This window comes from Mustelus asterias, unplaced genomic scaffold, assembly GCF_964213995.1.
Source record: "Mustelus asterias unplaced genomic scaffold, sMusAst1.hap1.1 HAP1_SCAFFOLD_400, whole genome shotgun sequence".
Taxonomy (NCBI): Eukaryota; Metazoa; Chordata; class Chondrichthyes; order Carcharhiniformes; family Triakidae; genus Mustelus; species Mustelus asterias.
This window is the reverse complement of record NW_027590355.1, coordinates 309,064-381,152: the sequence shown is the minus strand read 5'-3', so window position 1 is coordinate 381,152 and position 72,089 is coordinate 309,064. Positions and strand designations below refer to the sequence as shown.

The 72,089-nt window shown below is 47.7% G+C and overlaps 1 protein-coding gene across 1 annotated transcript; it reads left to right on the top strand.

Annotated features, from left to right (window-relative positions):
* The first annotated feature begins 34,252 nt into the window (after positions 1 to 34,252).
* On the top strand, positions 34,253 to 66,976 carry LOC144486564 (uncharacterized). Its single transcript, XM_078204620.1, has 6 exons — positions 34,253 to 34,543; positions 52,732 to 52,909; positions 54,944 to 55,222; positions 58,667 to 58,837; positions 62,974 to 63,237; positions 63,680 to 66,976. Exons 2-6 carry the CDS (start codon positions 52,907 to 52,909, stop codon positions 64,019 to 64,021), a joined length of 1,059 nt encoding a protein of 352 aa, XP_078060746.1. The 5' UTR covers positions 34,253 to 34,543; positions 52,732 to 52,906; the 3' UTR covers positions 64,022 to 66,976.
* Positions 66,977 to 72,089: the final 5,113 nt, after the last annotated feature.

Below are 72,089 nucleotides of genomic sequence, written 5' to 3'. Positions count from 1 at the left end.
TCCTCTGCACTCTTTCCAGCGCTTCCACATCCTTCTTGTCGTGAGGTGACCAGCAACGTAAGCCTCGGAATAAACAAATTATTTTCCGGTTGCCGGGCTCCACCTGGTGGCCAGGACGTGGGACTGAGCCATTGGGAAACTGTGTCATCGAACCCGAGAAACGAGGAGAAGGAGGCCATTCAGCCCTTCGAGCCTGCTCCCCCATTCATTCTGATCATGGCTGAACTCAATAGCCTGATTCCGCCTTCTCCCCATATCCCTCGATCCCTTCAGCCCCAAGAGCTACATCTCATTTCTTCTTGAAATCAGACAATGTTTTGGTCTCAACTACATTAGTTGGGAGTGAATTCCACACATTCAGCACCCTCTGGGTGAAGAGATTTCTCCTCACCTCAGTCCCAAAAGGTTTACCCCTCATCCTCAAACTACAGCCCCTAGTTCTGGACTTCCCCCTACCATCAGGAACATTCTTTCTGTATCATAAAAAAATGTTCCCAGCACAATGTTTCCTTGAGGAGCAGCGCTGTCTACAGGAGTTTAGACATTTCACCCACTGGGTGTCAGACAGGCAACCCAACAGTGGAGGGGAGAGGAATGGAGAGAATTGTTGGTGATATAGACCTGGGTGTCATTCACGTACATTTGTAAGTTGATACGTTTTCTGGTGATGTCACTGAAAGGTGGGTGGTCAGGAGTCAATCCTTGAGGGTACAATAGACATAATGGCCAGGATACAGGAAGTGAAGGCATTTCTGGTGTTTGGCTACAGCCGGATGGATAGGAATGGAAGCAGCTGGATGATGGAGGGGAGGGGGCTGGAGGAGGACAGTGTGGTCAACGATGACAGCGATGCAGCCAGGGCGAGGAAGATGAGTTCCACACGGACCACCTATTTATTCATGGGTTGACATTATAGGCACGTTGTACTGTGAGTGAGCGCAGATTTAACTATCTCAACACATTCCAGGAACTAAATAACCTGGTGATCTTTGCCAGTGACAAACCTGTTCCCCAACCAACCAACCAGCCAATGCACTCCTGTCCCATCAGGATGTGGAATGTGAATCTCAATCAAAAAACACAATTGATGTCATGGATCAGGGGAGAGAGACAGAAACTAACATTTCAACATTCCAAAGCTGTACTAGTAACATTGTACAAAGAGGGAATTAGACCCCCACAGACCCTGAATACTGGATCACTGACCACACTGGAGTTCCTCCCAGATCCTGGTATTTATTCCATATTATCCGTTTCTATGCTCCAGGTGTTTCTCTGTGGGCTGTGGGTGTTTGGGAATCTTCCAATGATAATGATGCACTGATGACAGTAAAACAATTAATTAAATAATGAAGCATCATAATTGAAACCGGTTTATCAATATCTGAGCTGCCAGATATAGGAGAGAAACAGACGGGACTGTAGAGGCATTCCAACTGAAAATGGTGAGTTATCTGTTTCAATATTTAGCTGAGGAATATTTAAGATTCAATGTGGAGTTTTGGGTTTATCTCCAGGTGTGTGTGGGATATCAGCATTACTCCAGCTACCTGCTGTGACACAGTATCGGGGAACCCCAACACTGTCTGCACTATTCTGCAAAGTGTCTGCAATAGTTTCCAATTCCTTTTCATCTGCTCTCCCAGGAAACTGAAATGATATTTAATTCCACAATTCCATTGAGCCTCGCTGACACCTGGAAGAGGGAATGTTGGATAGGGATCAGCACTGGGAATCTTGTTTGATCTTTCTCAGTATGAACTTTTCTCATATCTCTGTAGAGTCGATGAATGAGCTGTGTAATTATCACCGTTTAAAAGAGATTGTGGAGGAACCAGGATGAGGGATTGCAACACTGGGAAAACTCTGCTGCCTTTAGTGCTGACCTGCCTCATTAATAAAGTAAGAAGTCTCACAACACCAGGTTAAAGTCCAACAGGTTTATTTGGTAGCAAAAGTCACCAAATAAAAGCTACTGAATAAACCTGTTGGACTTTAACCTGGTGCTGTGAGACTTCTTACTGTGTTTACCCCAGTCCAACGCCGGCATCTCCACATCATTAACAAAGAACAAAGAACAGTACAGCACAAGAACAGGCCCTTTGGCCCTCCAAGCCCGTGCTGGTCATGACGCCCTAACTAAACTAAAAAAAACCCTCTGCCCTTACTCGGTCCGTATCCCTCTATTCCCTCCCTATCCATGGACCCATCCAGATGCCTCTTAAATGTTGTTAATGTGCCTGCTTCCACCACCTCCTCTGGCAGCGGGTTCCAGGCACCCACCACTCTCTGTGTGAAAAACCTCCCCCACACATCTCCCTTAAACTTTCCCCCCTCTCACCTTGAACCTGTGCCCCCTTGTAATTGACACCTCGACCCTGGGAAAAAGCCTCTGACTGTCCACCCTGTCTGTGCCTCTCACCATTTTGTCGACCTCTAATCAGGTCTTTCCCCTCAGCCACCGTCTTTCCAGTAAAAAAGGACTGTAAAACCATCGCGACACAAACTAACTCCAGCATTTATTGTGATAAAATTCATTTATCCACTGGATAAATGACGAGTGGTGTACCGCAGGGCTCTGTATTGGGACCTCTGCTGTTTGTGATTTATATAAATGATCTGGAAGAAGGAGTAACTGGGGTGATCAGTAAGTTTGCGGACGACACAAAACTGGCAGGACTTGCAGATGGTGAGGAACATTGTCAGAGGCTACAGAAGGATATAGATAGGCTGGAAATTTGGGCAAAGAAATGGCAGATGGAGTTCAATCCTGATAAATGCGAAGTGATGCATTTTGGTGGGAATAATGTAGGGAGGAGCTACACGATAAATGGAAGAACCATAAAGGGTGTAGAGACGCAGAGGGACCTGGGTGTGCAAGTCCACAGATCTTTGAAGGTGACGTCACAGGTGGAGAAGGTGGTGAAGAAGGCATATGGTATGCTTGCCTTTATAGGACAGGGCATAGAGTATAAAAGTTGGGGTCTGATGTTGCAGATGTATAGAACGTTGGTTCGGCCGCATTTGGAATACTGCGTCCAGTTCTGGTCGCCACACTACTAGAAGGACGTGGAGGCTTTGGAGAGAGTACAGAGGAGGTTTACCAGGATTTTGCCTGGTATGGAGGGGCTTGGTTATGAGGAGAGATTGGGGAAACTGGGGTTGTTCTCCTTGGAAAGACGGAGGATGAGGGGAGACTTAATAGAGGTGTATAAAATTATGAAAGGCATAGATAGGGTGAACGGTGGGAAGCTTTTCCCCGGGTCGGTGGTGACGTTCACGAGGGGTCATAGGTTCAAGGTGAAGGGGGGGAGGTTTAACACAGATATCAGAAGGACATATTTCACACAGAGGGTCGTGGGGGCCTGGAATGTGTTGCCGGGCAAGGTGGTGGAGGCGGACACACTGGGAACGTTTAAGACTTATCTAGACAGCTATATGAACGGAGTGGGAATGGAGGGATACAAAAGAGTGGTCTAGTTTGGAGCAGGGAGCGGCGCGGGCTAATTGTTCCTGGTTTCTCGTTTCAAGGCTTCATTCTATGATCATCTTGCTGGTGCCAGGACAGAGCGAGACTGCGGATAGTTGGGAACCTGTCTCGGGGGCAGGGAATTCATATGGTGTTCGTGGAAGTGGAAATGACTAGGGTTGGGAAGCATTTTCCGATCAGGGCCATTGTGATCTCCTGGACTCGTTTCGATCGCCTCAGGGGGTCGGAGAGGAATTTCCCAGATTTTTTTTCCCCATATTGGCCCTGGGGTTTTTCACTCTGGGGTTTCGCCTCTCCCTGGAGATCACATGGTCTGGAATGGGGGGGTGGGGGTGAGTTAATAGGTTGTAATGAACAAAGCATCGTAGCTGTGAGGGACAGCTCGGTGGATAGGATATTGGTATGTAGATAGGCTGGAAAATTGGGCGGGGATCCTGGATTCAGGATTCAATCCTGGACCGGGGAGCGGCGTGGGCTTGGAGGGCCGAAGGGCCTGTTCCTGTGCTGTATTGTTCTTTGTTCTTTGTTTGTTGTTCTTGGATGGAGCATTTTATTAATGTTTCAGATATTTCCCTAACATATCTCATCAATTATTTTCTAACTACAGAAGCCATCATCCAGGGGCAGGAATATAAACTATTCACAAACAGCACCCACCCTCGCTAACTCCATTAATGGTTTCCAAGTCAGAAGGTTGTGGGTTTGAGCCCCCACTCTGGGAATTGACCTTATAATTCAGGCAGACATTGGCCACTGAGGAAGCTCTGGATTGTCGGGTGGACAAAGTAAAGTAAAGTTTATATATTAGTGTCACAAGTAAGGCTTACATTAACACTGCAATGAAGTTACTGTGAAATTCCCCAAGTCGCCACAGTCCGGCGCCTGTTCAGGACAATGCACCCTAACCAGCACAGCCTTTCAGACTGTGGGAGGAAACCAGAGAACCCGGAGGAAACCCACACAGACACGGGGAGAACGTGCAGACTCCAGACAGACAGTGACCCAAGCTGGGAATGCGAAGCTGGGTCCCTGGCGCTGTGAGGCAGCAGCGCTAACCACTGTGCCACCGTGCCGCCCCAGCAAGGCAGTTGTCTGGGCCAACATTCTTGCCCAGTCAGCCACTTGTTAGATTGCCGTCGCTACCTGGTCAGGTGCTGAATTCATCTTCAGTCGCGTTTCAACTCACTCGTCGCCACACTCTGGCGCAATGCACCCTAACCAGCACAGTCTTTCAGAATGTGAGAGAAAACCGGAACACCCGGAGGAAACCCACGCAGACACGGGGAGAATGTGCAGACTCCACACAGACAGTAACCCAAACCGGGAATCGAACCCAGGTCCCTGCTGCTGTAAGACAGCAGCGCTAGCCACCGTGCCGCTCCAGCAGTTGTCAAGGCAGTTGTCAGGGCCAACATTCTTCCCCAGTTAGCCTCTTGTTAGATTGCTGTTGCTACCTGGTCAGGCGCTGAATTCATCTTCAGTCACATTTCAGTAATTAACTCCGAATAATTGTTTGTGATTTTCTATAAACTGGGCACGCCCGTCTCAGGTTACTCAGTGTCAGTTTCCATCGCGAGTGAATTGCGATGTTTCGATTCCAATCCCGCACCTTTCTCTGCAGTGTTGGGCGGGTCATGACAAACTGAACTATTTGGTATTGTATTAAAGTTAGTGCCTGAACAGGGACCCTGGGGCTGGATTTATCCATCGGCTTGCGGGCAGCACTGCAAGGTGCGAATATTTAAAAACACACACCAGTACTCAGGGGATTAGGGGTAATATATTAACATGAATTGAGGAATGTTGAATGGATCAAAAACTAAACATAGAACATAGAACAGTACAGCACAGAACAGGCCCTTCGGCCCACAATGTTGTGCCGAGCTTTATCTGAAACCAAGATCAAGCTATCCCACTCCCTATCATCCTGGTGTGCTCCATGTGCCTATCCAATAACCGCTTAAATGTTCCTAAAGTGTCTGACTCCACTATCACTGCAGGCAGTCCATTCCACACCCCAACCACTCTCTGAGTAAAGAACCTACCTCGGACATCCTTCCTATATCTCCCACCATGAATCCTATAGTTATGCCCCCTTGTAATAGCTCCATCCACCCGAGGAAATAGTCTTTGAACATTCACTCTATCTATCCCCTTCATCATTTTATAAACCTCGATTCAGTCTCCCCTCAATCTCCTCCGCTCCAGAGAAAACAGCCCTAGCTCCCTCAACCTTTCCTCATAAGACCTACCCTCCAAACCAGGCAGCATCCTGGTAAATCTCCTCTGCACTCTTTCCAGCGCTTCCACATCCTTCTTGTAGTGAGGTGACCAGAAACGTAAGCCTCGGAATAAACAAATTATTTTCCGGTTGCCGGGCTCCACCTGGTGGCCAGGACGTGGGACTCAGCCATTGGGAAACTGTGTCATCGAACCCGAGAAACGAGAAGGAGAAGGAGGCCATTCAGCCCTTCGAGCCTGCTCCCCCATTCATTCTGATCATGGCTGAACTCAATAGCCTGATTCCGCCTTCTCCCCATATCCCTCGATCCCTTCAGCCCCAAGAGCTACATCTCATTTCTTCTTGAAATCAGACAATGTTTTGGTCTCAACTACATTAGTTGGGAGTGAATTCCACACATTCAGCACCCTCTGGGTGAAGAGATTTCTCCTCACCTCAGTCCCAAAAGGTTTACCCCTCATCCTCAAACTACAGCCCCTAGTTCTGGACTTCCCCCTACCATCAGGAACATTCTTTCTGTATCATAAAAAAATGTTCCCAGCACAATGTTTCCTTGAGGAGCAGCGCTGTCTACAGGAGTTTAGACATTTCACCCACTGGGTGTCAGACAGGCAACCCAACAGTGGAGGGGAGAGGAATGGAGAGAATTGTTGGTGATATAGACCTGGGTGTCATTCACGTACATTTGTAATTTGATACGTTTTCAGGTGATGTCACTGAAAGGTGGGTGGTCAGGAGTCAATCCTTGAGGGTACAATAGACATAATGGCCAGGATACAGGAAGTGAAGGCATTTCTGGCGTTTGGCTACAGCCGGATGGATAGGAATGGAAGCAGCTGGATGATGGAGGGGAGGGGGCTGGAGGAGGACAGTGTGGTCAACGATGACAGCGATGCAGCCAGGGCGAGGAAGATGAGTTCCACACGGACCACCTATTTATTCATGGGTTGACATTATAGGCACGTTGTAGTGTGAGTGAGCGCAGATTTAACTATCTCAACACATTCCAGGAACTAAATAACCTGGTGATCTTTGCCAGTGACAAACCTATTCCCCAACCAACCAACCAGCCAATGCACTCCTGTCCCAACAGGATGTGGAATGTGAATCTCAATCAAAAAACACAATTGATGTCATGGATCAGGGGAGAGAGACAGAAACTAACATTTCAACATTCCAAAGCTGTACTAGTAACATTGTACAAAGAGGGAATTAGACCCCCACAGACCCTGAATACTGGATCACTGACCACACTGGAGTTCCTCCCAGATCCTGGTATTTATTCCATATTATCCGTTTCTATGTTCCTGGTGTTTCTCTGTGGGCTGTGGGTGTTTGGGAATCTTCCAATGATAATGATGCACTGATGACAGTAAAACAATTAATTAAATAACGGAGCATCATTATTGAAACCGGTTTATCAATATCTGAGCTGCCAGATATAGGAGAGAAACAGACGGGACTGTCGAGGCATTCCAACTGAAAATGGTGAGTTATCTGTTTCAATATTTAGCTGTGGAATATTTAAGATTCAACGTGGAGTTTTGGGTTTATCTCCAGGTGTGTGTAGGATATCAGCATTACTCCAGCTACCTGCTGTGACACAGTATCGGGGAACCCCAACACTGTCTGCACTATTCTGCAAAGTGTCTGCAATAGTTTCCAATTCCTTTTCATCTGCTCTCCCAGGTAACTGCTCGCTGGCATTTCTGCTCCAGGTATCAATCTCACCCGGGCAGCGACTCGGATACCAGCCCGGGGTCCTGTGTGGGGTGGCGCCCTCAGGGAGGGCTCCACGTGAAATTGTGCCCAGTGGTTCCCCCTGTTTTCTGGGGAATGATGGGGGTCTTTCTGGGTGACGGGGCTGTGATGAGCCGAATGGTTTTCCTCATATTTTGTGCTTCACAGAGTTGCAATTGATGGGTACGTTGGTGAGTTATGTGTTTGCAAAGCAGTGAAACAGATTCTTAATGTTTTAATGATCTCCGTGAGTGAGAATTGAGACTCTTTGACGCTGTCAGGGTGATTGGGGACCAGGAAAACGTAGCGAGAAATTCCTGGCAATTTATAAGCCACCATTCCTGAATAAAAAGAAGGATTCTTGGTTTAACACCTGCGTGATTTTCCTGAACACGCTTCAATCTCTTTCCTAATGAATTTTTTCTGATCCCTTTTACCCAGTCCCAATGACATTTAGAGAACGATAGACACCCCACACCCTCACGATCATCAAATCGAGACTTACTGATCCTCTCCAACTCTAACTCAGTCTTTTCCACCACCTCAAAGTGGGAAACTCTTTCACTCTCTGTTTCTCACATTCCCAACAATCGACTAAACTGAAAACCATGAAATAATTTTCTTTACTTTCTTCCAACCTCTCAAACCCCCGTCTCCTGCTCTCTGAGCCCCAATTCATTACCTCACTGACCCATTGTGTATTTCCACAGCTTTCTATCTTTAATCACAGGCGGTTTCCTTATCCTTATTTGTATATTTATTCATGTCACAATGACGTTACTGTGCAATGAAGTTACTGTGAAAATCCCCCAGTTGCCACACTCCGGTGACTGTTCGGGTACACCGAGGGAGAATTTAGCACGGCCAACACACCTAACCAGCACGTCTTTCAGACTGTGGAGGAAACTGGAGCACCCGGAGGAAACCCACGCAGACACGGGGAGAGCAAATCCATTGAGACTTGAAACCAATGTCAATCTTTGGTTCTGGCCGCACTTGGAGCATTGAGTGTAATTTTGTCCATTTTCCCCAGTGAGTGATATTGAGTGTGTGGAATGGAAAGTGATCAGGAGAATCAGCAATATTCAGGCTCCACATTATTCAGATCCAGTTTGACTTGTTAGACAGACACAGGCTCAGAGACGGAGCGACTGAGGATTTTTAAATGCCGAAGGGATTGGATAGGTTATTTGAGATGGACACGAATGGGATTGGGAATGAGTCTAAAATCCTGAGGGAAAGGTTAAATCAGTGGTTCCCAAAGGGTGCGGCGCACCACACTGGTGCGGCGAGAGGGGATGGCAAGTGTGGCGGGAAGATTCAAGAACAATCAAAGAAACATTGAAACATGGTTTAAACAAGCATTGTTTTATACTTTCTGGATGTCCCATGATCATATTATAAAGTAGTTGTGTTCTATGTTATGAATCAAGCACTGCTCGGAGTTGTTTTTTTGGAATGTATTTCTTATCAATAAAACATTCGGTGTGGCACGAGCAAACTTTTATTCTGAAAGTGCGGCCCAGTGAAAAAAGTTTGGGAACCACTGGGTTAAATATTGGGAAGGATTTATCACCAGCCTCTGGGCCGTGTGGTATCCACAGATTCACTGTCATTCCCCTCCCCCCCCCCCCCCCCCCCCCCCACCACCCCCCCCCCCCCCCCCCGCCCCCCAACCCTGTGACCGGGCAGTTTGCCCCCCTTTTAATGTCCCCCTCATGGGTCTGTGTTTTTTCTTCCGCCTTGGGATGTTTCTCGGTGTCAAATTTTGGACCACGTGGGGATTGTGGAAGGTGTTTTATGAATGGAACTTCTTTCTCAACTTCAGAGTGGGAAAACCTACATGATCCGCGTTTGCTGCACGAATGATTTCTATGTGGGAAGGTCAGAGAATGCTGGTGAAGTGTTTGCTGAGGTTGTACAGCTTCTTCAGCCTCAGCCTGGCTCCCCCAATGAAATGGTATTTGTATATCAGGAACAGCTGTCTGACAGCGAGCATGAAGAGGCTGTAAATAAACTGACAGGTTACAATATCGAACGGCAGACACTGCAAACGTTTCACCAGATCATTGAGTTTGACAGTCACCTGTTGGTAAAACACACATTGGTAAGTGTTATCCGGAACTGACATCCCAGTTCCGTGGCGATGGTCAGGTTTCCCCTCCCACAGGGGGTTTCAATCAGCAGCAAACACTGTCACTGGGCTGGACTCTGCAAAGTGTGTTTTACAATGTGAAGTAATTTAATTCTGGGTTTATTTATCCCAGTCATACTTTCCCCTCACCCCACCCCACAATCCCCTCTCGGGGCAATTTGATATCTTCAGCAACACCTCCCACCCAATCAAAGCTGCTGGATCCAACCCACCCCCCTGCCCGTCCCCCAATCCCACCCCCATCAGGTAGAGGGGCTCCGACTGCCCCCCCACTGAAACCAGCAACTCATTGGAGCTTCCCGTTCATCTGTGATGGGACTCACACACTCTCTAAAGGGGAATAATGTGAGGTGACTGCCCAGGGTCATTGGATGGTTTCAACCCCAATTTATCCCCTAAACCCATGGTCACCACAATCTTATCTCCAGCCCTCGTGCTGCTACTCTACAGCACAAGGAAACGCCCCCTTGTCCATTGGGATCGACCTATACTCTCTTATCATTATTACCTTTTACTAATTCCCAGCTCCAATGGGGAAACAGGAACTATTTATGAAATGGGTTTCACCAATCACAACCCAATTCCTACTAGGAGAAGATAGAACACAGAACAGTACAGCACAGAGCAGGCCCTTCGGCCCACGATGTTGTGCCGAGCTTTATCTGAAACCAAGATCAAGCTATCCCACTCCCGATCATCGTGGTGTGCTCCATGTGCCGATCCAGAGAGAAAAATCCAGAAGGAGGCCGCGATCAACAGAGATCCCAGTCTGAGGGTACAGACAGAGCAAGCACAGTCTGAGGGTACAGACAGGGGAAGCACAGTCTGAGAGTACAGGAAGGGGGAGCAGTCTGAGAGTACAGACAGGGGAAGCAGTGTGAGGGTACAGACAGAGCAAGCACAGTCTGAGAGTACAGACAGGGGAAGCACAGTCTGAGAGTACAGACAGGGGAAGCACAGTCTGAGAGTACAGACAGGGGAAGCACAGTCTGAGAGTACAGACAGGGGAAGCACAGTCTGAGAGTACAGACAGGGGAAGCAGTCTCAGAGTACAGACAGAGCAAGCACAGTCTGAGAGTACAGACAGAGGAAGCACAGTCTGAGAGTACAGACAGGGGAAGCACAGTCTGAGAGTACAGACAGGTAAAGCAGTCTGAGAGTGCATTCAGGGGACTACAGACAGGGGGAGCACAGACTGAGAGTACAGACAGGGGAAGCACAGTCTGAGAGTACAGCCAGGGGAAGCACAGTCCGAGAAAACATACAGGGGGAGCACAGTTGGAGAATACAGACAGGGAAGCACAGTCTGAGAGTTCCGACAGGGGACGCACAGCCTGAGAGTACAGACAGCGGAAGCACAGTCTGAGAGTACAGAGAGGGGACGCACAGTCTGAGAGTACAGAATTGTGGAGTACAGTCTGAGAGTACAGGCAACGGAAGCATAGTCTGAGAGTGCAGACAGGGGAAGCACAATCCGAGAGTACAGTCAGGGGAAGGACAGTCTTAGAGTACAGACAGAGGAAGCACAGTCTGAGAGTATGGACAATGGAAGCATAGTCTGAGAATACAGACAGGGGAAGCACTGTCTGAGACTACAGACAGGGGAGTACAGACAGGGGGAGCACAGTCTGAGAGTACAGACAGGGGTAGCACTGTCTGAGAGTACAGACAGGGGAAGCACAGTCTGAGAGGAGAGACAGGGGAAGCACAGACTGAGACTACAGACAGGGGAGTACAGACAGAGCAAGCACAGTCTGAGAATACAGACAGGGGAAGCACAGTCTGAAAGGACAGACAGGTGAAGTCCAGTCTGGGAGAACAGACATGTGGAGTGCCGTCTGAGAGTACAGACAGGGGAAGCACAGTACGAGAGTACAGAGAAGGGGTGCACAGTGTGAGAGTACAGACAGGGGAAGCAGAGTTGGAGAGTACAGGCAGGGGAAGCAGAGTTGGAGAGTACAGGCAGGGGAAGGACAGTCAGAGAGTACGGACAGGGGAAGCACAATCTGAGAATGCAGACAGGGAAGCACAGTCTGAGAGGACAGACAGGGGGAGCACAGTCTGAGAGTACAGACAGGGGGAGCACAGTCTGAGAGTACAGACAGGGAAAGCACAGTCTGAGAGTACAGACAGGGAAGCACAGTCTGAGAGGACAGACAGGGGGAGCACAGTCTGAGAGGACAGACAGGGGAAGCACAGTCTGAGAGGACAGACAGGGAAAGCACAGTCTGAGAGTACAGACAGGGAAGCACAGTCTGAGAGGACAGACAGGGGGAGCACAGTCTGAGAGGACAGACAGGGGAAGCACAGTCTGAGAGTACAGACAGGGGAAGCACAGTCTGAGAGTACAGACAGGGAAGCACAGTCTGAGAGGACAGACAGGGGGAGCACAGTCTGAGAGGACAGACAGGGGGAGCACAGTCTGAGAGTACAGACTGGGGAAGCACAGTCAGAGAGTACAGACAGCGGAAGCACAGTCTGAGAGTACAGTCAGGGGAAGCACAGTCTGTGAGGACAGACAGGGGAAGCAAAGACTGAGGGTACGGACAATGGAAGCACAGTCTGAGACTACAGGCAGTGGAGTACAGACAGGGGTAGCACAGTCTGAGAGCACAGACAGGGGAAGCGCAGTTTGAGAGTACAGACAGGGGAAGCACAATCTGAGACTAAAGACAGGGGAAGCACAGTCTGAGAGTACAGACAGGCGAAGCACATCTGTGAGAACAGACATGGGGAGCACAGTCCGAGAGTACAGACAGGAGGAGCACAGTCTGAGAGTACAGGCAGGGGAAGCACAGTCTGAGAGTCCAGACAGAGGAAGCACAGTCTGATAGTAGAGTCAGGGGAAGCACAGTCTGTGAGGACAGACAGGGGAAGCAAAGACTGAGGGTACGGACAATGGAAGCACAGTCTGAGACTACAGACAGTGGAGTACAGACAGGGGTAGCACAGTCTGAGAGTACAGACAGGGGGAGCACAGTCTGAGAGTACAGACAGGGAAAGCACAGTCTGAGAGTACAGACAGGGAAGCACAGTCTGAGAGGACAGACAGGGGGAGCACAGTCTGAGAGGACAGACAGGGGAAGCACAGTCTGAGAGTACAGACAGGGAAAGCACAGTCTGAGAGTACAGACAGGGAAGCACAGTCTGAGAGGACAGACAGGGGGAGCACAGTCTGAGAGGACAGACAGGGGAAGCACAGTCTGAGAGTACAGACAGGGGAAGCACAGTCTGAGAGTACAGACAGGGAAGCACAGTCTGAGAGGACAGACAGGGGGAGCACAGTCTGAGAGGACAGACAGGGGGAGCACAGTCTGAGAGTACAGACTGGGGAAGCACAGTCAGAGAGTACAGACAGCGGAAGCACAGTCTGAGAGTACAGTCAGGGGAAGCACAGTCTGTGAGGACAGACAGGGGAAGCAAAGACTGAGGGTACGGACAATGGAAGCACAGTCTGAGACTACAGGCAGTGGAGTACAGACAGGGGTAGCACAGTCTGAGAGCACAGACAGGGGAAGCGCAGTTTGAGAGTACAGACAGGGGAAGCACAGTCTGAGACTAAAGACAGGGGAAGCACAGTCTGAGAGTACAGACAGGCGAAGCACATCTGTGAGAACAGACATGGGGAGCACAGTCCGAGAGTACAGACAGGAGGAGCACAGTCTGAGAGTACAGGCAGGGGAAGCACAGTCTGAGAGTCCAGACAGAGGAAGCACAGTCTGATAGTAGAGTCAGGGGAAGCACAGTCTGTGAGGACAGACAGGGGAAGCAAAGACTGAGGGTACGGACAATGGAAGCACAGTCTGAGATTACAGACAGTGGAGTACAGACAGGGGTAGCACAGTCTGAGAGTACAGGCAGCGGAAGCACAGTCTGAGAGCAGAGACAGCGGAAGCACAGTCTGAGAGTACAGACTGGGGAAGCACAGTCTGAGAGTACAGACTGGGGAAGCACAGTCTGAGAGTAGAGACAGCGGAAGCACAGTCTGAGAGTGCAGACAGGGGACGCACAGTCTGAGAGTACAGATAGGGGAAGCACAGTCCGAGAGTACAGACAGGGGGAGCAGTCTGAGAGTACAGACAGGGGAAGCACAGTCTGAGAGTACAGACAGGGGAAGCACAGTCTGAGAGTACAGACAGCGGAAGCACAGTATGAGAGTACTGACAGGGGAAGCACAGTCTGAGAGTACAGACAGGGGAAGCACAGTCTGAGAGTCCAGACAGAGGAAGCACAGTCTGAGAGTACAGTCAGGGGAAGCACAGTCTGTGAGGACAGACAGGGGAAGCAAAGACTGAGGGTACGGACAATGGAAGCACAGTCTGAGACTACAGACAGTGGAGTACAGACAGGGGTAGCACAGTCTGAGAGTACAGGCAGCGGAAGCACAGTCTGAGAGCAGAGACAGCGGAAGCACAGTCTGAGAGTACAGACAGGGGACGCACAGTCTGAGAGTACAGACAGTGGAAGCACAGTCTGAGAGTACAGACAGGGGAAGCACAGTCTGAGAGTAGAGACTGCGGAAGCACAGTCTGAGAGTACAGACAGGGGACGCACAGTCTGAGAGTACAGACAGGGGAAGCACAGTCTGAGAGTACAGACAGGGGAAGCACAGTCCGAGAGTACAGACAGGGGGAGCAGTCCGAGAGTACAGACAGGGGAAGCACAGTCCGAGAGTACAGACAGGGGAAGCACAGTCTGAGCGTTCAGACAGGGGAAGCACAGTCTGAGAATACTGGGACTGTGTGTAGTGGAAAGTGATCAGGAGAATCAGCAATATTCAGGCTCCACATTATTCAGATACAGTTTGACTTGTTAGACAGACACAGGCTCAGAGACGGAGCGACTGAGGAATGTAAAATGCTGAAGGGATTGGACAGGTTATTTGAGATGGACACGAATGGGATTGGGAATGAGTCTATAATCCTGAGGGAAAGGTTAAATATTGGGAAGGATTCATCACCAGCCTCCGGGCTGTGTAGTATCCACAGATTCACTGTCATCCTTTATGAAGGACAATGGGGCGGCACAGTGGTTAGCATTGCTGCCTCACAGCACCAGGGATTCAGTTTCAATTCCTGGCTTGAGTCACTGTCTGTGCGGAGTCTGCACATTCTCCCCGTGTCTGCGTGGGTTTCCTCCGGGTGCTCCAGTTTCCTCCCACAGTCTGAAAGATGTGCGGGTTAGGTGGATTGGGCTGTGCTAAATTGCCCCTTGGTGTCAGGGTGACTAGCCAGAGTAAATGGCTGGGGTTCTTTGGATCGGGCCTGTGTGGGATTGTGGTCGGTGCAGACTCAATGGGCTGAATGGCCTCCTTCTGCACTGTAAAGTTCTTTGCTTCTTTGGAAATAGACATTTCTCTGAGTGAGGAGGTTACACCCAGTTTACAGAGAAAGTGTTTCTGGTTATCTTCGATTCTCGGCTTTTCCCTGAATTTGCTGATTGACTCAGGATTTTAAGTCAGAAATTGCTGCCTTTTATTCTCCTTATTGTTTGGGTTTAATATCAGTTGTTTGGGTTTAATATCAGTTGTTTGGGTTTAATATCAGTTGTTTGGGTTTAATATCAGTTGTTTGGATTTAATCTCAGTTGTTTGGGTTTAATATCAGTTGTTTGGGTTTAATCTCAGTTGTTTGGGTTTAATATCAGTTGTTTGGGTTTAATATCAGTTGTTTGGGTTTAATCTCAGTTGTTTGGGTTTAATCTCAGTTGTTTGGATTTAATCTCAGTTGTTTGGGTTTAATATCAGTTGTTTGGGTTTAATATCAGTTGTTTGGGTTTAATCTCAGTTGTTTGGATTTAATCTCAGTTGTTTGGGTTTAATATCAGTTGTTTGGGTTTAATATCAGTTGTTTGGGTTTAATATCAGTTGTTTGGGTTTAATATCAGTTGTTTGGGTTTAATATCAGTTGTTTGGGTTTAATCTCAGTTGTTTGGATTTAATCTCAGTTGTTTGGGTTTAATATCAGTTGTTTGGGTTTAATCTCAGTTGTTTGGGTTTAATATCAGTTGTTTGGGTTTAATATCAGTTGTTTGGGTTTAATCTCAGTTGTTTGGGTTTAATCTCAGTTGTTTGGATTTAATCTCAGTTGTTTGGGTTTAATATCAGTTGTTTGGGTTTAATCTCAGTTGTTTGGGTTTAATATCAGTTGTTTGGGTTTAATCTCAGTTGTTTGGGTTTAATCTCAGTTGTTTGGATTTAGTATCAGTTGTTTGGATTTAGTATCAGTTGTTTGGGTTTAATATCAGTTGTTTGGGTTTAATATCAGTTGTTTGGATTTAGTATCAGTTGTTTGGGTTTAATATCAGTTGTTTGGATTTAGTATCAGTTGTTTGGGTTTAATATCAGTTGTTTGGGTTTAATATCAGTTGTTTGGATTTAATCTCAGTTGTTTGGGTTTAATCTCAGTTGTTTGGGTTTAATCTCAGTTGTTTGGGTTTAATCTCAGTTGTTTGGGTTTAATCTCAGTTGTTTGGGTTTAATCTCAGTTGCTTGGGTTTAATCTCAGTTGTTTGGATTTAGTATCAGTTGTTTGGGTTTAATCTCAGTTGTTTGGGTTTAATCTCAGTTGTTTGGATTTAATATCAGTTGTTTGGGTTTAATCTCAGTTGTTTGGATTTAGTATCAGTTGTTTGGGTTTAATCTCAGTTGTTTGGGTTTAATCTCAGTTGTTTGGATTTAGTATCAGTTGTTTGGGTTTAATCTCAGTTGTTTGGGTTTAATCTCAGTTGTTTGGATTTAGTATCAGTTGTTTGGATTTAATATCAGTTGTTTGGGTTTAATATCAGTTGTTTGGATTTAGTATCAGTTGTTTGGGTTTAATCTCAGTTGTTTGGATTTAATATCAGTTGTTTGGATTTAGTATCAGTTGTTTGGATTTAATATCAGTTGTTTGGGTTTAATATCAGTTGTTTGGGTTTAATATCAGTTGTTTGGGTTTAATATCAGTTGTTTGGATTTAGTATCAGTTGTTTGGATTTAATATCAGTTGTTTGGATTTAGTATCAGTTGTTTGGGTTTAATATCAGTTGTTTAGGTTTAATCTCAGTTGTTTTGGGTTTAATCTCAGTTGTTTGGGTTTAAGATCAGTTGTTCTGGGTTTAATCTCAGTTGTTCTGGGTTTAATATCAGTTGTTTGGGTTTAATCTCAGTTGTTTGGGTTTAATCTCAGTTGTTAATATCAGGGATTTGTTCCCAGGAGCAGGCTGAGGGTAAGAGAGTGGGTTTTCTGACTTTAATTAATTATTTATTTTTTTGTTTCCTTACACTCTTATTAACTTTTCACTGTCTTACTTGACATAAAGTGTCCAGTATGAGTGTGAAACCAGTGTGTTGTTCCCAGTGTAGGATGTGGGAGGTCCTGGAGGCATCTGGCCTCCCGGACATCCACATCTGTGAGGGGTGTGTCGAGCTGCGGTTCCTGAGGGACCGTGTTAGGGAGCTGGAACTGCAGCTCGAGGATCTTAGGCTGATGAGGGAGAATGAGGAGGTGATAGACAAGAGCTATCATCAGGTGGTCACACCAGGGCAACGGGAGGAGGCCAAGTGGGTGATGGCCAGGAAGGGTAAGGCTAGGGTGGTTGAGAGCACCCCAGTGGATTTGCCCCTGCACAACAAGTACTCCTGCTTGAGTACTGCTGGGGGGGACAGCCCGCCTGGGGGAAGCAGCAGTGGCCGTGTCTCCGCAGTGGAGTCCAGCCCTGTAACTCAGAGGGCTAAGGAAAAGAGGAGGAAGGCGGTATTAATCGGGGACTCGATGGTGAAGGGGACAGACAGGCGTTTCTGCGGAGGTAGGCGGGATTCTCGCATGGTGGTCTGCCTCCCTGGGGCCGGGATCCAGGATGTCGCTAGTCGCGTCCCGGAAATCCTGAGGTGGGAGGGAGAGGAGCCTGAGGTAGCGGTACATATTGGTACCGCTGATGTGGGTAGGAAGGGAGAAGGGGTCATGAAAAGGGAGTACAGGGAATTAGGGAGACAGCTGAGAAAGAGGAAAGCAAAGGTAGTAATCTCAGGATTACTGCCTGTGCCATGGGAAGGTGAGGGCAGGAATGGAGTGAGGTGGAAGATGAATGTGTGGCTGAGGGACTGGTGCAGGGGGCAGGGATTCAGGTTCCTGGACCATTGGGACCTCTTTAGGGGCAGGGGTGATCTGTATACAAAAAACGGGTGGAACTTGAATCACACGGGGACCAATATCCTGGCCGGTAGGTTGGCTAAAGTTACTGGGGAGAATTTAAACTAGATAGGTTGGGGGGAGGGGAGCTAGAAGAGTTGACTAGGATCAAGGAACTAATTGATGGGGTGGAGGATGCAGGGGTAAGGGGAATTACAAAATTAATGGTAGAGGAGAGGGTGCAAGTGAATGAAGGCGGTAATTTAGATAAGGGAGTAGAGGGAGAGGGTGTTCGCGACTCATCAAAGCGGGTCCAGATAAAAGCTGGAATAAGGACACTTTGCCTGAATGCACGAAGCATTCGGAACAAGGTATATGAGTTGATGGTGCAAATCAGCACGAGTGGGTACGATCTAGTGGCCATTACAGAAACGTGGCTGAAAGGTGACCAGGACTGGGAGATGAATATCCAGGGGTATCAGGCGTTTAGGAAGAATAGACAGGAAGGAAAAGGTGGTGGGGTCGCGCTATTAATAAGAGATAATATCAGGGTAGTACTGAGGGATGACATAGGCTCTGAGGAACAAAACGTGGAATCGTTATGGGTAGAGATGAGGAATAGTAGAGGGAGAAAGACACTAGTAGGTGTGGTATATAGGCCCCCAAATAATAATGTTGAGGTGGGAAGGGCTATAAACAAGCAGATAAGGGATGCGTGTAAAAACGGAACGGCAATAATCATGGGGGACTTCAACATGCACATTGACTGGCAGACTCAAGTCGGTAAGGGTGGAATGGAGGAAGAGTTCTTAGAATGCTGTCGGGATAGTTTCCTTGAACAGCATGTTACGGAACCGACGAGGGAACGAGCTATTTTGGATCTGGTATTGTGTAACGAGGTAGGTAGAATTAAGGATCTTATTGTGAAGGACCCTCTTGGGTCTAGTGACCACAATATGGTTGAATTTCTGATTCAGATGGAAGAGGAGAAAGTTTGGTCCCAAACCAGTGTCCTCTGTTTGAACAGAGGGAAATATGATAGGATGAGGGATGAATTGGCTAAGGTAGACTGGGAGAGCAGGCTGGCAGGTAGGATAACTGAGGAACAGTGGAGGATTTTTAAGGAGATCCTTTTCAGTTCTCAGCAAAAATATATTCCAGCAAAAAACAAGGATTGTAAGAAAAGGGAGAACCAGCCGTGGATAACGAAGGAAATAAAGGAGAGTATTAAAATAAAAACAGCTGCGTACAGAGTGGCCAAAAATAGTGGAGAAACAAGTGATTGGGAAAAATTTAAGAAACAACAAAGAGAGACTAAGAAAGCGATAAAGAAAGGAAGGATAGACTATGAAGCTAGGCTAGCAATTAATATAAAAAATGATAGTAAAAGTTTTTATAAATATATAAAAAGGAATAGAGTGGCTAGAGTGAATGTTGGACCCTTGGAGGACGAGAGGGGGGAGTTAATAGTGGGAAATGAGGATATGGCTGAGTCTTTAAATAAGTTTTTTGTGTCGGTCTTCACGGTGGAGGACACAAATAGTTTGCCAAATATTAACGATAGAGGGTTGGCAGCAGGAGAAATACTTAATACAATTAATGTAACCAGAGAGGCAGTGCTGGGTAGACTAATGGGACTGAAGGTGGACAAGTCCCCGGGTCCGGATGGAATGCATCCCAGGGTATTGAAAGAAATGTCAGAGGTAATAGTGGATGCGTTAGTGATTATTTATCAAAACTCGTTGCATTCTGGGGTAGTGCCGGTTGATTGGAAAACGGCTAATGTTACGCCGCTGTTTAAAAAAGGAAGGAGACAAAAGGCGGGTAACTATAGGCCGGTCAGCTTAACGTCTGTAGTAGGGAAAATGCTGGAATCCATTATTAAAGAGGAGATAGCAGGGCATCTGGATAGAAATGGTTCGATCAATCAGACGCAGCATGGATTCATGAGGGGAAAGTCGTGCTTGACGAACATGTTGGATTTTTATGAAGATGTGACTAGGGCGGTTGATGGAGGAGAACCGGTGGATGCGGTGTTTTTGGATTTCCAAAAGGCGTTTGATAAGGTGCCCCATAAAAGGCTACTGAAGAAGATTAGGGCACACGGAGTTGGGGGTAGTGTGTTAAAGTGGATTGGGGACTGGCTATCCGACAGGAAGCAAAGAGTCGGAATAAATGGGTGTTTTTCCGGTTGGAGGAAGGTAACTAGTGGCGTGCCGCAGGGATCGGTACTCGGGCCGCAACTATTTACCATTTATATAGATGATCTGGAGGAGGGGACGGAGTGTAGGGTAACGAAGTTTGCAGACGACACAAAGATAAGTGGAAAAGTGAATCGTGTGGAGGACGGAGAAAATCTGCAGAGAGATTTGGACAGGCTGAGTGAGTGGGCGAGGATATGGCAAATGGAGTATAACGTTGATAAATGCGAGGTTATACACTTTGGAGGAAATAATAACAAATGGGATTACTATCTCAATGGAAACAAATTAAAACATGCTACCGTGCAAAGGGACCTGGGGGTCCTTGTGCATGAGACGCAAAAGCCCAGTCTGCAGGTACAACAGGTGATCAAGAAGGCAAATGGGATGTTGGCCTATATTGCGAAGGGGATAGAATATAAAAGCAGGGATGTCTTGATGCACCTGTATAGGGCATTGGTGAGGCCGCAGCTGGAATACTGTGTGCAGTATTGGTCCCCTTATATGAGGAAGGATATATTGGCATTGGAGGGAGTGCAGAGAAGGTTCACCAGGTTGATACCGGAGATGAGGGGTTTGGATTATGAGGAGAGGCTGAGGAGATTGGGTTTGTACTCGTTGGAGTTTAGAAGGATGAGGGGGGATCTTATGGAGACTTATAAGATAATGCGGGGGCTGGATAGGGTGGAGGCGGAGAGATTCTTTCCACTTAGTAAGGAAGTTAAAACTAGAGGACACAGCCTCAAAATAAAGGGGGGTCGGTTTAAGACAGAGTTGAGGAGGAACTTCTTCTCCCAGAGGGTGGTGAATCTCTGGAATTCTCTGCCCACTGAGGTGGTGGAGGCTACCTCGCTGAATATGTTTAAAGCGCGGATGGATGGATTCCTGATCGGTAAGGGAATTAAGGGTTATGGGGATCAGGCGGGTAAGTGGTACTGATCCACGTCAGATCAGCCATGATCTTATTGAATGGCGGGGCAGGCTCGAGGGGCTAGATGGCCTACTCCTGCTCCTATTTCTTATGTTCTTATTGACCCCCACCCTGTGACCAGGCAGTTTCCCCCCCTCCTAATACCCCCCTCATGGGTCTGGGTTCCTTTATCCTCACGTTTCTGCCTTGGGATGTCTTTTGTTGTCGGATTTTGGACGATGTGGAGATTGTGGAAGGTGCTTTATGAATGTTACTTCTTTCTCAACTTCAGAGTGAACACACCGACGTGTTCCAGCTGGTCGGCACTGATCATTTCCGTGTGGGAAGGTCAGAGATTCCAAGAGCTCAGCTTGCTGAGTTTGAGGCTGTTAGCGGGATAAAGACCTCGCTTGCATGTCATGCACGGCTGTCCGACAGCGAGCATGAAGAAACTGTTCAGAAAGTGAAAAGTTCCAACCTTCAACGGCAGACATTGAAGAAGTATCGGATCTCTCAGCAACGTGATTTGGAAAATGTGTTTCCTGGCATTGAGTTGGTAAGTGTTATCCGGAACTGACATCCCAGTTCAGTGGCGATGGTCATGTTTCCCCTCCCACAGGGGGTTTCAATCAGCAGCAAACACTGTCACTGGGCTGGACTCTGCAAAGTGTGTTTTACAATGTGAAGTAATTTAATTCTGGGTTTATTTATCCCAGTCATACTTTCCCCTCACCCCACCCCACAATCCCCTCTCGGGGCAATTTGACATCTTCAGCAACACCTCCCACCCAATCAAAGCTGCTGGATTCAGCCCACCCCCCTACCCGCCCCCCAATCCCACCCCCATCAGGTAGAGGGGCTCCGACTGCCCCCCCACTGAAACCAGCAACTCATTGGAGCTTCCCGTTCATCTGTGATGGGACTCGCACACTCTCTAAAGGGGAATATTGTGAGGTGACTCCTCGGGGTCACTGAGTGCAATTTACCCCAATTTACCCCCTCAACTCCCCATCCCGACGATGCAAAGTCCAGCCCGTGGGACCCAGTGCATGCTGCTATTCTGCTGCTAAAGGCATCACGCTCTGTGCTGTGCAATGGGATCTCCCTGTGCTCTTTTAGCATTATTTTCTTGTATTAATCTATCCGATTCTTCATGTAAAAATCCCAAAGGGTTTGTTTAGTTAGAAGGTGATCTCTCACTAATCAGCGTGCAATATATTAACTCTGTTAATGAACTGTCTAACACTGGGTGATGGGCAGAGTTTCTCTGAGCTTAGGTTCAGGGGCTGCACCGACTGAAGGAGCTGAGATTGATTCCAGTCTGGGGGTGACTCACGTCCTCGATCCAGCAGCAACTCCCACTTTACAATTCAGTGTTGCTCCCAGCAGCTGAGTGGATAGACCAACCTGCTCAAACTGGGACAGTAAGAAGTCTCACAACACCAGGTTAAAGTCCAACAGGTTTATTTGGTAGCACGAGCTTTCGGAGCGCCGCTCCTTCATCAGGTGAGTGCTAAAACTTGGACAGAGCGACTCACTCAACCCACCCCAACTCCCGGGACAGCGAAGACTGCTCTCCGGTGACTCCGACAGGAAGGAAACCCACGCAGACACGGGGAGAACGTGCAGACTCCACACAGACAGTAACCCAAGCTGGGAATGCGAAGCTGGGTCCCTGGCGCTGTGAGGCAGCAGCGCTAACCACTGTGCCACCGTGCCGCCCCAGCAAGGCAGTTGTCTGGGTCAACATTCTTCCCCAGTTAGCCACTTGTTAGATTGCCGTCGCTACCTGGTCAGGTGCTGAATTCATCTTCAGTCGCGTTTCAACTCACTCCGAATAATTGTTTGTGATTTTCTATAAACTGGGCACGCCCGTCTCAGGTTACTCAGTGTCAGTTTCCATAGCGAGTGAATTGCGATGTTTCGATTCCAATCCCGCACCTTTCTCTGCAGTGTTGGGCGGGTCATGACAAACTGAACTATTTGGTATTGTATTAAAGTTAGTGCCTGAACAGGGACCCTGGGGCTGGATTTATCCATCGGCTTGCGGGCAGCACCGCAAGGTGCGAATATTTAAAAACACACACCAGTACTCAGGGGATTAGGGGTAATATATTAACATGAATTGAGGAATGTTGAATGGATCAAAAACTAAACGGAGGAATAAACAAATTATTTTCCGGTTGCCGGGCTCCACCTGGTGGCCAGGACGTGGGACTCAGCCATTGGGAAACTGTGTCAAAGAACCCGAGGAAGGAGAAGGAGGCCATTCAGCCCTTCGAGCCTGCTCCACCATTCATTATGATCATGGCTGAACTCAATAGCCTGATCCCGCCTTCTCCCCATATCCTTTGAACCCCTTTGTCCCCCAAGGGCAACATCTAACTCCTTCTTAAAATCATACAATGTTTTGACCTCAACTGCTTTCTTGGTACAAATACACAGGATCACCACCCTCTGGGTGAAGAAATTTCTCCTCATCTCTGTCCTAAAAGGTTTACCCCCGATCCTCAGACTGTGACCCCTGTTTCTGGATAACCCCACGTTTGGGAACATTCTTCCTGCATCTATTCATGGCCGAGTCGGGGAGACCTTTGTGTTTGATGTATTCAAACTGGAAGGTCACTTATGGGTATTTGTTTACTTTCTTGGTGACACAGAGGACTATAATGCTCCCACTCTTGGAGACAATAACATCCCAGCGTTTCCACTCTGAACTTCTATTTATGAAGCCCAAGATCTAACATGCTTTGCTCACTCCTCTCTCAAAATGCCCACCGCTGTTGTGAATTTGTGTTTGTCCCCAGCTTAAGAATTTGATCAGATGGCAGGCTGACATTATCAGCGGTTGGGCTGGGTTTACAGTCAGTCTAATCTCGGGGCCTGTAAGAGCAACAACACCTTCCCCAATGAAAGCTCTTGTTTGCTTTATACCTTTGTGGTCTGAAGAGTCTCCTTTGAAATCCCACAACCACCTTCAGAGAACTACCTGTTCACCTGCATCCCCAGGTATCTCTAAACCTGCAGGCTCTATAGAACTGCCATTAAGTCTATATTGTCTACCCCCATCCCTGCTGTCAAAATGCCTTCACCTCACACATCTCTGTAAAATTCCATCTGCCGCTTGTCTGTCTATTCTGCCAGTGTGTCGATATCTTGTTTTAGTCCATCAATCTCCCCTCACTGTCTGCCATTCCCCAGACATGGAGTCTGTGGCAAATTTCACCATCTAAGTCAGTTGTAAAATATCATAGAAACATAGAAACTAGAAGCAGGAGGAGGCCATTCGGCCCTTCGAGCCTGCTCTGCCATTCATTTTGATCACGGCTGATCATCAAATTCAATATCCTGAACCCCCCTTCTCCCCATATCCCTCGATCCCTTCAGCCCCAAGAGCGACATCTCATTTCTTCTTGAAATCACACAACGTTTTGGCCTCAACTACTTTCTGTGGGAGTGAATTCCACACATTCACCGCTCTCTGGGTGAAGAAATTTCTTCTCACCTCAGTCCCAAAAGGTTTACCCCTCATCTTCAAACTATAGCCCCTAGTTCTGGACTCCCCCCTACCAACAGGAACATTCTTTCTGTATCATAAAAAAATGTTTCCAGCACAATGTTTCCTTGAGGAGCAGCGCTGTCTACAGGAGTTTAGACATTTCACCCACTGGGTGTCAGACAGGCAACCCAACAGTGGAGGGGAGAGGAATGGAGAGAATTGTTGGTGATATAGACCTGAGTGTCATTCACGTATATTTGTAATTTGATACGTTTTCAGGTGATGTCACTGAAAGGTGGGTGGTCAGGAGTCAATCCTTGAGGGTACAATAGACATAATGGCCAGGATACAGGAAGTGAAGGCATTTCTGGTGTTTGGCTAGAGCCGGATGGATAGGAATGGAAGCAGCTGGATGATGGAGGGGAGGGGGCTGGAGGAGGACAGTGTGGTCAACGATGACAGCGATGCAGCCAGGGCGAGGAAGATGAGTTCCACACGGACCACCTATTTATTCATGGGTTGACATTATAGGCACGTTGTACTGTGAGTGAGCGCAGATTTAACTATCTCAACACATTCCAGGAACTAAATAACCTGGTGATCTTTGCCAGTGACAAACCTGTTCCCCAATCAACCAACCAGCCAATGCACTCCTGTCCCATCAGGATGTGGAATGTGAATCTCAATCAAAAAACACAATTGATGTCATGGATCAGGGGAGAGAGACAGAAACTAACATTTCAACATTCCAAAGCTGTACTAGTAACATTGTACAAAGAGGGAATTAGACCCCCACAGACCCTGAATACTGGATCACTGACCACACTGGAGTTCCTCCCAGATCCTGGTATTTATTCCATATTATCCGTTTCTATGTTCCAGGTGTTTCTCTGTGGGCTGTGGGTGTTTGGGAATCTTCCAATGATAATGATGCACTGGTGACAGTAAAACAATTAATTAAATAACGGAGCATCATTATTGAAACCGGTTTATCAATATCTGAGCTGCCAGATATAGGAGAGAAACAGACGGGACTGTAGAGGCATTCCAACTGAAAATGGTGAGTTATCTGTTTCAATATTTAGCTGTGGAATATTTAAGATTCAATGTGGAGTTTTGGGTTTATCTCCAGGTGTGTGTGGGATATCAGCATTACTCCAGCTACCTGCTTTGACACAGTATCAGGGAACCCCAACACTGTCTGCACTATTCTGCAAAGTGTCTGCAATAGTTTCCAATTCCTTTTCATCTGCTCTCCCAGGAAACTGAAATGATATTTAATTCCACAATTCCACCGAGCCTCGCTGACAACCTGGAAGAGGGAATGTTGGATAGGGATCAGCACTGGGAATCCTGTTTGATCTTTCTCAGTATGAACTTTTCTCATATCTCTGTAGAGTCGATGAATGAGCTGTGTAATTATCACCGTTTAAAAGATATTGTGGAGGAACCAGGATGAGGGATTGCAACACTGGGAAAACTCTGCTGCCTTTAGTGCTGATCTGCCTCATTAACAAAGTAAGAAGTCTCACAACACCAGGTTAAAGTCCCACAGGTTTATTTGGTAGCAAATGTCACCAAATTAAAGCTACTGAAGAAACCTGTTGGACTTTAACCTGGTGCTGTGAAACTTCTTACTGTGTTTACCCCAGTCCAACGCCGGCATCTCCACATCATTAACAAAGAACAAAGAACAGTACAGCACAGGAACAGGCCCTTCGGCCCTCCAAGCCCGTGCTGGTCATGACGCCCTAACTAAACTAAAAAAAACCCTCTGCCCTTACTCGGTCCATATCCCTCTATTCCCTCCCTATCCATGTACCCATCCAGATGCCTCTTAAATGTTGTTAATGTGCCTGCTTCCACCACCTCCTCTGACAGCGCGTTCCAGGCACCCACCACTCTCTGTGTGAAAAACGTCTCCCGCACATCTTCCTTAAACTTTCCCCCCTCTCACCTTGAACCTGTGCCCCGTTGTAATTGACACCTCGACCCTGGGAAAAAGCCTCTGACTGTCCACCCTGTCTGTGCCTCTCATCATTTTGTCGACCTCTAATCAGGTCTTTCCCCTCAGCCACCGTCTTTCCAGTAAAAAAGAACTGTAAAACCATCGCTACAGAAACGAACTCCAGCATTTATTGTGATAAAATTCATTTATCCACTGGATGGAGCATTTTATTAATGTTTCAGATATTTCCCTAACATATCTCATCAATTATTTTCTAACTACAGAAGCCATCATCCAGGGGCAGGAATATAAACTATTCACAAACAGCACCCACCCTCGCTAACTCCATTAATGGTTTCCAAGTCAGAAGGTTGTGGGTTTGAGCCCCCACTCTGGGAATTGACCTTATAATTCAGGCAGACATTGGCCACTGAGGGAGCTCTAGATTGTCGGGTGGACAAAGTAAAGTAAAGTTTATTTATTAGTGTCACAAGTAAGGCTTACATTAACACTGCAATGAAGTTACTGTGAAATTCCCCAAGTCGCCACAGTCCGGCGCCTGTTCAGGTCAATGCACCCTAACCAGCACAATCTTTCAGACTGTAGGAGGAAACCAGAGAACCCGGAGGAAACCCACGCAGACACGGGGAGAAGATGCAGACTCCACACAGATAGTAACCCAAGCTGGGAATGCGAAGCTGGGTCCCTGGCGCTGTGAGGCAGCAGCGCTAACCACTGTGCCACCGTGCCGCCCCAGCAAGGCAGTTGTCTGGGCCAACATTCTTCCCCAGTTAGCCACTTGTTAGATTGCCGTCGCTACCTGGTCAGGTGCTGAATTCATCTTCAGTCACGTTTTCAATTCACTCCGAATAATTGTTTGTGATTTTCTATAAACTGGGCACGCCCGTCTCAGGTTACTCAGTGTCAGTTTCCATCGCGAGTGAATTGCGATGTTTCGATTCCAATCCCGCACCTTTCTCTGCAGTGTTGGGCGGGTCATGACAAACTGAACTATTTGGTATTGTATTAAAGTTAGTGCCTGAACAGGGACCCTGGGGCTGGATTTATCCATCGGCTTGCGGGCAGCACCGCAAGGTGCGAATATTTAAAAACACACACCAGTACTCAGGGGATTAGGGGTAATATATTAACATGAATTGAGGAATGTTGAATGGATCAAAAACTAAACATAGAACATAGAACAGTACAGCACAGAACAGGCCCTTCGGCCCACAATGTTGTGCCGAGCTTTATCTGAAACCAAGATCAAGCTATCCCACTCCCTATCATCCTGGTGTGCTCCATGTGCCTATCCAATAACCGCTTAAATGTTCCTAAAGTGTCTGACTCCACTATCACTGCAGGCAGTCCATTCCACACCCCAACCACTCTCTGAGTAAAGAACCTGCTGAGGTTAGGAATAGGAAAGGAGCGGTCACGTTGTTAGGAGTTTACTATAGGCCCCCAAATAGTAATAGAGATGTGGAGCAAGAAATTGCTAAACAGATTATGGATAGGCGTGGAGGTCACAGGGTAGTTGTCATGGGGGACTTTAACCTTCCAAATATTGATTGGAACCTTTATAGGTCGAATAGTTCGGATGGGGCAGTTTTTGTGCAGTGTGTGCAGGAGGGGTTCCTGACACAATATGTGGATAAGCCTACAAGAGGTGGGGCCACATTGGATTTGGTAATGGGAAATGAGCCGGGCCAAGTGTTGGATTTGGTTGTGGGAGAGCACTTTGGAGATAGTGACCACAATTCGGTGTCTTTTGTTATTGCAATGGAGAGGAGAGGGCCATACGGCAGGGCGTAGTTTACAATTGGGGGAGAGGTAATTATGATGCAATCAGGCGGGAATTAGGAAGCATAGGATGGGAACAAAAATTGTCAGGCAAAGGCACTAATGATAAGTGGAACTTTTTCAAGGAACAAATACTGCGTGTCCTTGATAGGTATGTCCCTGCCAGGCAGAGTGGAAATAGCCGAGTGAGGGAACCGTGGTTCACAAAAGAGGTGGAATGTCTTGTCAAGAGGAAGAAGGAAGCGTATGTTAGGTTGAGAAAACAAGGTTCAGTTGGCTCGATGGAGGGTTACAAGTTAGCAAGGAATGAGCTGAAAAAGGGGCTTAGGAGAGCTAGGAGGAGGCATGAGAAGTCCTTGGCGGGTCGGATCAAGGAAAACCCCAAGGCTTTTTACTCTTATGTGAGGAATAAAAGAATGACCAGGGTGAGGCTGGGGCCGGTCAAGGACGGCAGTGGGAATTTGTGCATGGAGTCAGAAGAGATAGGAGAGGTGATGAATGAATACTTTTCTTCGGTGTTCACCAAGGACAGGGTCCATGTTTTTGAGGAAGAGAAGGTGTCACAGGCTGATAGGCTGGAGGAAGTAGATGTTCGGAGGGAAGATGTACTAGCAATTTTGAATAAACTGAAAGTTGATAAGTCCCCTGGGCCTGATGAAATATATCCTAGGATTCTTTGGGAGGCAAGGGATGAGGTAGCAGAGCCTTTGGCATTGATCTTTGCGTCCTCACTGTCCACGGGGGTGGTAGTCATGATGTGGAGATGCCGACGTTGGACTGGGGTAAACACAGTAAGAAGTTTAACAACACCAGGTTAAAGTCCAACAGGTTTATTTGGTAGCAAAAGTGGCTTTTGCGACCAAATAAACCTGTTGGACTTTAACCTAGTGTTGTTAAACTTCTTACGGGGGTGGTGCCAGAGGACTGGAGAGTGGCGAATGTGGTTCCTCTGTTTAAGAAAGGGAATAGAAATGACCCTGGTAATTATAGGCCGGTTAGTCTTACTTCGGTGGTCAGTAAGTTGATGGAAAAGGTCCTTAGGGATAGGATTTACGACCATTTAGAAAGATGCAGCTTAATCCGGGCTAGTCAGCACGGATTTGTGAAGTGCAAGTCTTGCCTCACAAATTTGATAGAATTTTTTGAGGAGGTAACTAAGTGTGTAGATGAAGGTAGTGCAGTTGATGTCATATACATGGATTTTAGTAAGGCGTTTGATAAAGTCCCCCACGGTCGGCTTATGAAGAAAGTAAGGATGTGTGGGATAGAGGGAAGTTTGGCCGATTGGATAGGTAACTGGCTATCTAACAGAAGACAGAGGGTGGTGGTGGATGGAAAATTTTTGGACTGGAAACCGGTTACCAGCGGAGTGCCACAGGGATCAGTGCTTGGTCCTCTGCTATTTGTAACTTTTATAAATGACTTGGAGGAGGGGGCTGAATGGTGGATCAGTAAATTTGCTGATGACACCAAGATTGGTGGAGTAGTGGATGAGGTGGAGGGCTGTTGTAGGCTGCAAAGAAATATAGATAGGATGCAGAGCTGGACTGAAAAATGGCAAATGGAGTTTAACCGTGACAAATGCGAGGTGATTCATTTTGGAAGGACAAATTTAAATGTGGATTACAGGGTCAAAGGTAGGGTTCTGAAGAATGTGGAGGAACAGAGAGGTCTTGGGGTTCATATCCATAGATCTCTGAAGGTTGCCACTCAAGTGGATAGAGCCGTGAAGAAGGCCTATAGTGTGTTGGCGTTCATTAATAGGGGGTTTGAGTTTAAGAGCCGTGGGGTTATGCTGCAACTGTACAGGACCTTGGTGAGACCACATTTGGAATATTGTGTGCAGTTCTGGTCACCTCACGACAAGAAGGATGTGGAGACACTGGAAAGAGTGCAAAGGAGATTTACCAGGATGCTGCCTGGTTTGGAGGGTAGGTCTTATGAGGAAAGGTTGAGGGAACTTGGGTTTTTCTCTTTGGAGCGGAGGAGGTTGAGAGGAGACTTGATAGAGGTTTATAAGATGATGAGGGGGATAGATAGAGTGAACGTTCAAAGACTATTTCCTCGGGTGAATGGAGCGGTAACTAGGGGACATAACTATAGGGTTCACGGTGGGAGATATAGGAAGGATGTCCGAGGTAGGTTCTTTACGCAGAGAGTGGTTGGGGTGTGGAATGGACTGCCTGCAGGGATAGTGGAGTCTGAAACTTTAGGAACATTTAAGAAGCTATTGGATAGGCACATGGAGTACTTTGGGGTGATAGGGAGGAAATAGCTTGATCTGGGTTTCAGACAAAGCTCGGCACAACATCGTGGGCCGAAGGGCCTGTTCTGTGCTGTACTGTTCTATGTTCTATGTAACTGGTGACTGTTCGGGTACACCGAGGGAGAATTTAGCACGGCCAACACACCTAACCAGCACGTCTTTCAGACTGTGGGAGGAAACTGGAGCACCCGGAGGAAACCCACGCAGACACGGGGAGAGCAAATCCATTGAGTATTGAAACCAATGTCAATCTTTGGTTCTGGCCGCACTTGGAGCATTGAGTGTAATTTTGTCCATTTTCCCCAGTGAGTGATATTGAGTGTGTGGAATGGAAAGTGATCAGGAGAATCAGCAATATTCAGGCTCCACAATATTCAGATCCAGTTTGACTTGTTAGACAGACACAGGCTCAGAGACAGAGCGACTGAGGATTTTAAAATGCCGAAGGGATTGGATAGGTTATTTGAGATGGACACGAATGGGATGGGGAATGAGTCTAAAATCCTGAGGGAAAGGTTAAATCAGTGGTTCCCAAAGGGTGCGGCACGCCACACTGGTGCGGCGAGAGGGGATGGCAAGTGTGGCGGGAAGATTCAAGAACAATCAAAGAAACATTGAAACATGGTTTAAACAAGCATTGTTTTATACTTTCTGGATGTCCCATGATCATATTATAAAGTAGTTGTGTTCTATGTTATGTATCAAGCACTGCTCGGAGTTGTTATTTTTGGAATGTATTTCTTATCAATAAAACATTCGGTGTGGCACGAGCAAACTTTTATTCTGAAAGTGCGGCCCAGTGAAAAAGTTTGGGAACCACTGGGTTAAATATTGGGAAGGATTTATCACCAGCCTCTGGGCCGTGTGGTATCCACAGATTCACTGTCATTCCCCCCCCCCCCGGCCCCCAACCCTGTGACCGGGCAGTTTGCCCCCCTTTTAATGTCCCCCTCATGGGTCTGTGTTTTTTCTTCCGCCTTGGGATGTTTCTCGGTGTCAAATTTTGGATGACGTGGGGATTGTGGAAGGTGTTTTATGAATGGAACTTCTTTCTCAACTTCAGAGTGGGAAAACCTACGTGATCCGCGTTTGCTGCACGAATGATTTCTATGTGGGAAGGTCAGAGAATGCTGGTGAAGTGTTTGCTGAGGTTGTACAGCTTCTTCAGCCTCAGCCTGGCTCCCCCAAAGAAATGGTATTTGTATATCAGGAACAGCTGTCTGACAGCGAGCATGAAGAGGCTGTAAATAAACTGACACGTTACAATATCGAACGGCAGGCACTGCAGACTTTTCGCCAGATCATTGAGTTTGACAGTCACCTGTTGATAAAAATCACATTGGTAAGTGTTATCCGGAACTGACATCCCAGTTCAGTGGCGATGGTCAGGTTTCCCCTCCCACAGGGGGTTTCACTCAGCAGCAAACACTGTCACTGGGCTGGACTCTGCAAAGTGTGTTTTACAATGTGAAGTAATTTAATTCTGGGTTTATTTATCCCAGTCATACTTTCCCCTCACCCCACCCCACAATCCCCTCTCGGGGCAATTTGATATCTTCAGCAACACCTCCCACCCAATCAAAGCTGCTGGATCCAGCCCACCCCCCTGCCCGTCCCCCAATCCCACCCCCATCAGGTAGAGGGGCTCCAACTGCCCCCCCACTGAAACCAGAAACTCATTGGAGCTTCCCGTTCATCTGTGATGGGACTCGCACACTCTCTAAAGGGGAATATTGTGAGGTGACTGCCCAGGGTCATTGGATGGTTTCAACCCCAATTTATCCCCTAAACCCATGGTCACCACAATCTTATCTCCAGCCCTCGTGCTGCTACTCTACAGCACAAGGAAACGCCCCCTTGTCCATTGGGATCGACCTATACTCTCTTATCATTATTACCTTTTACTAATTCCCAGCTCCAATGGGGAAACAGGAACTATTTATGAAATGGGTTTCACCAATCACAACCCAATTCCTACTAGGAGAAGATAGAACACAGAACAGTACAGCACAGAGCAGGCCCTTCGGCCCACGATGTTGTGCCGAGCTTTATCTGAAACCAAGATCAAGCTATCCCACTCCCGATCATCGTGGTGTGCTCCATGTGCCGATCCAGAGAGAAAAATCCAGAAGGAGGCCGCGATCAACAGAGATCCCAGTCTGAGGGTACAGACAGAGCAAGCACAGTCTGAGGGTACAGACAGGGGAAGCACAGTCTGAGAGTACAGGAAGGGGGAGCAGTCTGAGAGTACAGACAGGGGAAGCAGTGTGAGGGTACAGACAGAGCAAGCACAGTCTGAGAGTACAGACAGGGGAAGCACAGTCTGAGAGTACAGACAGGGGAAGCACAGTCTGAGAGTACAGACAGGGGAAGCACAGTCTGAGAGTACAGACAGCGGAAGCACAGTATGAGAGTACTGACAGGGGAAGCACAGTCTGAGAGTACAGACAGGGGAAGCACAGTCTGAGAGTCCAGACAGAGGAAGCACAGTCTGAGAGTACAGTCAGGGGAAGCACAGTCTGTGAGGACAGACAGGGGAAGCAAAGACTGAGGGTACGGACAATGGAAGCACAGTCTGAGACTACAGACAGTGGAGTACAGACAGGGGTAGCACAGTCTGAGAGTACAGGCAGCGGAAGCACAGTCTGAGAGCAGAGACAGCGGAAGCACAGTCTGAGAGTACAGACAGGGGACGCACAGTCTGAGAGTACAGACAGTGGAAGCACAGTCTGAGAGTACAGACAGGGGAAGCACAGTCTGAGAGTAGAGACTGCGGAAGCACAGTCTGAGAGTACAGACAGGGGACGCACAGTCTGAGAGTACAGACAGGGGAAGCACAGTCTGAGAGTACAGACAGGGGAAGCACAGTCCGAGAGTACAGACAGGGGGAGCAGTCCGAGAGTACAGACAGGGGAAGCACAGTCCGAGAGTACAGACAGGGGAAGCACAGTCTGAGCGTTCAGACAGGGGAAGCACAGTCTGAGAATACTGGGACTGTGTGTAGTGGAAAGTGATCAGGAGAATCAGCAATATTCAGGCTCCACATTATTCAGATCCAGTTTGACTTGTTAGACAGACACAGGCTCAGAGACGGAGCGACTGAGGAATGTAAAATGCTGAAGGGATTGGACAGGTTATTTGAGATGGACACGAATGGGATTGGGAATGAGTCTATAATCCTGAGGGAAAGGTTAAATATTGGGAAGGATTCATCACCAGCCTCCGGGCTGTGTAGTATCCACAGATTCACTGTCATCCTTTATGAAGGACAATGGGGCGGCACAGTGGTTAGCATTGCTGCCTCACAGCACCAGGGATTCAGTTTCAATTCCTAGCTTGGGTCACTGTCTGTGCGGAGTCTGCACATTCTCCCCGTGTCTGCGTGGGTTTCCTCCGGGTGCTCCAGTTTCCTCCCACAGTCTGAAAGATGTGCGGGTCAGGTGGATTGGGCTGTGCTAAATTGCCCCTTGGTGTCAGGGTGACTAGCCAGAGTAAATGGCTGGGGTTCTTTGGATCGGGCCTGTGTGGGATTGTGGTCGGTGCAGACTCAATGGGCTGAATGGCCTCCTTCTGCACTGTAAAGTTCTTTGCTTCTTTGGAAATAGACATTTCTCTGAGTGAGGAGGTTACACCCAGTTTACAGAGAAAGTGTTTCTGGTTATCTTCGATTCTCGGCTTTTCCCTGAATTTGCTGATTGACTCAGGATTTTAAGTCAGAAATTGCTGCCTTTTATTCTCCTTATTGACCCCCACCCTGTGACCAGGCAGTTTCCCCCCCTCCTAATACCCCCCTCATGGGTCTGGGTTCCTTTATCCTCACGTTTCTGCCTTGGGATGTCTTTTGTTGTCGGATTTTGGACGATGTGGAGATTGTGGAAGGTGCTTTATGAATGTTACTTCTTTCTCAACTTCAGAGTGAACACACCTACGTGTTCCAGCTGGTCGGCACTGATCATTTCCGTGTGGGAAGGTCAGAGATTCCAAGAGCTCAGCTTGCTGAGTTTGAGGCTGTTAGCGGGATAAAGACCTCGCTTGCATGTCATGCACGGCTGTCCGACAGCGAGCATGAAGAAACTGTTCAGAAAGTGAAAAGTTCCAACCTTCAACGGCAGACATTGAAGAAGTATCGGATCTCTCAGCAACGTGATTTGGCAAATGTGTTTCCTGGCATTGAGTTGGTAAGTGTTATCCGGAACTGACATCCCAGTTCAGTGGCGATGGTCATGTTTCCCCTCCCACAGGGGGTTTCAATCAGCAGCAAACACTGTCACTGGGCTGGACTCTGCAAAGTGTGTTTTACAATGTGAAGTAATTTAATTCTGGGTTTATTTATCCCAGTCATACTTTCCCCTCACCCCACCCCACAATCCCCTCTCGGGGCAATTTGACATCTTCAGCAACACCTCCCACCCAATCAAAGCTGCTGGATTCAGCCCACCCCCCTACCCGCCCCCCAATCCCACCCCCATCAGGTAGAGGGGCTCCGACTGCCCCCCCACTGAAACCAGCAACTCATTGGAGCTTCCCGTTCATCTGTGATGGGACTCGCACACTCTCTAAAGGGGAATATTGTGAGGTGACTCCTCGGGGTCACTGAGTGCAATTTACCCCAATTTACCCCCTCAACTCCCCATCCCGACGATGCAAAGTCCAGCCCGTGGGACCCAGTGCATGCTGCTATTCTGCTGCTAAAGGCATCACGCTCTGTGCTGTGCAATGGGATCTCCCTGTGCTCTTTTAGCATTATTTTCTTGTATTAATCTATCCGATTCTTCATGTAAAAATCCCAAAGGGTTTGTTTAGTTAGAAGGTGATCTCTCACTAATCAGCGTGCAATATATTAACTCTGTCAATGAACTGTCTAACACTGGGTGATGGGCAGAGTTTCTCTGAGCTTAGGTTCAGGGGCTGCACCGACTGAAGGAGCTGAGATTGATTCCAGTCTGGGGTAACTCACGTCCTCGATCCAGCAGCAACTCCCACTTTACAATTCAGTGTTGCTCCCAGCAGCTGAGTGGATAGACCAACCTGCTCAAACTGGGACAGTAAGAAGTCTCACAACACCAGGTTAAAGTCCAACAGGTTTATTTGGTAGCACGAGCTTTCGGAGCGCCGCTCCTTCATCAGGTGAGTGCTAAAACTTGGACAGAGCGACTCACTCAACCCACCCCAACTCCCGGGACAGCGAAGACTGCTCTCCGGTGACTCCGACAGGAAGGAAACCCACGCAGACACGGGGAGAACGTGCAGACTCCACACAGACAGCAACCCAAGCTGGGAATGCGAAGCTGGGTCCCTGGCGCTGTGAGGCAGCAGCGCTAACCACTGTGCCACCGTGCCGCCCCAGCAAGGCAGTTGTCTGGGTCAACATTCTTCCCCAGTTAGCCACTTGTTAGATTGCCGTCGCTACCTGGTCAGGTGCTGAATTCATCTTCAGTCGCGTTTCAACTCACTCCGAATAATTGTTTGTGATTTTCTATAAACTGGGCACGCCCGTCTCAGGTTACTCAGTGTCAGTTTCCATAGCGAGTGAATTGCGATGTTTCGATTCCAATCCCGCACCTTTCTCTGCAGTGTTGGGCGGGTCATGACAAACTGAACTATTTGGTATTGTATTAAAGTTAGTGCCTGAACAGGGACCCTGGGGCTGGATTTATCCATCGGCTTGCGGGCAGCACCGCAAGGTGCGAATATTTAAAAACACACACCAGTACTCAGGGGATTAGGGGTAATATATTAACATGAATTGAGGAATGTTGAATGGATCAAAAACTAAACGGAGGAATAAACAAATTATTTTCCGGTTGCCGGGCTCCACCTGGTGGCCAGGACGTGGGACTCAGCCATTGGGAAACTGTGTCAAAGAACCCGAGGAAGGAGAAGGAGGCCATTCAGCCCTTCGAGCCTGCTCCACCATTCATTATGATCATGGCTGAACTCAATAGCCTGATCCCGCCTTCTCCCCATATCCTTTGAACCCCTTTGTCCCCCAAGGGCAACATCTAACTCCTTCTTAAAATCATACAATGTTTTGACCTCAACTGCTTTCTTGGTACAAATACACAGGATCACCACCCTCTGGGTGAAGAAATTTCTCCTCATCTCTGTCCTAAAAGGTTTACCCCCGATCCTCAGACTGTGACCCCTGTTTCTGGATAACCCCACGTTTGGGAACATTCTTCCTGCATCTATTCATGGCCGAGTCGGGGAGACCTTTGTGTTTGATGTATTCAAACTGGAAGGTCACTTATGGGTATTTGTTTACTTTCTTGGTGACACAGAGGACTATAATGCTCCCACTCTTGGAGACAATAACATCCCAGCGTTTCCACTCTGAACTTCTATTTATGAAGCCCAAGATCTAACATGCTTTGCTCACTCCTCTCTCAAAATGCCCACCGCTGTTGTGAATTTGTGTTTGTCCCCAGCTTAAGAATTTGATCAGATGGCAGGCTGACATTATCAGCGGTTGGGCTGGGTTTACAGTCAGTCTAATCTCGGGGCCTGTAAGAGCAACACCTTCCCCAATGAAAGCTCTTGTTTGCTTTATACCTTTGTGGTCTGAAGAGTCTCCTTTGAAATCCCACAACCACCTTCAGAGAACTACCTGTTCACCTGCATCCCCAGGTATCTCTAAACCTGCAGGCTCTATAGAACTGCCATTAAGTCTATATTGTCTACCCCCATCCCTGCTGTCAAAATGCCTTCACCTCACACATCTCTGTAAAATTCCATCTGCCGCTTGTCTGTCTATTCTGCCAGTGTGTCGATATCTTGTTTTAGTCCATCAATCTCCCCTCACTGTCTGCCATTCCCCAGACATGGAGTCTGTGGCAAATTTCACCATCTAAGTCAGTTGTAAAATATCATAGAAACATAGAAACTAGAAGCAGGAGGAGGCCATTCGGCCCTTCGAGCCTGCTCTGCCATTCATTTTGATCACGGCTGATCATCAAATTCAATATCCTGAACCCCCCTTCTCCCCATATCCCTCGATCCCTTCAGCCCCAAGAGCGACATCTCATTTCTTCTTGAAATCAGACAACGTTTTGGCCTCAACTACTTTCTGTGGGAGTGAATTCCACACATTCACCGCTCTCTGGGTGAAGAAATTTCTTCTCACCTCAGTCCCAAAAGGTTTACCCCTCATCTTCAAACTATAGCCCCTAGTTCTGGACTCCCCCCTACCAACAGGAACATTCTTTCTGTATCATAAAAAAATGTTCCCAGCACAATGTTTCCTTGAGGAGCAGCGCTGTCTACAGGAGTTTAGACATTTCACCCACTGGGTGTCAGACAGGCAACCCAACAGTGGAGGGGAGAGGAATGGAGAGAATTGTTGGTGATATAGACCTGGGTGTCATTCACGTACATTTGTAATTTGATACGTTTTCTGGTGATGTCACTGAAAGGTGGGTGGTCAGGAGTCAATCCTTGAGGGTACAATAGACATAATGGCCAGGATACAGGAAGTGAAGGCATTTCTGGTGTTTGGCTACAGCCGGATGGATAGGAATGGAAGCAGCTGGATGATGGAGGGGAGGGGGCTGAAGGAGGACAGTGTGGTCAACGATGACAGCGATGCAGCCAGGGCGAGGAAGATGAGTTCCACACGGACCACCTATTTATTCATGGGTTGACATTATAGGCACGTTGTACTGTGAGTGAGCGCAGATTTAACTATCTCAACACATTCCAGGAACTAAATAACCTGGTGATCTTTGCCAGTGACAAACCTGTTCCCCAACCAACCAACCAACCAGCCAATGCACTCCTGTCCTATCAGGATGTGGAATGTGAATCTCAATCAAAAAACACAATTGATGTCATGGATCAGGGGAGAGAGACAGAAACTAACATTTCAACATTCCAAAGCTGTACTAGTAACATTGTACAAAGAGGGAATTAGACCCCCACAGACCCTGAATACTGGATCACTGACCACACTGGAGTTCCTCCCAGATCCTGGTATTTATTCCATATTATCCGTTTCTATGCTCCAGGTGTTTCTCTGTGGGCTGTGAGTGTTTGGGAATCTTCCAATGATAATGATGCACTGATGACAGTAAAACAATTAATTAAATAATGAAGCATCATAATTGAAACCGGTTTATCAATATCTGAGCTGCCAGATATAGGAGAGAAACAGACGGGACTGTAGAGGCATTCCAACTGAAAATGGTGAGTTATCTGTTTCAATATTTAGCTGAGGAATATTTAAGATTCAATGTGGAGTTTTGGGTTTATCTCCAGGTGTGTGTGGGATATCAGCATTACTCCAGCTACCTGCTGTGACACAGTATCGGGGAACCCCAACACTGTCTGCACTATTCTGCAAAGTATCTGCAATAGTTTCCAATTCCTTTTCATCTGCTCTCCCAGGAAACTGAAATGATATTTAATTCCACAATTCCATTGAGCCTCGCTGACACTTGGAAGAGGGAATGTTGGATAGGGATCAGCACTGGGAATCCTGTTTGATCTTTCTCAGTATGAACTTTTCTCTTATCTCTGTAGAGTCGATGAATGAGCTGTGTAATTATCACCGTTTAAAAGAGATTGTGGAGGAACCAGGATGAGGGATTGCAACACTGGGAAAACTCTGCTGCCTTTAGTGCTGACCTGCCTCATTAATAAAGTAAGAAGTCTCACAACACCAGGTTAAAGTCCAACAGGTTTATTTGGTAGCAAAAGTCACCAAATAAAAGCTACTGAATAAACCTGTTGGACTTTAACCTGGTGCTGTGAGACTTCTTACTGTGTTTACCCCAGTCCAACACCGGCATCTCCACATCATTAACAAAGAACAAAGAACAGTACAGCACAAGAACAGGCCCTTCGGTCCTCCAAGCCCGTGCTGGTCATGACGCCCTAACTAAACTAAAAAAAACCCTCTGCCCTTACTCGGTCCGTATCCCTCTATTCCCTCCCTATCCATGGACCCATCCAGATGCCTCTTAAATGTTGTTAATGTGCCTGCTTCCACCACCTCCTCTGGCAGCGGGTTCCAGGCACCCACCACTCTCTGTGTGAAAAACCTCCCCCACACATCTCCCTTAAACTTTCCCCCCTCTCACCTTGAACCTGTGCCCCCTTGTAATTGACACCTCGACCCTGGGAAAAAGCCTCTGACTGTCCACCTTGTCTGTGCCTCTCATCATTTTGTCGACCTCTAATCAGGTCTTTCCCCTCAGCCACCGTCTTTCCAGTAAAAAAGAACTGTAAAACCATCGCTACACAAACTAACTCCAGCATTTATTGTGATAAAATTCATTTATCCACTGGATGGAGCATTTTATTAATGTTTCAGATATTTCCCTAACATATCTCATCAATTATTTTCTAACTACAGAAGCCATCATCCAGGGGCAGGAATATAAACTATTCACAAACAGCACCCACCCTCGCTAACTCCATTAATGGTTTCCAAGTCAGAAGGTTGTGGGTTTGAGCCCCCACTCTGGGAATTGACCTTATAATTCAGGCAGACATTGGCCACTGAGGGAGCTCTGGATTGTCGGGTGGACAAAGTAAAGTAAAGTTTATATATTAGTGACACAAGTAAGGCTTACATTAACACTGCGATGAAGTTACTGTGAAATTCCCCAAGTCGCCACAGTCCGGCGCCTGTTCAGGTCAATGCACCCTAACCAGCACAGTCTTTCAGACTGTAGGAGGAAACCAGAGAACCCGGAGGAAACCCACACAGACACGGGGAGAACGTGCAGACTCCAGACAGACAGTGACCCAAGCTGGGAATGCGAAGCTGGGTCCCTGGCGCTGTGAGGCAGCAGCGCTAACCACTGTGCCACCGTGCCGCCCCAGCAAGGCAGTTGTCTGGGCCAACATTCTTGCCCAGTTAGCCACTTGTTAGATTGCCGTCGCTACCTGGTCAGGTGCTGAATTCATCTTCAGTCGCGTTTCAACTCACTCGTCGCCACCCTCTGGCGCAATGCACCCTAACCAGCACAGTCTTTCAGAATGTGGGAGAAAACCGGAACACCCGGAGGAAACCCACACAGACACGGGGAGAATGTGCAGACTCCACGCAGACAGTAACCCAAACCGGGAATCGAACCCAGGTCCCTGCTGCTGTAAGACAGCAGTGCTAGCCACCGTGCCGCTCCAGCAGTTGTCAATGCAGTTGTCAGGGCCAACATTCTTCCCCAGTTAGCCTCTTGTTAGATTGCTGTTGCTACCTGGTCAGGTGCTGAATTCATCTTCAGTCACATTTCAGTAATTAACTCCGAATAATTGTTTGTGATTTTCTATAAACTGGGCACGCCCGTCTCAGGTTACTCAGTGTCAGTTTCCATCGCGAGTGAATTGCGATGTTTCGATTCCAATCCCGCACCTTTCTCTGCAGTGTTGGGCGGGTCATGACAAACTGAACTATTTGGTATTGTATTAAAGTTAGTGCCTGAACAGGGACCCTGGGGCTGGATTTATCCATCGGCTTGCGGGCAGCACCGCAAGGTGCAAATATTTAAAAACACACACCAGTACTCAGGGGATTAGGGGTAATATATTAACATGAATTGAGGAATGTTGAATGGATCAAAAACTAAACATAGAACATAGAACAGTACAGCACAGAACAGGCCCTTCGGCCCACAATGTTGTGCCGAGCTTTATCTGAAACCAAGATCAAGCTATCCCACTCCCTATCATCCTGGTGTGCTCCATGTGCCTATCCAATAACCGCTTAAATGTTCCTAAAGTGTCTGACTCCACTATCACTGCAGGCAGTCCATTCCACACCCCAACCACTCTCTGAGTAAAGAACCTACCTCGGACATCCTTCCTATATCTCCCACCATGAATCCTATAGTTATGCCCCCTTGTAATAGCTCCATCCACCCGAGGAAATAGTCTTTGAACATTCACTCTATCTATCCCCTTCATCATTTTATAAACCTCGATTCAGTCTCCCCTCAATCTCCTCCGCTCCAGAGAAAACAGCCCAAGCTCCCTCAACCTTTCCTCATAAGACCTACCCTCCAAACCAGGCAGCATCCTGGTAAATCTCCTCTGCACTCTTTCCAGCGCTTCCACATCCTTCTTGTCGTGAGGTGACCAGAAACGTAAGCCTCGGAATAAACAAATTATTTTCCGGTTGCCGGGCTCCACCTGGTGGCCAGGACGTGGGACTCGGCCATTGGGAAACTGTGTCATCGAACCCGAGAAACGAGTAGGAGAAGGAGGCCATTCAGCCCTTCGAGCCTGCTCCCCCATTCATTCTGATCATGGCTGAACTCAATAGCCTGATCCCGCCTTCTCCCCATATCCCTCGATCCCTTCAGCCCCAAGAGCTACATCTCATTTCTTCTTGAAATCAGACAATGTTTTGGTCTCAACTACATTAGTTGGGAGTGAATTCCACACATTCAGCACCCTCTGGGTGAAGAAATTTCTTCTCACCTCAGTCCCAAAAGGTTTACCCCTCATCCTCAAACTATAGCCCCTAGTTCTGGACTTCCCCCTACCATCAGGAACATTCTTTCTGTATCATAAAAAAATGTTCCCAGCACAATGTTTCCTTGAGGAGCAGCGCTGTCTACAGGAGTTTAGACATTTCACCCACTGGGTGTCAGACAGGCAACCCAACAGTGGAGGGGAGAGGAATGGAGAGAATTGTTGGTGATATAGACCTGGGTGTCATTCACGTACATTTGTAATTTGATACGTTTTCTGGTGATGTCACTGAAAGGTGGGTGGTCAGGAGTCAATCCTTGAGGGTACAATAGACATAATGGCCAGGATACAGGAAGTGAAGGCATTTCTGGTGTTTGGCTACAGCCGGATGGATAGGAATGGAAGCAGCTGGATGATGGAGGGGAGGGGGCTGGAGGAGGACAGTGTGGTCAACGATGACAGCGATGCAGCCAGGGCGAGGAAGATGAGTTCCACACGGACCACCTATTTATTCATGGGTTGACATTATAGGCACGTTGTACTGTGAGTGAGCGCAGATTTAACTATCTCAACACATTCCAGGAACTAAATAACCTGGTGATCTTTGCCAGTGACAAACCTGTTCCCCAACCAACCAAGCAGCCAATGCACTCCTGTCCCATCAGGATGTGGAATGTGAATCTCAATCAAAAAACACAATTGATGTCATGGATCAGGGGAGAGAGACAGAAACTAACATTTCAACATTCCAAAGCTGTACTAGTAACATTGTACAAAGAGGGAATTAGACCCCCACAGACCCTGAATACTGGATCACTGACCACACTGGAGTTCCTCCCAGATCCTGGTATTTATTCCATATTATCCGTTTCTATGCTCCAGGTGTTTCTCTGTGGGCTGTGAGTGTTTGGGAATCTTCCAATGATAATGATGCACTGATGACAGTAAAACAATTAATTAAATAATGAAGCATCATAATTGAAACCGGTTTATCAATATCTGAGCTGCCAGATATAGGAGAGAAACAGACGGGACTGTAGAGGCATTCCAACTGAAAATGGTGAGTTATCTGTTTCAATATTTAGCTGAGGAATATTTAAGATTCAACGTGGAGTTTTGGGTTTATCTCCAGGTGTGTGTGGGATATCAGCATTACTCCAGCTACCTGCTGTGACACAGTATCGGGGAACCCCAACACTGTCTGCACTATTCTGCAAAGTGTCTGCAATAGTTTCCAATTCCTTTTCATCTGCTCTCCCAGGAAACTGAAATGATATTTAATTCCACAATTCCATTGAGCCTCGCTGACACCTGGAAGAGGGAATGTTGAATAGGGATCAGCACTGGGAATCCTGTTTGATCTTTCTCAGTATGAACTTTTCTCATATCTCTGTAGAGTCGATGAATGAGCTGTGTAATTATCACCGTTTAAAAGAGATTGTGGAGGAACCAGGATGAGGGATTGCAACACTGGGAAAACTCTGCTGCCTTTAGTGCTGACCTGCCTCATTAACAAAGTAAGAAGTCTCACAACACCAGGTTAAAGTCCAACAGGTTTATTTGGTAGCAAAAGTCACCAAATAAAAGCTACTGAATAAACCTGTTGGACTTTAACCTGGTGCTGTGAGACTTCTTACTGTGTTTACCCCAGTCCAACGCCGGCATCTCCACATCATTAACAAAGAACAAAGAACAGTACAGCACAAGAACAGGCCCTTCGGCCCTCCAAGCCCGTGCTGGTCATGACGCCCTAACTCAACTAAAAAAAACCCTCTGCCCTTACTCGGTCCGTATCCCTCTATTCCCTCCCTATCCATGGACCCATCCAGATGCCTCTTAAATGTGGTTAATGTGCCTGCTTCCACCACCTCCTCTGGCAGCGGGTTCCAGGCACCCACCACTCTCTGTGTGAAAAACCTCCCCCACACATCTCCCTTAAACTTTCCCCCCTCTCACCTTGAACCTGTGCCCCCTTGTAATTGACACCTCGACCCTGGGAAAAAGCCTCTGACTGTCCACCCTGTCTGTGCCTCTCATCATTTTGTCGACCTCTAATCAGGTCTTTCCCCTCAGCCACCGTCTTTCCAGTAAAAAAGAACTGTAAAACCATCGCTACACAAGCTAACTCCAGCATTTATTGTGATAAAATTCATTTATCCACTGGATAAATGACTAGTGGTGTACCGCAGGGCTCTGTATTGGGACCTCTGCTGTTTGTGATTTATATAAATGATCTGGAAGAAGGAGTAACTGGGGTGATCAGTAAGTTTGCGGACGACACAAAACTGGCAGGACTTGCAGATAGTGAGGAACATTGTCAGAGGCTACAGAAGGATATAGATAGGCTGGAAATTTGGGCAAGGAAATGGCAGATGGAGTTCAATCCTGATAAATGCGAAGTGATGCATTTTGGTGGGAATAATGTAGGGAGGAGCTACACGATAAATGGAAGAACCATAAAGGGTGTAGAGACGTAGAGGGACCTGGGTGTGCAAGTCCACAGATCTTTGAAGGTGACGTCACAGGTGGAGAAGGTGGTGAAGAAGGCATATGGTATGCTTGCCTTTATAGGTCGGGGCATAGAGTATAAAAGTTGGGGTCTGATGTTGCAGATGTATAGAACGTTGGTTCGGCCGCATTTGGAATACTGCGTCCAGTTCTGGTCGCCACACTACCAGAAGGACGTGGAGGCTTTGGAGAGAGTACAGAGGAGGTTTACCAGGATGTTGCCTGGTATGGAGGGGCTTGGTTATGAGGAGAGATTGGGGAAACTGGGGTTGTTCTCCTTGGAAAGACGGAGGATGAGGGGAGACTTAATAGAGGTGTATAAAATTATGAAAGGCATAGATAGGGTGAACGGTGGGAAGCTTTTCCCCGGGTCGGTGGTGACGTTCACGAGGGGTCATAGGTTCAAGGTGAAGGGGGGGAGGTTTAACACAGATATCAGAAGGACATATTTCACACAGAGGGTCGTGGGGGCCTGGAATGTGTTGCCGGGCAAGGTGGTGGAGGCGGACACACTGGGAACGTTTAAGACTTATCTAGACAGCTATATGAACGGAGTGGGAATGGAGGGATACAAAAGAGTGGTCTAGTTTGGACCAGGGAGCGGCGCGGGCTAATTGTTCCTGGTTTCTCGTTTCAAGGCTTCATTCTATGATCATCTTGCTGGTGCCAGTACAGAGCGAGACTGCGGATAGTTGGGAACCTGTCTCGGGGGCAGGGAATTCATATGGTGTTCGTGGAAGTGGAAATGACTAGGGTTGGGAAGCATTTTCCGATCAGGGCCATTGTGATCTCCTGGACTCGTTTTGATCGCCTCAGGGGGTCGGAGAGGAATTTCCCAGATTTTTTTTCCCCATATTGGCCCTGGGGTTTTTCACTCTGGGTTTTCGCCTCTCCCTGGAGATCACATGGTCTGGAATGGGGGGGTGGGGGTGAGTTAATAGGTTGTAATGAACAAAGCATCGTAGCTGTGAGGGACAGCTCGGTGGATAGGATATTGGTATGTAGATAGGCTGGAAAATTGGGCGGGGATCCTGGATTCAGGATTCAATCCTGGACCGGGGAGCGGCGTGGGCTTGGAGGGCCGAAGGGCCTGTTCCTGTGCTGTATTGTTCTTTGTTCTTTGTTTGTTGTTCTTGGATGGAGCATTTTATTAATGTTTCAGATATTTCCCTAACATATCTCATCAATTATTTTCTAACTACAGAAGCCATCATCCAGGGGCAGGAATATAAACTATTCACAAACAGCACCCACCCTCGCTAACTCCATTAATGGTTTCCAAGTCAGAAGGTTGTGGGTTTGAGCCCCCACTCTGGGAATTGACCTTATAATTCAGGCAGACATTGGCCACTGAGGAAGCTCTGGATTGTCGGGTGGACAAAGTAAAGTAAAGTTTATATATTAGTGTCACAAGTAAGGCTTACATTAACACTGCAATGAAGTTACTGTGAAATTCCCCAAGTCGCCACAGTCCGGCGCCTGTTCAGGACAATGCACCCTAACCAGCACAGTCTTTCAGACTGTGGGAGGAAACCAGAGAACCCGGAGGAAACCCACACAGACACGGGGAGAACGTGCAGACTCCAGACAGACAGTGACCCAAGCTGGGAATGCGAAGCTGGGTCCCTGGCGCTGTGAGGCAGCAGCGCTAACCACTGTGCCACCGTGCCGCCCCAGCAAGGCAGTTGTCTGGGCCAACATTCTTGCCCAGTCAGCCACTTGTTAGATTGCCGTCGCTACCTGGTCAGGTGCTGAATTCATCTTCAGTCGCGTTTCAACTCACTCGTCGCCACACTCTGGCGCAATGCACCCTAACCAGCACAGTCTTTCAGAATGTGAGAGAAAACCGGAACACCCGGAGGAAACCCACGCAGACACGGGGAGAATGTGCAGACTCCACACAGACAGTAACCCAAACCGGGAATCGAACCCAGGTCCCTGCTGCTGTAAGACAGCAGCGCTAGCCACCGTGCCGCTCCAGCAGTTGTCAATGCAGTTGTCAGGGCCAACATTCTTCCCCAGTTAGCCTCTTGTTAGATTGCTGTTGCTACCTGGTCAGGCGCTGAATTCATCTTCAGTCACATTTCAGTAATTAACTCCGAATAATTGTTTGTGATTTTCTATAAACTGGGCACGCCCATCTCAGGTTACTCAGTGTCAGTTTACATCGCGAGTGAATTGCGATGTTTCGATTCCAATCCCGCACCTTTCTCTGCAGTGTTGGGCGGGTCATGACAAACTGAACTATTTGGTATTGTATTAAAGTTAGTGCCTGAACAGGGACCCTGGGGCTGGATTTATCCATCGGCTTGCGGGCAGCACCGCAAGGTGCAAATATTTAAAAACACACACCAGTACTCAGGGGATTAGGGGTAATATATTAACATGAATTGAGGAATGTTGAATGGATCAAAAACTAAACATAGAACATAGAACAGTACAGCACAGAACAGGCCCTTCGGCCCACAATGTTGTGCCGAGCTTTATCTGAAACCAAGATCAAGCTATCCCACTCCCTATCATCCTGGTGTGCTCCATGTGCCTATCCAATAACCGCTTAAATGTTCCTAAAGTGTCTGACTCCACTATCACTGCAGGCAGTCCATTCCACACCCCAACCACTCTCTGAGTAAAGAACCTACCTCGGACATCCTTCCTATATCTCCCACCATGAATCCTATAGTTATGCCCCCTTGTAATAGCTCCATCCACCCGAGGAAATAGTCTTTGAACATTCACTCTATCTATCCCCTTCATCATTTTATAAACCTCGATTCAGTCTCCCCTCAATCTCCTCCGCTCCAGAGAAAACAGCCCAAGCTCCCTCAACCTTTCCTCATAAGACCTACCCTCCAAACCAGGCAGCATCCTGGTAAATCTCCTCTGCACTCTTTCCAGCGCTTCCACATCCTTCTTGTCGTGAGGTGACCAGCAACGTAAGCCTTGGAATAAACAAATTATTTTCCGGTTGCCGGGCTCCACCTGGTGGCCAGGACGTGGGACTGAGCCATTGGGAAACTGTGTCATCGAACCCGAGAAACGAGAAGGAGAAGGAGGCCATTCAGCCCATCGAGCCTGCTCCCCCATTCATTCTGATCATGGCTGAACTCAATAGCCTGATCCCGCCTTCTCCCCATATCCCTCGATCCCTTCAGCCCCAAGAGCTACATCTCATTTCTTCTTGAAATCAGACAATGTTTTGGTCTCAACTACATTAGTTGGGAGTGAATTCCACACATTCAGCACCCTCTGGGTGAAGAGATTTCTCCTCACCTCAGTCCCAAAAGGTTTACCCCTCATCCTCAAACTACAGCCCCTAGTTCTGGACTTCCCCCTACCATCAGGAACATTCTTTCTGTATCATAAAAAAATGTTCCCAGCACAATGTTTCCTTGAGGAGCAGCGCTGTCTACAGGAGTTTAGACATTTCACCCACTGGGTGTCAGACAGGCAACCCAACAGTGGAGGGGAGAGGAATGGAGAGAATTGTTGGTGATATAGACCTGGGTGTCATTCACGTACATTTGTAAGTTGATACGTTTTCTGGTGATGTCACTGAAAGGTGGGTGGTCAGGAGTCAATCCTTGAGGGTACAATAGACATAATGGCCAGGATACAGGAAGTGAAGGCATTTCTGGTGTTTGGCTACAGCCGGATGGATAGGAATGGAAGCAGCTGGATGATGGAGGGGAGGGGGCTGGAGGAGGACAGTGTGGTCAACGATGACAGCGATGCAGCCAGGGCGAGGAAGATGAGTTCCACACGGACCACCTATTTATTCATGGGTTGACATTATAGGCACGTTGTACTGTGAGTGAGCGCAGATTTAACTATCTCAACACATTCCAGGAACTAAATAACCTGGTGATCTTTGCCAGTGACAAACCTGTTCCCCAACCAACCAACCAGCCAATGCACTCCTGTCCTATCAGGATGTGGAATGTGAATCTCAATCAAAAAACACAATTGATGTCATGGATCAGGGGAGAGAGACAGAAACTAACATTTCAACATTCCAAAGCTGTACTAGTAACATTGTACAAAGAGGGAATTAGACCCCCACAGACCCTGAATACTGGATCACTGACCACACTGGAGTTCCTCCCAGATCCTGGTATTTATTCCATATTATCCGTTTCTATGCTCCAGGTGTTTCTCTGTGGGCTGTGAGTGTTTGGGAATCTTCCAATGATAATGATGCACTGATGACAGTAAAACAATTAATTAAATAATGAAGCATCATAATTGAAACCGGTTTATCAATATCTGAGCTGCCAGATATAGGAGAGAAACAGACGGGACTGTAGAGGCATTCCAACTGAAAATGGTGAGTTATCTGTTTCAATATTTAGCTGAGGAATATTTAAGATTCAATGTGGAGTTTTGGGTTTATCTCCAGGTGTGTGTGGGATATCAGCATTACTCCAGCTACCTGCTGTGACACAGTATCGGGGAACCCCAACACTGTCTGCACTATTCTGCAAAGTATCTGCAATAGTTTCCAATTCCTTTTCATCTGCTCTCCCAGGAAACTGAAATGATATTTAATTCCACAATTCCATTGAGCCTCGCTGACACTTGGAAGAGGGAATGTTGGATAGGGATCAGCACTGGGAATCCTGTTTGATCTTTCTCAGTATGAACTTTTCTCTTATCTCTGTAGAGTCGATGAATGAGCTGTGTAATTATCACCGTTTAAAAGAGATTGTGGAGGAACCAGGATGAGGGATTGCAACACTGGGAAAACTCTGCTGCCTTTAGTGCTGACCTGCCTCATTAATAAAGTAAGAAGTCTCACAACACCAGGTTAAAGTCCAACAGGTTTATTTGGTAGCAAAAGTCACCAAATAAAAGCTACTGAATAAACCTGTTGGACTTTAACCTGGTGCTGTGAGACTTCTTACTGTGTTTACCCCAGTCCAACACCGGCATCTCCACATCATTAACAAAGAACAAAGAACAGTACAGCACAAGAACAGGCCCTTCGGTCCTCCAAGCCCGTGCTGGTCATGACGCCCTAACTAAACTAAAAAAAACCCTCTGCCCTTACTCGGTCCGTATCCCTCTATTCCCTCCCTATCCATGGACCCATCCAGATGCCTCTTAAATGTTGTTAATGTGCCTGCTTCCACCACCTCCTCTGGCAGCGGGTTCCAGGCACCCACCACTCTCTGTGTGAAAAACCTCCCCCACACATCTCCCTTAAACTTTCCCCCCTCTCACCTTGAACCTGTGCCCCCTTGTAATTGACACCTCGACCCTGGGAAAAAGCCTCTGACTGTCCACCTTGTCTGTGCCTCTCATCATTTTGTCGACCTCTAATCAGGTCTTTCCCCTCAGCCACCGTCTTTCCAGTAAAAAAGAACTGTAAAACCATCGCTACACAAACTAACTCCAGCATTTATTGTGATAAAATTCATTTATCCACTGGATGGAGCATTTTATTAATGTTTCAGATATTTCCCTAACATATCTCATCAATTATTTTCTAACTACAGAAGCCATCATCCAGGGGCAGGAATATAAACTATTCACAAACAGCACCCACCCTCGCTAACTCCATTAATGGTTTCCAAGTCAGAAGGTTGTGGGTTTGAGCCCCCACTCTGGGAATTGACCTTATAATTCAGGCAGACATTGGCCACTGAGGGAGCTCTGGATTGTCGGGTGGACAAAGTAAAGTAAAGTTTATATATTAGTGACACAAGTAAGGCTTACATTAACACTGCGATGAAGTTACTGTGAAATTCCCCAAGTCGCCACAGTCCGGCGCCTGTTCAGGTCAATGCACCCTAACCAGCACAGTCTTTCAGACTGTAGGAGGAAACCAGAGAACCCGGAGGAAACCCACACAGACACGGGGAGAACGTGCAGACTCCAGACAGACAGTGACCCAAGCTGGGAATGCGAAGCTGGGTCCCTGGCGCTGTGAGGCAGCAGCGCTAACCACTGTGCCACCGTGCCGCCCCAGCAAGGCAGTTGTCTGGGCCAACATTCTTGCCCAGTTAGCCACTTGTTAGATTGCCGTCGCTACCTGGTCAGGTGCTGAATTCATCTTCAGTCGCGTTTCAACTCACTCGTCGCCACCCTCTGGCGCAATGCACCCTAACCAGCACAGTCTTTCAGAATGTGGGAGAAAACCGGAACACCCGGAGGAAACCCACACAGACACGGGGAGAATGTGCAGACTCCACGCAGACAGTAACCCAAACCGGGAATCGAACCCAGGTCCCTGCTGCTGTAAGACAGCAGTGCTAGCCACCGTGCCGCTCCAGCAGTTGTCAATGCAGTTGTCAGGGCCAACATTCTTCCCCAGTTAGCCTCTTGTTAGATTGCTGTTGCTACCTGGTCAGGTGCTGAATTCATCTTCAGTCACATTTCAGTAATTAACTCCGAATAATTGTTTGTGATTTTCTATAAACTGGGCACGCCCGTCTCAGGTTACTCAGTGTCAGTTTCCATCGCGAGTGAATTGCGATGTTTCGATTCCAATCCCGCACCTTTCTCTGCAGTGTTGGGCGGGTCATGACAAACTGAACTATTTGGTATTGTATTAAAGTTAGTGCCTGAACAGGGACCCTGGGGCTGGATTTATCCATCGGCTTGCGGGCAGCACCGCAAGGTGCAAATATTTAAAAACACACACCAGTACTCAGGGGATTAGGGGTAATATATTAACATGAATTGAGGAATGTTGAATGGATCAAAAACTAAACATAGAACATAGAACAGTACAGCACAGAACAGGCCCTTCGGCCCACAATGTTGTGCCGAGCTTTATCTGAAACCAAGATCAAGCTATCCCACTCCCTATCATCCTGGTGTGCTCCATGTGCCTATCCAATAACCGCTTAAATGTTCCTAAAGTGTCTGACTCCACTATCACTGCAGGCAGTCCATTCCACACCCCAACCACTCTCTGAGTAAAGAACCTACCTCGGACATCCTTCCTATATCTCCCACCATGAATCCTATAGTTATGCCCCCTTGTAATAGCTCCATCCACCCGAGGAAATAGTCTTTGAACATTCACTCTATCTATCCCCTTCATCATTTTATAAACCTCGATTCAGTCTCCCCTCAATCTCCTCCGCTCCAGAGAAAACAGCCCAAGCTCCCTCAACCTTTCCTCATAAGACCTACCCTCCAAACCAGGCAGCATCCTGGTAAATCTCCTCTGCACTCTTTCCAGCGCTTCCACATCCTTCTTGTCGTGAGGTGACCAGAAACGTAAGCCTCGGAATAAACAAATTATTTTCCGGTTGCCGGGCTCCACCTGGTGGCCAGGACGTGGGACTCGGCCATTGGGAAACTGTGTCATCGAACCCGAGAAACGAGTAGGAGAAGGAGGCCATTCAGCCCTTCGAGCCTGCTCCCCCATTCATTCTGATCATGGCTGAACTCAATAGCCTGATCCCGCCTTCTCCCCATATCCCTCGATCCCTTCAGCCCCAAGAGCTACATCTCATTTCTTCTTGAAATCAGACAATGTTTTGGTCTCAACTACATTAGTTGGGAGTGAATTCCACACATTCAGCACCCTCTGGGTGAAGAGATTTCTCCTCACCTCAGTCCCAAAAGGTTTACCCCTCATCCTCAAACTACAGCCCCTAGTTCTGGACTTCCCCCTACCATCAGGAACATTCTTTCTGTATCATAAAAAAATGTTCCCAGCACAATGTTTCCTTGAGGAGCAGCGCTGTCTACAGGAGTTTAGACATTTCACCCACTGGGTGTCAGACAGGCAACCCAACAGTGGAGGGGAGAGGAATGGAGAGAATTGTTGGTGATATAGACCTGGGTGTCATTCACGTACATTTGTAATTTGATACGTTTTCAGGTGATGTCACTGAAAGGTGGGTGGTCAGGAGTCAATCCTTGAGGGTACAATAGACATAATGGCCAGGATACAGGAAGTGAAGGCATTTCTGGTGTTTGGCTACAGCCGGATGGATAGGAATGGAAGCAGCTGGATGATGGAGGGGAGGGGGCTGGAGGAGGACAGTGTGGTCAACGATGACAGCGATGCAGCCAGGGCGAGGAAGATGAGTTCCACACGGACCACCTATTTATTCATGGGTTGACATTATAGGCACGTTGTACTGTGAGTGAGCGCAGATTTAACTATCTCAACACATTCCAGGAACTAAATAACCTGGTGATCTTTGCCAGTGACAAACCTGTTCCCCAATCAACCAACCAGCCAATGCACTCCTGTCCCATCAGGATGTGGAATGTGAATCTCAATCAAAAAACACAATTGATGTCATGGATCAGGGGAGAGAGACAGAAACTAACATTTCAACGTTCCAAAGCTGTACTAGTAACATTGTACAAAGAGGGAATTAGACCCCCACAGACCCTGAATACTGGATCACTGAGCACACTGGAGTTCCTCCCAGATCCTGGTATTTATTCCATATTATCCGTTTCTATGCTCCAGGTGTTTCACTGTGGGCTGAGAGTGTTTGGGAATCTTCCAATGATAATGATGCACTGATGGCAGTAAAACAATTAATTAAACAACGGAGCATCATTATTGAAACCGGTTTATCAATATCTGAGCTGCCAGATATAGGAGAGAAACAGACGGAACTGTCGAGGCATTCCAACTGAAAATGGTGAGTTATCTGTTTCAATATTTAGCTGTGGAATATTTAAGATTCAACGTGGAGTTTTGGGTTTATCTCCAGGTGTGTGTGGGATATCAGCATTACTCCAGCTACCTGCTGTGACACAGTATCGGGGAACCCCAACACTGTCTGCACTATTCTGCAAAGTGTCTGCAATAGTTTCCAATTCCTTTTCATCTGCTCTCCCAGGTAACTGCTCGCTGGCATTTCTGCTCCAGGTATCAATCTCACCCGGGCAGCGACTTGGATACCAGCCCGAGGTCCTGTGTTGGGTGGCACCCTCAGGGAGGGCTCCACGTGAAATTGTGCCCAGTGGTTCCCCCTGTTTTCTGGGGAATGATGGGGGTCTTTCTGGGTGATGGGGATGTGATGAGCCGAATGGTTTTCCTCATATTTTGTGCTTCACAGAGTTGCAATTGATGGGTACGTTGGTGAGTTATGAGTTTGCAAAGCAGTGAAACAGATTCTTAATGTTTTAATGATCTCCGTGGGTGAGAATTGAGACTCTTTGACGCTGTCAGGGTGATTGGGGACCAGGAAAACGTACGAGAAATTCCTGACAATTTATAAGCCACCATTCCTGAATAAAAAGAAGGATTCTTGGTTTAACACCTGCGTGATTTTCCTGAACACGCTTCAATCTCTTTCCTAATGAATTTTTTCTGATCCCTTTTACCCAGTCCCAATGACATTTAGAGAACGATAGACACCCCACCCCCTCACTATCATCAAATCGAAACTTACTGATCCTCTCCAACTCTAACTCAGTCTTTTCCACCACCTCAAAGTGGGAAACTCTTTCACTCTCTGTTTCTCACATTCCCACAATCGACTAAACTGAAAACCATGAAATAATTTTCTTTACTTGCTTCCAACCTCTCAAACCCCCGTCTCCTGCCCTCTGAGCCCCAATTCATTACCTCACTGACCCATTGTGTATTTCCACAGCTTTCTATCTTTAATCACAGGCGGTTTCCTTATCCTTATTTGTATATTTATTCATGTCACAATGACGTTACTGTGCAATGAAGTTACTGTGAAAATCCCCCAGTTGCCACACTCCGGTGACTTTTCGGGTACACCGAGGGAGAATTTAGCACGGCCAACACACCTAACCAGCACGTCTTTCGGACTGTGGGAGGAAACTGGAGCACCCGGAGGAAACCCACGCAGACACGGGGAGAGCAAATCCATTGAGTATTGAAACCAATGTCAATCTTTGGTTCTGGCCGCACTTGGAGCATTGAGTGTAATTTTGTCCATTTTCCCCAGTGAGTGATATTGAGTGTGTGTAGTGGAAAGTGATCAGGAGAATCAGCAATATTCAGGCTCCACATTATTCGGATCCAGTTTGACTTGTTTGACAGACACAGGCTCAGAGACGGAGCGACTGAGGATTTTAAAATGTCGAAGGGATTGGATAGGTTATTTGAGATGGACACGAATGGGATTGGGAATGAGTCTAAAATCCTGAGGGAAAGGTTAAATCAGTGGTTCCCAAAGGGTGCGGCGCGCCACACTGGTGCGGCGAGAGGGGATGGCAAGTGTGACGGGAAGATTCAAGAACAATCAAAGAAACATTGAAACATGGTTTAAACAAGCATTGTTTTATACTTTCTGGATGTCCCATGATCATATTATAAAGTAGTTGTGTTCTATGTTATGAATCAAGCACTGCTCGGAGTTGTTTTTGAATGTATTTATCATCAATAAAAAATTTGGTGTGGCACGAGCAAATTTTTATTCTGAAAGTGCGGCCCAGTGAAAAAAGTTTGGGAACCACTGGGTTAAATATTGGGAAGGATTTATCACCAGCCTCTGGGCCGTGTGGTATCCACAGATTCACTGTCATTCCCCCCCGCCCCCCAACCCTGTGACCAGGCAGTTTGCCCCCCTTTTAATGTCCCCCTCATGGGTCTGTGTTTTTTCTTCCGCCTTGGGATGTTTTTTCGGTGTCAAATTTTGGACGACGTGGGGATTGTTGAAGGTGTTTTATGAATGTAACTTCTTTCTCAACTTCAGAGTGGGAAAACCTACGTGATCCGCGTTGGCTGCACGAATGATTTCTATGTGGGAAGGTCAGAGAATGCTGCTGAAGTGTTTGCTGAGGTTGTACAGCTTCTTCAGCCTCAGCCTGGCTCCCCCAATGAAATGGTATTTGTATATCAGGAACAGCTGTCTGACAGCGAGCATGAAGAGGCTGTAAAGAAACTGACAGGTTACAATATCGAACGGCAGACACTGCAGTCGTTTCACCAGATCATTGAGACTGACAGTCACCTGTTGATAAAAATCACATTGGTAAGTGTTATCCGGAACTGACATCCCAGTTCCGTGGCGATGGTCAGGTTTCCCCTCCCACAGGGGGTTTCAATCAGCAGCAAACACTGTCACTGGGCTGGACTCTGCAAAGTGTGTTTTACAATGTGAAGTAATTTAATTCTGGGTTTATTTATCCCAGTCATACTTTCCCCTCACCCCACCCCACAATCTCCTCTCGGGGCAATTTCATATCTTCAGCAACACCTCCCACCCAATCAAAGCTGCTGGATCCAGCCCACCCACCTGCCCGTCCCCCAATCCCACCCCCATCGGGTAGAGGGGCTCCGACTGCCCCCCCACTGAAATCAGCAACTCATTGGAGCTTCCCGTTCATCTGTGATGGGACTCGCACACTCTCTAAAGGGGAATATTGTGAGGTGACTGCCCAGGGTCATTGGATGGTTTCAACCCCAATTTATCCCCTAAACCCATGGTCACCACAATCTTATCTCCAGCCCTCGTGCTGCTACTCTACAGCACAAGGAAACGCCCCCTTGTCCATTGGGATCGACCTATACTCTCTTATCATTATTACCTTTTACTAATTCCCAGCTCCAATGGGGAAACAAGAAAAATTTATGAAATGGGTTTCACCAATCACAACCCAATTCCGACTAGGAGAAGATCGAACATAGAACAGTACAGCACAGAACAGGCCCTTCGGCCCACGATGTTGTGCCGAGCTTTATCTGAAACCAAGATCAAGCTATCCCACTCCCTAACATCGTGGTGTGCTCCATGTGCTGATCCAGAGAGAAAAATCCAGAAAGAGGCCGCGATCAACAGAGATCCCAGTCTGAGGGTACAGACAGAGCAAGCACAGTCTGAGAGTACAGACAGGGTAAGCACAGTCTGAGAGTACACACAGGGGACGCACAGTCTGAGAGTACAGACAGCGGAAGCACAGTCTGAGTGTGCAGACAGGGATGCACAATCTGAGAGTACAGACAGGGGAAGCACAGTCTGAGAGTACAGACAGGGGAAGCACAGTCTGAGAGTACAGAATTGTGGAGTACAGTCTGAGAGTACAGACAACGGAAGCATAGTCTGAGAGTGCCGACAGGGAAAGCACAATCCGAGAGTACAGTCAGGGGAAGGACAGTCTTATAGAACAGACAGAGGAAGCACAGTCTGAGAGTATGGACAATGGAAGCATAGTCTGAGAATACAGACAGGGGAAGCACTGTCTGAGAGTACAGACAGGGGTAGCACTGTCTGAGAGTACAGACAGGGGAAGCACAGTCTGAGACGACAGACAGGGGGGTACAGACAGAGCAAGCACAGTCTGAGAATACAGACAGGGGAAGCACAGTCTGAAAGTACAGACAGGTGAAGTCCAGTCTGAGAGTACAGACAGGGGAAGCACAGTACGAGAGTACAGAGAAGGGGTGCACAGTGTCAGAGTACAGACAGGGGAAGCAGAGTTTGAGAGTACAGGCAGGGGAAGGACAGTCTGAGAGTACAGACGGGGGAAGCACAGTCTGAGAGTACAGACAGGGGAAGCACAGTCTGAGAGTACAGACAGGGAAGCACAGTCTGAGAGTACATACAGGGGGAGCACAGTCTGAGAGTACAGACAGGGGAAGCACAGTCCGAGAGAACGGACAGTGGAAGCACAGTCTGAGAGTACAGACAGGGGAACCACAGTCTGAGAGTACAGACAGCGGAAGCACAGTCTGAGAGTACAGACAGGGGAGGCACAGTCTGAGAGTACAGACAGCAGAAGCACAGTCTGAGAGTACAGACAGGGGAGGCACAGTCTGAGAGTACAGACTGGGGAAGCAAAGTCAGAGAATACAGACAGTGGAAGCACAGTCTGAGAGTACAGTCAGGGGAAGCACAGTCTGTGAGGACAGACAGGGGAAGCAAAGACTGAGGGTACGGATAATGGAAGCACAGTCTGAGACTACAGACAGTGGAGTACAGACAGGGGTAGCACAGTCTGAGAGCACAGACAGGGGAAGCGGAGTTTGAGAGAACAGACATGGGGAGCACCGTCTGAGAGTACAGACAGGGGAAGCACGGTCTGAGACTAAAGACAGGGGAAGCACAGTCTGAGAGTACAGACAGGCGAAGCACATCTGTGAGAACAGACATGGGGAGCACAGTCCGCGAGTACAGGCAGGGGAAGCACAGTCTGAGAGTCCAGACAGAGGAAGCACAGTCTGAGAGTACAGTCAGGGGAAGGAAAGACTGAGGGTACGGACAATGGAAGCACAGTCTGAGACTACAGACAGTGGAGTACAGACAGGGGTAGCACAGTCTGAGAGCACAGGCAGCGGAAGCACAGTCTGAGAGCAGAGACAGCGGAAGCACAGTCTGAGAGTACAGACAGGGGACGCACAGTCTGAGAGTACAGACAGTGGAAGCACAGTTTGAGAGTACAGACAGGGGAAGCACAGTCTGAGAGTAGAGACAGCGGAAGCACAGTCTGAGAGTACAGACAGGGGAAGCACAGTCTGAGAGTACAGACAGGGGAAGCACAGTCTGAGAATACTGGGACTGTGTGGAGTGGAAAGTGATCAGGAGAATCAGCAATATTCAGGCTCCACATTATTCAGATCCAGTTTGACTTGTTAGACAGACACAGGCTCAGAGACGGAGCGACTGAGGAGTTTAAAATGCTGAAGGGATTGGACAGGTTATTTGGGATGGACACGAATGGGATTGGGAATGTGTCTAAAATCCTGAGGGAAAGGTTAAATATTGGGACGGATTTATCACCAGCCTCCGGGCTATGTAGTATCCACAGATTCACTGTCATCCTTTATGAAGGACAATGGGGCGGCACAGTGGTTAGTATTGCTGCCTCACAGCACCAGGGATTCAGTTTCAATTCCTAGCTTGGGTCAGTGTCTGTGTGGAGTCTGCACATTCTCCCCATGTCTGCGTGGGTTTCCTCCGGGTGCTCCAGTTTCCTCCCACAGTCTGAAAGATGTGCGGGTTAGGTGGATTGGGCTGTGCTAAATTGCCCCTTGGTGTCAGGGTGACTAGCCAGAGTAAATGGCTGGGGTTCTTTGGATCGGGCCTGTGTGGGATTGTGGTCGGTGCAGACTCAATGGGCTGAATGGCCTCCTTCTGCACTGTAAAGTTCTTTGCTTCTATGGAAATAGACATTTCTCTGAGTGAGGAGGTTACACCCAGTTTACAGAGAAAGTGTTTCTGGTTATCTTCGATTCTCGGCTTTTCCCTGAATTTGCTGATTGGCTCAGGATTTTAAGTCAGAAATTGCTGCCTTTTATTCTCCTTATTGATCCCCCAACCTGTGACCAGGCAGTTTCCCCCCCTCCTAATACCCCCCTCATGGGTCTGGGTTCCTTTATCCTCACGTTTCTGCCTTGGGATGTCGTTTGTTGTCGGATTTTGGACGATGTGGAGATTGTGGAAGGTGTTTTATGAATGTTACTTCTTTCTCAACTTCAGAGTGGACAAAGATCAGAGGATTCTCAGGTTGATGAGATTGCGAGTGAATTGATGAAACTGTCGCTTACAAAACATGCCAAACAGCCCAGCAGCGAGGATGGAGCAGTTGCTGAGAAACAGAAAGTACCAGATTCACTGGATTTGCTGCACACGATTTCGAGCAGCTCTCAGGTAACAATGATGTGTTGCTAAATGTGATACTGGGCATGAAGTTGGTTAGTGTTATCCGGAACAGACATCCCAGTTCCATGGCGATGGTCAGGTTTCCCCTCCCACAGGGGGTTTCAATCAGCAGCAAACACTGTCACTGGGCTGGACTCTGCAAAGTGTGTTTTACAATGTGAAGTAATTTAATTCTGGGTTTATTTATCCCAGTCATACTTTCCCCTCACCCCACCCCACCATCCCCTCTCGGGGCAATTTGATATCTTCAGCAACACCTCCCACCCAATCAAAGCTGCTGGATCCAGCCCACCCCCCTGCCCGTCCCCCAATCCCACCCCCATCAGGTAGAGGGGCTCCGACTGCCCCCCCACTGAAACCAGCAACTCATTGGAGCTTCCCGTTCATCTGTGATGGGACTCGCACACTCTCTAAAGGGGAATATTGTGAGGTGACTGCCCAGGGTCATTGGATGGTTTCAACCCCAATTTATCCCCTAAACCCATGGTCACCACAATCTTATCTCCAGCCCTCGTGCTGCTACTCTACAGCACAAGGAAACGCCCCCTTGTCCATTGGGATCGACCTATACTCTCTTATCATTATTACCTTTTACTAATTCCCAGCTCCAATGGGGAAACAGGAACTATTTGTGAAATGGGTTTCACCAATCACAACCCAATTCCGACTGGGAGAAGATCCAGAGAGAAAAATCCAGAAAGTGGCCGCGATCTACAGAGATCCGAGTCTGAGGGTACAGACAGAGCAAGCACAGTCTGAGAGTACAGGAAGGGGATGCACAGTCTGAGAGTACAAACAGAGCAAGCACAGTCTGAGGATAACAGTCGAAGGGTCTTTTTCCGGCTGGAGGTCTGTGACCAGTGGTGTTCCGCAGGGCTCTGTACTGGGACCTCTGCTATTTGTGATATATATAAATGATTTGGAAGAAGGTGTAACTGGTGTTATCAGCAAGTTTGCAGATGACACGAAGATGGCTGGACTTGCGGATTGCGATGAGCATTGTCGGACAATACAGCAGGATATAGATAGGCTGGAAAATTTGGCGGAGAAATGGCAGATGGAATTTAATCCGAAGAAATGCGAAGTGATGCATTTTGGAAGAACTAATGTAGGGGGGAGTTATACAATAAATGGCAGAGCCATCAAGAGTATAGAAACACAGAGGGACCTTGGTGTGCAAGTCCACAAATCCTTGAAGGTGGCAGCACAGGCGGAGAAGGTGGTGAAGAAGGCATATGGTATGCTTGCCTTTATAGGACGGGGGTACAGAGTATAAAAGCTGGGGTCTGATGTTGCAGCTGTATAGAATGCTGGTTAGGCCACATTTGGAATACCGCGTCCAGTTCTGGTCGCCGCACTACCAGAAGGACGTGGAGGCTTTAGAGAGAGTGCAGAGAAGGTTTACCAGGATGTTGCCTGGTAAGGAGGGTCTTAGCTATGAGGAGAGATTGGGTAAACTGGGCTTGTTCTCCCTGGAAAGACGGAGAATGAGGGGAGACCTAATTGAGGTGTACAAGATTATGAAGGATATAGATAGGGTGAACAGTGGGAAGCTTTTTCCCACGTTGGAGGTCACGAGGGGTCACGGGCTCAAGGTGAGAGGGGCGGGATATAACTCAGATATCAGAGGGACGTTTTTTACACAGAGAGTGGTGGGGGCCTGGAATGCGCTGCCAAGTAGGGTGGTGGAGGCAGACACGCTGGCATCGTTTAAGACTTAAGATAGTCACATGAGCAGACTGGGAACGGAGGGATACAAACGAATGGTCTAGTTGGACCAATGAGCGGCACAGGCTTGGAGGGCTGAAGGGCCTGTTTCCTGTGCTGTACTGTTCTTTGTTTTTTGAGACTACAGACAGGGGAGCAAAGTCTGAGACGACAGACAGGGGAACTGCAGTCTGAAAGTACAGACACGGCAAGCACAGTCTGAGAGGACAGACAGGGGGAGCACGGTCTGAGAGCACAGACAGGGTAAGCACAGTCTGAGATTACAGACAGGGGAGTCACAGTCTCAGAGCAGAGAGAGGAGAACACAGTCTGAGAGTACAGACATGGGAAGCACAGTCTGAGAGTACAGACAGGGGAAGCACAGTCTGGGAGTACAGACAGTGGAAGCACAGTCTGAGAGTAGAGACAGTGGAAGCACAGTCTGAGAGTACAGACAGGGGAAGCACAGTCTGAGAGTTCAGACAGGGGAAGCACAGTCTGAGAGTACAGACATGGGAAGCATAGTCTGGGAGTCCAGACAGCGGAAACACCATCTGAGAGTCCAGACAGGCGGAAGCACATTCTGAGACTTCAGACAGGGGAAGCAGAGTCTGAGAGTACAGACAGGGGAAGCAGAGTCTGAGATTACAGACAGGGGAAGTACAGTCTGAGAGCACAGACAGGGGAACACAGTCTGAGAGTACAGACAGGGGGAAGTGCAGTCTGAGAGTACAGACAGGGGAAGCACAGTCTGAGCGTTCAGACAGGGGGAAGCAGAGTCTGAGAATACAGACAGGGGAAGCACAGTCTGAGAGTACAGACAGGGGAAGCACAGTCTGAGAACACAGACAGGGGATGCACAGTCTGAGCGTTCAGACAGGGGGAAGCAGAGTCTGAGAATACAGACAGGGGAAGCACAGTCTGAGAGTACAGACAGGGGAAGCACAGTCTGAGAGTACAGACAGGGGAAGCACAGTCTGAGCGTTCAGACAGGGGGAAGCAGAGTCTGAGAATACAGACAGGGGAAGCACAGTCTGAGAGTACAGACAGGGGAAGCACAGTCTGAGAGTACAGACAGGGGAAGCACAGTCTGAGAGCACAGACAGGGGATGCACAGTCTGAGAGCACAGACAGGGGATGCACTGTCTGAGAGCACAGACAGGGGAGGCACAGTCTCAGAGTACAGGCAGGGGAAGCACAGTCTGAGAGTACAGACAGGGGATGCACAGTCTGAGCTTTCAGACAGGGAGAAGCAGAGTCTGAGAGTACAGACAGGGGAAGCACAGTCTGAGAGTACAGACAGGGGACGCACAGGCTGAGAGTACAGACAGGGGAAGCACAGTCTGAGTGTACAGGCAGGGGAAGCACAGTCTGAGAGTACAGACAGTGGAAGCACAGTCTGAGAGTACAGACAGGGGAAGTCCAGTCTGTGAGACCAGACAGGGGAAGCACAGTCTGAGAGTACAGACAGGGGAAGCACAGTCTGAGAATACTGGGACTGTGTGGAGTGGAAAGTGATCAGGAGAATCAGCAATATTCAGGCTCCACATTATTCAGATCCAGTTTGACTTGTTCGACAGACACAGGCTCAGAGACGGAGCGACTGAGGATTTTAAAATGCTGAAGGGATTGGACAGGTTATTTGAGATGGACATAAATGGGTTTGGGAATTTGTGTAAAATCCTGAGGGAAAGGTTAAATATTGGGAAGGATTTATCAGCAGCCTCCGGGCTGTGTAGTATCCACAGATTCACTGTCATCCTTTATGAAGGACAATGGGGCGGCACAGTGGTTAGCATTGCTGCCTCACAGCACCAGGGATTCAGTTTCAATTCCGAGCTTGGGTCACTGTCTGTGCGGAGTCTGCACATTTTCCCCGTGTCTGCGTGGGTTTCCTCCGGGTGCTCCAGTTTCCTCCCACAGTCTGAAAGATGTGCGGGTTAGGTGGATTGGGCTGTGCTAAATTGCCCCTTGGTGTCAGGGTGACGAGCCAGAGTAAATGGCTGGGGTTCTTTGGATCGGGCCTGTGTGGGAATGTGGTCGGTGCAGACTCAATGGGCTGAATGGCCTCCTTCTGCACTGTAAAGTTCTTTGCTTCTATGGAAATAGACATTTCTCTGAGTGAGGAGGTTACACCCAGTTTAGAGAAAGTGTTTCTGGTTATCTTCGATTCTCGGCTTTTCCCTGAATTTGCTGATTGGCTCAGGATTTTAAGTCAGAAATTGCTGCCTTTTATTCTCCTTATTGACCCCCCAACCTGTGACCAGGCAGTTTCCCCCCCTCCTAATACCCCCCTCATGGGTCTGGGTTCCTTTATCCTCACGTTTCTGCCTTGGGATGTCGTTTGTTGTCGAATTTTGGATGACGTGGAGATTGTCGAAGGTGTTTTATGAATGTTACTTCTTTCTCAACTTCAGATTGTACACACCTACGTGTTCCAGCTGGTCGGCACTGATTATTTCTGTGTGGGAAGGTCAGAGAATCCAAGAGCTCAGCTTGCTGAGTTTGAGGCTGTTTGCGGGATAAAGACCTCGCTTGCATGTCATGCACGGCTGTCCGACAGCGAGCATGAAGAAACTGTTCAGAAAGTGAAAAGTTCCAACCTTCAACGGCAGACATTGAAGAAGTATCGGATCTCTCAGCAACGTGATTTGGCAAATGTGTTTCCTGGCATTGAGTTGGTAAGTGTTATCCGGAACTGACATCCCAGTTCAGTGGCGATGGTCATGTTTCCCCTCCCACAGGGGGTTTCAATCAGCAGCAAACACTGTCACTGGGCTGGACTCTGCAAAGTGTGTTTCTTTATTCAGCATTTGGTAAATTGGAATTTGTAGTAATTAAAACCTGGGTTTATTTATCCCAGTCATATTTACCCTCCTCCCACCCCCAGAATGAAAAAAAAAACAATTAAAGGCTACAGTTCAGGAATTCCCCATCTGAACCCTTTTCCAATCCCCCACCACCTCCAATCCCCACTGTACGTCAGAGCTGCTCCCACCCCTCCCAATACTCTTGTGTCTGTTATTCCTCATGTTGCCACTTTGGGATGTTTGTGTACAACATCGGGGATGTTGGGAGATTGTGAAAGTTGCAGATTAAATGTAAGCTCCTTCTCTCCTTCAGGTTACACACATCTACTTAATCCATGAGAAGGACACCACATATTACAAAGTGGGTTTTTCTCAGAATCCAGAGAAGCGGCTCTCTCAACTTCAGACAGGAAACCCCCGACAACTGATACCTGTGTGTCACGTAGCGGTGAGCGCCAATGAGAAAGAGAAAGAGGTTCAAGATGAATTGAAGGACTTTAAAGCAAAGCTGGACGGAGGCACCGAATGGTTTAATCTCGACACTGAGGACAAAGTTAAAAAGGCAGAAAATGCAGTGAAACGCCTGGCACAGAATGCTGGAGATTTTGTCAAATTTACCAATGAGACAAAAGCTGCCGCACGAATGGGTGTTTGAATCAACATTGAACGGTGTCACTGGGCTCGGCCAAGAATCTTGCCATTTATATCATTCGTTGAAAAATCCAAATTTGAAGCCATTTAATTCGAGATTTATTAATCCTATTAATTTTATGTTTGATTTAATGCCCTCCTCAGGGGCATTGACATTTACCACCCATTGGGATACAATACAATGGAAGCAACAACTCCGGGGTTCAGTTTCCTACCTCCCCCCCCCCCCCCGTCCCCCAATCCCACCCCCATCAGGTAGAGGGGCTCCGACTGCCCCCCCCCCCCCCCCCCCACTGAAACCAGCAACTCATTGGAGCTTCCCGTTCATCTGTGATGGGACTCGCACACTCTCTAAAGGGGAATATTGTGAGGTGACTACTCGGGGTCACTGAGTGCAATTTACCTCAATTTACCCCCTCAACTCCCCATCCCGACGATGCAAAGTCCAGCCCCGTGGGACCCAGTACATGCTGCTATTCCGCTGCTAAAGGCATCACGCTCTGTGCTGTGCAATGGGATCTCCCTGTGCTCTTTTAGCATCATTTTCTTCTAATAATCTATCCGATTCTTCATGTAAAAATCCCAAAGGGTTTGTTTAGTTAGAAGGTGACCTCTCACTAACCAGCGTGCAATATATTAACTCTGTTAATGAACTGTCTAACACTGGGTGATGGGCAGAGTTTCTCTGAGCTTAGGTTCAGGGGCTGCACCGACTGAAGGAGCTGAGATTGATTCCAGTCTGGGGGTAACTCACGTCCTCGATCCAGCAGCAACTCCCACTTTACACTTCAGTGTTGCTCCCAGCAGCTGAGTGGATGGACCAGCCTGCTCAAACTGGGACAGTAAGAAGTCTCACAACACCAGGTTAAAGTCCAACAGGTTTATTTGGTAGCACGAGCTTTCGGAGCGCCGCTCCTTCATCAGGTGAGTGCTAAAGCTTGGACAGAGCGGCTCACTCAACCCACCCCAGCTCCCGGGACAGCGAAAGGGGGGGGGGGGGGGGTGGCAGCGGGGAAGCAGTCACGCTTCCAGTTCCCGACTGCTCTCCAGTGACTCCGACAGGAGTGTGTGAAGTGTGAGGATAATTGTGAGGCTCTCAGAGTTGTCCATCCTGTCCACACCCTGGTGAGATATTGGAGGGTGCGGGACTGAGAGTCAGGGGAGGAGGGAAGGGGATGGGAGTTGTGGAAGTGTGGATTGGAGCAGGAGGTAGGCCGAGAGCAACCCGCAGTTACTGCATTACTGGAAACCAGCCAGATTCGTAAAGTGAAGAGCCTTAATTCTGAGACAATTAAAGAATAAGCAATTAATCAATAGATCTATTCGAAAGGCTGGGAATATAATCTGTAACACAAAGTTTATAATCTTTTACATTTTATAATTACACATAATTAATGCTTGATTTTAAATACATTAGTCATAAATGATGAAAATTGTAAGTGGCTAAACTCCAAACTTTCGCACCCTTGGCAAATTACACTCAGTTGGAAAAGGAATGGGGCCTGATTCAAATAGTCTCATTTTTTAGCAAGCATTTGCATTAAAACACCAGGAGATGCATGGGAGGCACGGTGGCACAGTAGTTAGCACTCCTGCCTCACAGCGCCAGGGACCCGGGTTCGATTCCTGACTTGGGTCACTGTCTGTGTGGAGTCTGCACGTTCTCCCCGTGTCTGCGTGGGTTCCCTCCAGGTGCTCCAGTTTCCTCCCACGGTCTGAAAGATGACTTAGGTTCACAGGTGGACAGAGTGGTGAAAAAGGCATTCGGCATGCTTGGTTTCATCGGTCAGAACATTGAATACAGGAGTTGGGACGTCTTGTTGAAGTTGTACAAGACATTGGTAAGGCCACACTTGGAATACTGTGAGCAATTCTGTTCACCCTATTCTTGAGAGGATATTATTAAACTAGAAAGAGTTCAGAAAAGATTTACCAGGATGCTACTGTGACTTGATGGATTGAGTGAAAGGAGAGGCTGGATAGACTGGGACTTTTTTCTCTGGAGTGTAGGAGGCTGAGGGGTGATCTTATAATGTCTATAAAATAATGAGGGGCACAAATCAGCTATCTAGATAGTCAATATCTTTTCCCAGAGGTAGGGGAGTCTAACACTAGAGGGCATAGGTTTAAGGTGAGAGGGGAGCGATACAAAAGTGTCCAGAGGGGCAATTTTTTCACACAAAGGGTGGTGAATGCCTGGAACAAGCTGCCAGAGGTAGTAGTAGAGGCGGGTACAATTTTGTCTTTTAAAAAGCATTTAGATAGTTACATGGGTACGATAGGTATAGAGTGATATGGGCAAAATGCGGGCAATTGGGATGAGCTTAGGGGTTTTAAAAAAGAAAGTGCGGCATGGACAAGTTGGGCCGAAGGGCCTGTTTCCATGCTGTAAACCTCTATGACTCGATGACTCTATGTGCGGGTTAGGTGGATTGGCCATGCTAAATTGCCCCTTGCTCAATTGTCCAAAGATGTGTAGGTTAGGTGCATTGACCATGCTAAATTCTTCCTCGGTGTACCCGAACAGGCGCCGGAGTGTGGCGACTAGGGGATTTTCACAGTAACTTCATTGCAGTGTTAATGTAAGCCTAGTTGTGACACTAATAAATAAACGTTAAGCTTTAAAAAAAGCAAGTGGGAATCGGCGCCAATTATTCATCAGCAGATGGTTAAATGACCCAATTATTGGGCAACCCTTGGGCTAATTTGAGTGAAGAGAGTGTGAGTGACGGGGGTAAAAATGAAGGTTTGGAGTGGCCATTTTGTTCTCGTGTTATTCAGGTTTTGGAATTATCACTTCACACCTTCAGACTGAGCAACCGAGGAAAGTCTGTTTGATTGTTCAAGTTAAACTTTCTCCTCTTACTGTTCATTGCTGTTAATTATATTACGCCTTTTTATCTTTTTAACTTGTTATCTTTCTGTCCTTTAATAGTGAATAAAGCTTTTGCATTTACCATTTGAAGTGTTGATTCTTGCCGGATTGTGAAAGTCTGGTGGAACCTGCTTGAATTCACAATTGGGGATTTATTGCAAACTAACAGTACCCCCGGTGTCCTCAGAGTTGTCGATTCTGTCCACACTCTGGTGAGATACTGGAGGGTGCGGGACTGCAGCCTACTGAGAGTCAGGGGAGGAGGGAAGGGGATTGGAGTTGTGGAATTGTGGATTGGAGCAGGAGGAAGGATGAGGAGCAGGAGGAAGTCACAAGTAAGGCTTACATAAACACTACAATGAAGTTACTGTGAAATTCCCCAAGTCGCCACAGTCCGGCGCCTGTTCAGGACAATGCACCCGAACCAGCACAGTCTTTCAGACTGTGGGAGGAAACTAGAGCACCCGGAGGAAACCCACACAGACACGGGGAGAATGTGCAGACTCCAGACAGACAGTGACCCAAGCTGGGAATGCGAAGCTGGGTCCCTGGCGCTGTGAGGCAGCAGCGCTAACCACTGTGCCACCGTGCCGCCCCAGCAAGGCAGTTGTCTGGGCCAACATTCTTGCCCAGTTAGCCACTTGTTAGATTGCCGTCGCTACCTGGTCAGGTGCTGAATTCATCTTCAGTCGCGTTTCAACTCACTCGTCGCCACACTCCGGCGCAATGCACCCTAACCAGCACAGTCTTTCAGAATGCAGGAGAAAACCGGAACACCCGGAGGAAACCCACGCAGACACGGGGAGAATGTGCAGACTCCACACAGACAGTAACCCAAACCGGGAATCGAACCCAGGTCCCTGCTGCTGTAAGACAGCAGCGCTAGCCACCGTGCCGCTCCAGCAGTTGTCAAGGCAGTTGTCAGGGCCAACATTCTTCCCCAGTTAGCCTCTTGTTAGATTGCTGTTGCTACCTGGTCAGGCGCTGAATTCATCTTCAGTCACATTTCAGTAATTAACTCCGAATAATTGTTTGTGATTTTCTATAGACTGGGCACGCTCATCTCAGGTTACTCAGTGTCAGTTTCCATCGCGAGTGAAATGCGATGTTTCGATTGCTAATCCCGCACCTTTCTCTGCAGTGTTGGGCGGGTCATGACAAACTGAACTATTTGGTATTGTATTGAAGTTAGTGCCTGAACAGGGACCCTGGGGCTGGATTTATCCATCGGCTTGCGGGCAGCACCGCAAGGTGCGAATATTTAAAAACACACACCAGTACTCAGGGGATTAGGGGTAATATATTAACATGAATTGAGGAATGTTGAATGGATCAAAAACTAAACATAGAACATAGAACAGTACAGCACAGAACAGGCCCTTCGGCCCACAATGTTGTGCCGAGCTTCATCTGAAACCAAGATCAAGCTATCCCACTCCCTATCATCCTGGTGTGCTCCATGTGCCTATCCAATAACCGCTTAAATGTTCCTAAAGTGTCTGACTCCACTATCACTGCAGGCAGTCCATTCCACACCCCAACCACTCTCTGAGTAAAGAACCTACCTCGGACATCCTTCCTATATCTCCCACCATGAATCCTATAGTTATGCCCCCTTGTAATAGCTCCATCCACCCCGAGGAAATAGTCTTTGAACATTCACTCTATCTATCCCCTTCATCATTTTATAAACCTCTATTCAGTCTCCCCTCAATCTCCTCCGCTCCAGAGAAAACAGCCCTAGCTCCCTCAACCTTTCCTCATAAGACCTACCCTCCAAACCAGGCAGCATCCTGGTAAATCTCCTCTGCACTCTTTCCAGCGCTTCCACATCCTTCTTGTAGTGAGGTGACCAGAAACGTAAGCCTCGGAATAAACAAATTATTTTCCGGTTGCCGGGCTCCACCTGGTGGCCAGGACGTGGGACTCAGCCATTGGGAAACTGTGTCATCGAACCCGAGAAACGAGAAGGAGAAGGAGGCCATTCAGCCCTTCGAGCCTGCTCCCCCATTCATTCTGATCATGGCTGAACTCAATAGCCTGATCCCGCCTTCTCCCCATATCCCTCGATCCCTTCAGCCCCAAGAGCTACATCTCATTTCTTCTTGAAATCAGACAATGTTTTGGTCTCAACTACATTAGTTGGGAGTGAATTCCACACATTCAGCACCCTCTGGGTGAAGAGATTTCTCCTCACCTCAGTCCCAAAAGGTTTACCCCTCATCCTCAAACTACAGCCCCTAGTTCTGGACTTCCCCCTACCATCAGGAACATTCTTTCTGTATCATAAAAAAATGTTCCCAGCACAATGTTTCCTTGAGGAGCAGCGCTGTCTACAGGAGTTTAGACATTTCACCCACTGGGTGTCAGACAGGCAACCCAACAGTGGAGGGGAGAGGAATGGAGAGAATTGTTGGTGATATAGACCTGGGTGTCATTCACGTACATTTGTAAGTTGATACGTTTTCAGGTGATGTCACTGAAAGGTGGGTGGTCAGGAGTCAATCCTTGAGGGTACAATAGACATAATGGCCAGGATACAGGAAGTGAAGGCATTTCTGGTGTTTGGCGACAGCCGGATGGATAGGAATGGAAGCAGCTGGATGATGGAGGGGAGGGGGCTGGAGGAGGACAGTGTGGTCAACGATGACAGCGATGCAGCCAGGGCGAGGAAGATGAGTTCCACACGGACCACCTATTTATTCATGGGTTGACATTATAGGCACGTTGTACTGTGAGTGAGCGCAGATTTAACTATCTCAACACATTCCAGGAACTAAATAACCTGGTGATCTTTGCCAGTGACAAACCTGTTCCCCAACCAACCAACCAGCCAATGCACTCCTGTCCCATCAGGATGTGGAATGTGAATCTCAATCAAAAAACACAATTGATGTCATGGATCAGGGGAGAGAGACAGAAACTAACATTTCAACATTCCAAAGCTGTACTAGTAACATTGTACAAAGAGGGAATTAGACCCCCACAGACCCTGAATACTGGATCACTGACCACACTGGAGTTCCTCCCAGATCCTGGTATTTATTCCATATTATCCGTTTCTATGCTCCAGGTGTTTCTCTGTGGGCTGTGGGTGTTTGGGAATCTTCCAATGATAATGATGCACTGATGACAGTAAAACAATTAATTAAATAATGAAGCATCATAATTGAAACCGGTTTATCAATATCTGAGCTGCCAGATATAGGAGAGAAACAGACGGGACTGTAGAGGCATTCCAACTGAAAATGGTGAGTTATCTGTTTCAATATTTAGCTGAGGAATATTTAAGATTCAATGTGGAGTTTTGGGTTTATCTCCAGGTGTGTGTGGGATATCAGCATTACTCCAGCTACCTGCTGTGACACAGTATCGGGGAACCCCAACACTGTCTGCACTATTCTGCAAAGTGTCTGCAATAGTTTCCAATTCCTTTTCATCTGCTCTCCCAGGAAACTGAAATGATATTTAATTCCACAATTCCATTGAGCCTCGCTGACACCTGGAAGAGGGAATGTTGGATAGGGATCAGCACTGGGAATCTTGTTTGATCTTTCTCAGTATGAACTTTTCTCATATCTCTGTAGAGTCGATGAATGAGCTGTGTAATTATCACCGTTTAAAAGAGATTGTGGAGGAACCAGGATGAGGGATTGCAACACTGGGAAAACTCTGCTGCCTTTAGTGCTGACCTGCCTCATTAATAAAGTAAGAAGTCTCACAACACCAGGTTAAAGTCCAACAGGTTTATTTGGTAGCAAAAGTCACCAAATAAAAGCTACTGAATAAACCTGTTGGACTTTAACCTGGTGCTGTGAGACTTCTTACTGTGTTTACCCCAGTCCAACGCCGGCATCTCCACATCATTAACAAAGAACAAAGAACAGTACAGCACAAGAACAGGCCCTTCGGCCCTCCAAGCCCGTGCTGGTCATGACGCCCTAACTAAACTAAAAAAAACCCTCTGCCCTTACTCGGTCCGTATCCCTCTATTCCCTCCCTATCCATGGACCCATCCAGATGCCTCTTAAATGTTGTTAATGTGCCTGCTTCCACCACCTCCTCTGGCAGCGGGTTCCAGGCACCCACCACTCTCTGTGTGAAAAACCTCCCCCACACATCTCCCTTAAACTTTCCCCCCTCTCACCTTGAACCTGTGCCCCCTTGTAATTGACACCTCGACCCTGGGAAAAAGCCTCTGACTGTCCACCCTGTCTGTGCCTCTCACCATTTTGTCGACCTCTAATCAGGTCTTTCCCCTCAGCCACCGTCTTTCCAGTAAAAAAGGACTGTAAAACCATCGCGACACAAACTAACTCCAGCATTTATTGTGATAAAATTCATTTATCCACTGGATAAATGACGAGTGGTGTACCGCAGGGCTCTGTATTGGGACCTCTGCTGTTTGTGATTTATATAAATGATCTGGAAGAAGGAGTAACTGGGGTGATCAGTAAGTTTGCGGACGACACAAAACTGGCAGGACTTGCAGATGGTGAGGAACATTGTCAGAGGCTACAGAAGGATATAGATAGGCTGGAAATTTGGGCAAAGAAATGGCAGATGGAGTTCAATCCTGATAAATGCGAAGTGATGCATTTTGGTGGGAATAATGTAGGGAGGAGCTACACGATAAATGGAAGAACCATAAAGGGTGTAGAGACGCAGAGGGACCTGGGTGTGCAAGTCCACAGATCTTTGAAGGTGACGTCACAGGTGGAGAAGGTGGTGAAGAAGGCATATGGTATGCTTGCCTTTATAGGACAGGGCATAGAGTATAAAAGTTGGGGTCTGATGTTGCAGATGTTTAGAACGTTGGTTCGGCCGCATTTGGAATACTGCGTCCAGTTCTGGTCGCCACACTACTAGAAGGACGTGGAGGCTTTGGAGAGAGTACAGAGGAGGTTTACCAGGATTTTGCCTGGTATGGAGGGGCTTGGTTATGAGGAGAGATTGGGGAAACTGGGGTTGTTCTCCTTGGAAAGACGGAGGATGAGGGGAGACTTAATAGAGGTGTATAAAATTATGAAAGGCATAGATAGGGTGAACGGTGGGAAGCTTTTCCCCGGGTCGGTGGTGACGTTCACGAGGGGTCATAGGTTCAAGGTGAAGGGGGGGAGGTTTAACACAGATATCAGAAGGACATATTTCACACAGAGGGTCGTGGGGGCCTGGAATGTGTTGCCGGGCAAGGTGG

Bases quoted from the DNA above. Each gene is read 5' to 3' on its own strand.
- LOC144486564 (XM_078204620.1), top strand. The intron at 55,223-58,666 runs GTAAGTGTTATC...TCTCAACTTCAG, and splicing joins TGTTGATAAAAATCACATTG to AGTGGACAAAGATCAGAGGA. The intron at 63,238-63,679 runs GTAAGTGTTATC...TCTCTCCTTCAG, and splicing joins TGTTTCCTGGCATTGAGTTG to GTTACACACATCTACTTAAT.